This window comes from Pelophylax lessonae, assembly GCF_965119305.1.
Source record: "Pelophylax lessonae genome assembly, chromosome: 11".
Classification (NCBI taxonomy): domain Eukaryota; kingdom Metazoa; phylum Chordata; class Amphibia; order Anura; family Ranidae; genus Pelophylax; species Pelophylax lessonae.
The window spans coordinates 90,869,241-90,941,329 of record NC_138778.1 but is presented as its reverse complement, the minus strand read 5'-3'; the positions used below and the strand labels follow the sequence as shown (position 1 = coordinate 90,941,329).

At 41.0% G+C, this 72,089-nt stretch overlaps 1 protein-coding gene across 1 annotated transcript; it reads left to right on the top strand.

Annotated features, from left to right (window-relative positions):
* The first annotated feature begins 50,913 nt into the window (after nt 1–50,913).
* On the top strand, nt 50,914–55,884 carry NEUROD2 (neuronal differentiation 2). Its single transcript, XM_082272608.1, has 2 exons — nt 50,914–51,248; nt 54,259–55,884. The coding sequence occupies exon 2, from the start codon at nt 54,264–54,266 to the stop codon at nt 55,320–55,322; it is 1,059 nt and encodes a 352-aa protein (XP_082128734.1). The 5' UTR covers nt 50,914–51,248; nt 54,259–54,263; the 3' UTR covers nt 55,323–55,884.
* The last annotated feature ends 16,205 nt before the right edge of the window (nt 55,885–72,089 follow it).

Below are 72,089 nucleotides of genomic sequence, written 5' to 3'. Positions count from 1 at the left end.
ACACGTACACAACCACACTAGGCCCCAATTACTATTGTTTGTACCCCTAAAAGGCTAGATGAGGAGTAGGGGGAGTATGGAACAGGCAGCACCCTCAAACCTTCAGTATGAGATTGTGTTCACTGTACCCCACAAAGATTGAGTTCACTGCACCCCACAATGATTGTGTTCACTGCACCCCACAAAGATTGTGTTCACTGCACCTCACAAAGATTGTGTTCACTGTACCCCCCAAAGATTGTGTTCACTGCACCCCACAAAGATTCTGTTCACTGTACCCCACAAAGATTGTGTTCACTGCACCCCAAAAAGATTGTGTTCACTGCACCCCAAAAAGGATGTTGTTCACTGCACCCCAAAAAGGATGTTGTTCACTCCACCCCAAAAAGATTGTGTTCACTGCACCCCACAAAGATTGTGTTCACTGCACCCCAAAAAGATTGTGTTCACTGCACCCCAAAAATGATTTTGTTCACTGCACCCCAAAAAGGATTTTGTTCACTGCACCCCAAAAAGGATGTTGTTCACTCCACCCCAAAAAGATTGTGTTCACTGCACCCCAAAAAGATTGTGTTCACTGCACCCCACAAAGGATTTTGTTCACTGCACCCCAAAAAGATTGTGTTCACTGCACCCCAAAAAGGATGTTGTTCACTGCACCCCAAAAAGGATTTTGTTCACTGCACCCCAAAAAGATTGTGTTCACTGCACCCCACAAAGGATTTTGTTCACTGCACCCCACAAAGATTGTGTCCACTGCACACCAAAAAGGATTGTGTTCCCTGCACCCCAAAAAGATTTTGTTCACTGCACCCCAAAAAGATTGTGTTCACTGCAGCCCAAAAAGATTGTGTTCACTGCAGCCCAAAAAGATTGTGTTCACTGCAGCCCAAAAAGATTGTGTTCACTGCAGCCCAAAAAGATTGTGTTCACTGCAGCCCAAAAAGATTGTGTTCACTGCAGCTCACACACAGAAAAATGGATGTGGATCACTGACACCTGCCTATCTCCAATCCCACACCACACAGCAATATCGATTGTAGTTTGTAGAACACAGTTTCCCTAAAATTCAGCAGACTCTGTCCCTAACAGGATTGAGAAGAGATCGTAGATCAGGATTGAGTGCAGACCCCACCCCCCACACAGCAATATCGATTGTAGTTTGTAGAAGACACTGACCCTATATAATTCAGCAGACTCTATCCCTAAAATGCCTACAACTCGCCCTGCCTAAACACTCCGACCTGTCCCTCAATTCTATCCGGACACAAATGGTTTTTTCCTGCCTATCTTTCCCTAATCAGCAGCCAGCACGTTGATGTGTGCTCTGTCCCTGAATCTAAGCAGCATAATGACGCCGCTGCGGCTGCCTCGAACTTATAAAGACTTGGTCACATGCTTCAGACGGCCAATCACAGCTACTGAGACATTTGCAGGCATGGCTGGGATGGCTTAAGGCACACCAGTTAAACGATTGTTGATTGGCTGTTGAAAGCCCGCCATGAAAAGAGCGCCAAAGCATGCAAAACCCGGAAATAAAACGACCGAACACGGATTTTTACCCGAACATACAGTAAAGTGTCCGTGTCCGTGTTCGGGTACAAAAAATCCAATTATTCGGTACGAACACGAATAATACAGTCCGTGTTCGCTCAACACTATTTATGAGTGATAAACTTTTATGTAAAGCATTTTTGATACAATAAATACATGTTTTATGTCGAAACCATTAAGTCTAGTGTCTGCCAAAATAACCACTTGGTCATCCATTGAGGGAGCTTTACTCCACTTGGATTCAACCAATTTCCTTTTTTCCTGTATTTGCTGAGAGGCATGTTGAGTCCATGGAATATTTTTTATTTTGCCACAAAATTTCGGGAAAATTACACTTTTTTTTTTTGTTGTCCCTAAATGATATATTGCTCCTATATGACATGGGTATATGTGGAATTACACCCCGAAATACATTCTGCTGCTTCTTCTGTGTACAGTGATATTACATGTGTGAGACTTTTTGGGAGCCTAGCTGTGTACGGGATCCCGAAAACCAATCACCGCCTTCAGGTTTTCTAAGGGTGTAAATTGCAAATTTTTCTTCCTCACTACCTATCACAGTTTTGGAGGCCCTGAAATGTCAAGATAGCACAAAACTGCCCCAAATTACCCCATTTTGGAGAGTTGACATTTGCTGAGAGGTATGTTGAGTCCATAAAATATTTTATATTTTGCCACAAGTTTTGGAAAAATTACAAAAATGTTTTGTTTTTTTATTTTTTACACAGAGTTGTCACTTAAATGATATATTGCTCAAACATGACATAGCTATATGGGAAATTACACCCCAAAATGCATTCTGCTGCTTCACCTGAGTATGAGAATACCCGATGTGTGAGACTTGTTGGCAGTCTAGCCACGTACAGGACCCTAAAACAAATCACCGCCTTCAGGCTTTCAATGGGAGTAAATTGTTGATTTCACTCCTCACTCCCTATCACAGTTTAGGAGGCCATGAAATTCCAAGATAGCACAAAACCCCCTCGAATGACCCCTTTTTGAAAAGTAGACACCCCAAGGAATTTGCTAAGAGGCATGGTGAGTCTTTTGCAGCTCTCATTTGTTTTGAAAAATGAATAAAGAAAAGGAAAATCTTTTTTACTTTTTTTCAAATTTTAAAACTTTGTGACAAAAAGCGAGATTTGCAAAATACTCAACATGCCTCTCAGCAAATAGTGTAGGGTGTCTACTTGACTAAAATGGGTCATTTTGGGGGTTTTGTGCTGTTTTGGCATTTCATGGCCTCCAAAACTGTAATGGGTAGTGAGGAGTGAAAATAACAATTTACGCCCTTAGAAAGCCTGAAGGCGGTGATTGGATTTCAGGGTCCTGTCCGCCGCTAGACTGCCAAAAAGTCTCACACATGTGGTATCTCTGTACTCAGGAGAAGCAGCAGAATGTATTTTGGGGTGTCATTTCACATATACCCAAGGCATGTTGAGCAAAATATAATTTAAGTGACAACTTTGTGTAATTTTCCCAAATTTGGGGCAAAATTTAAAATATTCCATGGACTCAACATGCCTCTCAGCAAATAGCTTAGGGGGTCTACTTTCCAGAAAGGGGTCATATGGGGGGGGGGGGGAGTTTATGCTATCTTGGAATTTCATGGCCTTCAAAACTGTGATACGTAGTGAGGAGCGAAATCAACAATTTACACCCTTAGTAAGCCTAAAGGCAATGATTGGTTTTTGGGGTCCTGTATGCAGCTAGACTACCAATGAGAGCTGCAAAAGACTCACCATGCCTCTTAGCAAATTCCTTGGGGTGTCTACTTTTCAAAAAGGGGTCATTTGATGGGGTTTTGTGCTATCTTGGAATTTCATGGCCTCCTAAACTGTGATAGGGAGTGAGGAGTGAAATCAACAATTTACTCCCATTGAAAGCCTGAAGGCGGTGATTTGTTTTTAGGGTCCTGTACATGGCTAGACTGCCAACAAGTCTCACACATGGGGTATCCCCATACTCAGGAGAAGCAGCAGAGTGTATTTTGTGGTGTAATGTATACCCATGGAATGCGTGAGCAATATATAATTTCAATTACAACTTTGTGTAAACAAAATATATATTTAAAAATTTTTTGTCATAATTCAAGCACTTTTAATTCAAACAATTTTCGGTATTTTACATTTATGTCGCAAAAAATAAAAACCGCAGAGGTGATCAAATTCCACCAAAAGAAAGCTCTATTTGTGGGGAAAAAAGGACATACATTTTGTTTGGGTACAGCATTGCATTACCGTGCAATTACCAGTTAAATTCACTCAGTGCCAAATTGCAAAAATGGCCTGGTCATTAAGGGGGTAAAACCTTCTGGTCCTTAAGTGGTTAAAATTAGGACTTTTGATTTTTCATGTTCGTGTCCCATAAACTATAATAGAGTTTGCATGTTCGCTAGAACTTTTTCCCTCTTCGAGATGTTGTGGTGCAGACCGAACAGTTATGCACACCCTTAAGTGCACTTTTTGGTGTGTGTTCACATGCATGTTTTTTGTTCACTTACAGGTTTTTTCGTTGTAGGATTTTGCACCACCGCAGACCTAAAAAAAAACAAAAAAACAAGTAGCTTTATTAGTTTGCTTAAACGGTTCTATATTATTAGGCCATATTTGCACTATACACCAGTGGTTCTGGATAGGCACCTGGCATGTAAGCATGATAGCATGTAAAGCAATGATTTGCATGGCCATGCCCACTGTTCTAAAATGAAAAATAATCCTCTAGTTTTTAGAAAATGCAATGGAATGAGAATAATGAATACCTTCTGTTTCAATAAATTTACACTGCATAGAGAAAGGGATGCACTTCTTACCATAACCATAACCTATGTCCCCTGCCAGCATGCTGTGGGACCCTTGCTTTCTATAGGGAAGCAGGGAACCCTTACAAGCCCTCTGCTAATTCAAGCTACAGCTGCAATCAGTGGGGAGAAAAAAGGTGTGAGTATAAATCCTCACGTGATCGCGCCTAGGATTTTTGATAATATATATAACCTGAAAAAATATATAAAATATAATTATAATATATATTATTATATTTTTAATAAATATAATTTATAATAAAATATATAAACGTGAAAAAGAAAAGAAATTATTGAGCTGCTTGTCAAAAACAACAGTGGGTTGTATGAAATGTAATATAAAGGAGACAGCGCTCAAAACTAAATTACATAAATCAATATACACTCTCAGTGGAATTATAAAAATAGTGACCAATCACTTGTGAAAATTATATAAAACAGATCACTTGTAAACACACTCTAAACCAGTATTAGGTGAACCAGGGGGTTACCCAATCAGCGGGGAGCATGAGCTTTTCTTTTCTTTTTTTTTTTTTTCCCTGGCATCACAATCCCCCCATCCCCCTATCCGTACAAACGCCACCATTAATATTTTTATCCACACAGATATCAGATACAGCGCAACTCGATGCAGGCATCTTCCTCCCAAGCTCCTCCTCTTGGTCTGTCATGAGACAGGTTAGAGCAGTGGTGTCCAAACTTTTTTCAAAGAGGGCAAGATTTGATGAAGTGAACATGTGTGAGGGCCGACCATTTTGCCTGACATTTGAACCATTAAAATTAAATATATATATATATATATATATATATATACATACATATACATACATATACACACACACACACACATACATACACACATATATATATATATATATATATATAGGAAATAATAAGTATTAGTACTTACAGAAACAGGCAGTAGGATTGTAGAAGTGACACCTCCTCGGTCAGCTCCATGCATACATACATACATACATACATACACACATACATACACACACACACACACACACACACACAGAGGTGGGGGACTCGAGTCACATAACTTGACTTAAGTCACCAGTTTGAGGACTTGAGACTTGCTTGACTAAAATGAATAAAAGACTCGACTTGACTTTGACTTGGTATTGATGACTTGAGACTTGACTTTGACTTGAGACATATGACTCGAAATGACTTTACTTTAAGTTATTAAATATTTGCATTTTCTCAAGATGTGTTAAAGCAAAATGAATGTGCCTGTTATGTTTCTGACACCACAGTCACTAAAGCACCTCAGTGTGTTCTGATTTTTAGGACACTGGCTTTTTAACAATGGAAATACTTAACATGTTTTTAGTGACTGTGGTGTTGAAACATGACTGGACAAAGGATTTTGAGCTGTTTGGGCATTCAAAGTGTTTCTTTAATATGCCAAGAAAAAAGCACTAAGCAGTTTTGTTAATGTTGAAAATAAAACAAAACCTTTCCTGACCACTGACTTTTAACTGATTTAAAGGTGAAAATTAGGGTAGATCAGTATTTTGACTTGATTTGTGACTTGACCAAAATAAATAACTTGACTTGACTTGCTTGACTTCTAGCAGGGACTCGACTTGACTTGCTTGCTTTTCGCCACAGTAACTTGGGACTTGCTTGAGACTTGAAGGTTAAGACTTGAGACTTGCACATGTGTGACTTACTCCATGTCTGCACACACACATACACAGACACACACACACACACACACATATATCACACTTACAGATTACAGAAACGGGCAGTAGGATTGTAGAAGTGACACCTCCTCGGTCAGCTCCACAAGATCCTCGGTCGGCTCCTACAGGTGGCTGTGTGCGGTGAAGGAGAGAAGGCGAGAAGGCATGCAATTTTCAAATTAATTCTGCACTCCCGCGCAGATAGAGCCGAGCGGGGGGGGGGGGGGGCGGCACTCGGGAGCAGCCCCCGAGCCATTGCATCGGCATTGGGGCGGGGATGTGAGAAGTCTCAGAGAGAAAGGCATTGACAAAAGTCAGCAGAGCAGGGGGCCGTATAAAATTAAAGGAGGGGCCGCAACTGGCCCGCGTGCCGGACTTTGGACATGACTGGGTTGGAGCCAAGGAGGAACCTAGTGTAAGCTTTGTGGGCTCTGCTACACAGGTTAGCAGTCAGTGTGGAAAGATACTGTGGGTGCTAGCAATGCTTGGATGTCAGGTACTTGTGATGTCATTAGTGCCCAGCCCTTTCCTGTACAATACACCAGCTGTGCCTGAGGGCGGCCAAGAGGGTTCGGTGCAGCCGCTCAGAGAGAACAAATGTCATTTCTAACTACAGAAGCCAGGCTTCTGTGTTCAGAGGTAACAGTAGTCAGTGGAAAGCAAAGGGCCAGCGCCAGAGGTGACACATTCTGGCTAAAAAAAACCTCTATGCCCACAGGGTGATTGGGGTGTGCCCAGCCACAACTGACACACCCTATGCACATGCATATGAGCTCCAATGTATGGAGTTATTCTTTTAACTGACCACAAATGTGCAAGATGTTTTATTCTACTGACCTCCAATGTAAGGGGCATTCTTCTTACTGACCACCATTTTAAGGGGCGTTCTTCCCACTGACCATCAAAGGAGAGGAATTTTTACACCCACTGATCACCAATATTAGGGGCATCCACTGACCACAATTGTAAAAGGTATTCTTTTCTCTATTAAAGCGGAGTTCCACCCGAAATTTATACTTACCTCCATCTTCTCGCTCCCGGTCACCTGAAAAACAAATGGATAATCGCAATTTTTTTTTTTTTTTCACTTACCTTTTAGAGAAAATATACTCACCTTACTTCCTTCTTCCTCCCCTCGGCGGCCACGGCGATTCGTCACTTCCTGGCTTTTGCAATGATTCCTGGGAGCTGAACGTCATCGCTCCCAGGAATCATTGCGCCTGCACCGGCCCCGACGTCAGATCCGGGGCGCGCGCGTCATTCCCTTCTAAACAGCTTCTGGGCATGCCCAGAAGCTGTGGAGGGATGACGCGCGCGACCCGGAAGTGACGTCGGGGCCGGTGCAGTGCATCGTGGGACCGAAGAAGGAGGAAGAGGACCGAAGAGGACGCGGAAGAGGATCGTGCTGGCTTCAAGCTGCCCACACCTGAGATGGCAGCGCTGGAGAAGACAATTTCAAGGTAAGTATTTCTCCTGAAAGGTAAGTGCAACCCGGGACAGATCAGAGGCTAGCCATTGTGGAATGTGCTAGCCCTGACTGTCCCGGGGGTATTTTTGTAAAAAAATGTATAACCAGGGTGGAACTCCGCTTTAATGTAAAGGTCTGACCACCAAAATAGCAGGCATTCTATCCTTTGGTGACCAACGTAAGTGGCATTCTTTCCAATGACCACCAGTTTAAAGGGGCCTTTCTCTCGCTCTATAAAAAGGTAAGGAGGGCTCTATTCATTATGGGTTTTTTTTCTCATTATTTTCATTTGATTCATAAATATTTTATGATTATTATAGGAAACAACTTTGTCATGCAGACAAAACAGGTTAAAAACGTTTCATTCTGGGTGTTGAATACACTGGGTATGCCAAATGGTTGCACTGGTAAACATTTCCTAATAAATATTTTAGCAAATCTTAAAAATCTTTACCTGTGACACATCATGATTGACATACAGTATGTGGCACAGAAAAACAGGCTCCTTTTCATTACTGGGAGCAGATATTTCTGGTTCCCGGTTCTGAAATGCAATATTTGATAGACTGACATGACATGTATATTTTTACAAAATCCCTCCTTTCCTGGCTGTATCCTGCTGCCAGCGAACCGCTGGAACACTCATTCCTGAGCCCCACTTACCTTCTTTGCTGCTCTGCTGGCAAACTGATCTCCTGCCCAACATCAGCCCTATAGCTCCAGTAGAGGGAGGTGAAAGGCGAAGGATGTGGAGTGAGGACAGGTAAGTAATCCTCTGAACACCAATGACCCTCACCAAACACCAGTGCCCTCCTCTTCCTCCTAACGGTATTATTGACCCTCTCTAACAGAGTACCAGAACTGTCCCTCTCCCACTGCAGAGTATCGCTGCCTCCCCCCTCCTTTTACTCTAAAGAGCATCAGTGCCCCCCCACTGAGCAGTATTGATCCCTGTTGAGCAACAGTGCCCCCACCTTTTTTTTTTCTCCTGCTGACCACAGAGAAACACATTGAAATTTGGCTATCCTAATACAGGGGTGCCAAACTTAATTTAATCGTGGGCCGAATCAGCATTATATTTGCCCTCAAAGGGCCAGTTCTATCTGTAAGAATAGATGTCCAGAGCAACCCACCCCCCTTACATCAGATGTCAAGAGCACCCCCCACCATCAGAAGTTAAGAGGCCCTCACCCTACCTTACATCACAGTGCACCCCCTTACCTTGTGATGCTGCCAGGAAGAAGCTGGGACGGAGATGGGAAGCAGAAAGTGAAGAGTCTGGAGGAAGACCAGAGGAGGGCTAGAGTCTACTGAATGGTAAGACTAATGCCCCGTACACACGTACCGATTGTCGGCCGTAAATATTCGGCCGACGACCGATCGGCCAATTGTAGGCTTGTTAGTATGATGCTTCCGACAGCCGACAGCGCATTTTCGGCCGAACAGAATCTGTCGTGCAAGCATTAAAATTTTTGTTGGCCAACACCAGAATGGCCGATTGTTCGCCAGTCAGTACAGATTTCGGCCGACAGACACCAGATTTGCAAGACTGGGCATGCTCAGAAAAGAAAAAAGACAAGGAAAGTTAACCATCACATGACATCACTTCTGCAGTCGGCTGTTGTTGGCCGACAAAATTTGTGTGCAGTCTTTTGCAGTTTTCAACAGACACGACAGCCCTGGACAAAAGACGGCCGATCGTTCGGCCAACGATCGGTACGTGTGTACGGGGCTTAAGGGAAGTGGAGAGGAGGGGGTGCTGCAACTGTACTGAGAGGTACAGGATCTGTAAGAGGAATTCTATCTTCCTATCTGTTCCAGACTGCTGAGACAGGCAAGAGGGGGGTAGATACGAGCTTCTCTGTTGCTGCATGGAGAAGTGCAGGTTCTGGTGGAAGAGTTCTGTCCTCCTCTCTTCAGCTAACTGCTGAGACAAGGTGTGGGCAACAATGAAGGGGTCACCGCAGCTGCGTGGGCCACATGAAATGGCCTGGAGGGCCTTGTGTTTGACGCGTGTGTCCTAATACATATTTGAATTAAGGAATGGAATAATGTTCTGTGAATTAAAATGTAGTCAGATATCTGGGATGGACTGATGTATATCAAGTTTAAATGTATGTGAAATAGCAATCAATCAACAAGTGCTTAAATCTTTCTTGATATAAATTACAAGTGACATGTGATTTTAATTAATTCTGTTAAGAGTCTTACCAGGTACCTTAAAATTCCTGTTGTTTCTCTTTGTTAGTGTTACTTTACGTATTTGGGATGTGGTACCTTTAATGCCATTAGATATTGCCCCCCCCCCCCTTCTTTTCTTGTTTTATACAAAGGTGATTGGTTTAGTATTTGCCCCCTCCTGTGGCTTTCTGCAGGCAGTAATGAGAGGACCCGCTGCATCCCTCTTGCAGCTCTGTTATTAGCACAGGCTACATGAGGCACAGTGATGATATCAATACTTCTTTTACAAAGTAATATCTGGGTTTAGTCCCCCCCCCCGTTCACATCGGGCCGATTTGACATGTCAAATAGCATGCCAAATTGGAGCCTATTGCCCACAACGGCACCGTCCGAATTGGCACCGGTTCCCAAAAGTAGTTTCTGCACTACTTTTGGCGACTTCCAGGGCAATTTCAATAGACATCTGTGCAGGAACCCGCGCAGATGTCTGTCAAATCACCCCCGAACTTGCATTGACATGCGGGTTTGAAATTGTCCGAGTTCAGCTGAACTTGCACCATGATGGCCGAGGGGATGCGTGGACATTGCTGGAGAGAGATGGGGCTCAGGTAAGTATTAGAGGGTGCTGGGGAGGCTGCTATACCCAGAAGGTTTTTTATCTTAATGCATAGGATGCATTAAGATAAAAAAAAAATCTGACTTTACAACTCCTTTAAACAAAAATGGTTTGTACCTGATTTGTTCAAGTTTAAATAACCACTTCTGCCCCGGAAGGTTTTAACCCCTAATGACCAGGCCAGTTTTTTGCGATACGGCACTGCGTTATTTTACTTGACAATTGCGCGGTTGTGCGACACTTTACCTAAAAAAAAATAATGTCCTTTTCTTCCCACAAATAGAGCTCTCTTTTGGTGGTATTTGCTCACCTCTGCGGTCTTTATTTTTTGCGCTATAAACAAAAAAAGAGCAACGATTTGCTATTAAACATATCCAATAAAACAAATGTAAAAAATCAAATTTCTTCATAAATTTTTGGTAAAAAAAAAAAAAACTCCAATAAACGAATCTGGATTGGTTTGCACAAAAGTTATAGCGTCTCCAAACGATGGAATATTTTTATGGAGTTTTTTTTTTTTTTTTCATTTTTTTTTTTTACTAGCAATGGCAGCGATCAGCAACTTATAGTGGGATTGGACACCTAACTGACACTTTTATACATTTTTGGGGATCTGTGACATTATTACAGTGATCAGTGTTAAAAAATATGCACTGTTACGGTACTAGTGACACTAGCAGGGAAGGGGTTAACATCAGGGGCGATCAAAGGGTTAAATGTGTTCCCTGGGAGTGCTTTCTTAATGTGTGGGGGTTGCTCTGACTGGGGGAAGACAGATATAGATGTTCCTGGGGATCTGCCTTGTTTACATAGTCCAGGGGTGTCAAACTCAATTCATTTGCGGGCCACATCAGCATTATGGTTGCTCTCAAAGGCCTGTTTGTATCTGTAAGACTATACAAATGTATTTACTCTATATCGTATTAAATAATTGCCTCTGTATTCAATTATTACTGGTTTTTAAAAATAACTGAAGACTTAAGCTGTGAAGGGCAGATGCAGACCAGCATGGTGCCCACTCACACCTCTGTAGCAGGTGATGCAAGTCTGAAAAGGAGGCTTGCACACCGCTGGTATCATCCACAAGAAACAGGTTCTGCCATGGTATTCTGTCTGAGCAGTCTCCAAAAGAGTTTCTTATGAATGATACCAGTGGTGTGCGACCCTCCTTTTCAACTGACCAACTGACATAAAATTGTATTTTTCTCACAATAATTATAAGCAGATGTCAAAAGCCCCCCTCCCCTCCCCATCAGAAGTCAAGAGTCCTCCATCCTCCCTTACATCAGAGTGCACCCGCCTTGTGCTGCTGTTAGGAAGACGCTGTGCAGCAGAAAGTGCAGGGTCTGGAGGAGGACTAGAGGAGGGCTGGAGCCAGTTGCCAGAGTCTGCTAAATGATGAGACCAGGGCGTGCTGCAAGTGCACAGAGAAGTTCAGGATCTGTAGGAGGAGTTCTGTCATCTTCTCTGCTGTCAAATGCTGAAACAAGGTGGGGACGAAGACAAGGGAGCTGCAGAAGACGTGCGAGGGCCACATGAAATAGCCTGGAGGGCCGGATTCAGCCCACGGGCCTTGTGCTTGACACATGTGACATAGGCAGACTGCTGTTCTGGGTCTCCTGGGAATGATTCAGGTCGATCCCCCTGTAGCCAATCAGCACGGGATCATGCCTCTGGTGGCGAGCACACGCCCCCTGGATCCCCTACTCAAAATGATGTACAGGTATGTATTTTTACGCAGGGGACCTGACTTGCTAAAGTAAAAGTACATTAGGCGGTTGGTAAGGATACAGTGTCTGAATCAGTGGCGGCCGGTTCGTTAGGGGCGCAGGGGCGCTGCCCCCCCATCCATGCGTCCGGCCCCCTAATCTGCATGCAGGGGTGCCGGACGCATGGAGTTCAATGGGGATTTTTTTTTTGCATCACCTGATTAGAGCCAGAGGCTCTAATAGGGCGATGAAAAGGGTGGAACCGGGGCGCAGAGCCCACCCATTGTGTGACAATAGCGAATTAAAATTCGCTATTGTCACACCGATCCTCCTCCTGGCCAATCAGGAAGCGCGTTCGATACGTGCTTCCTGATTGGCCACAAGGCAAACCCCATGCCATTGGCCGAGGAGGAGGCAGGAGCGGAAGGACTGGAGGAGACGCGCCGCCGGGACCGAGGAGAAGCCGCCGTTCGGGGGACTGAGGAGAAGCCGATCGCCGCCGCTCCTGCTCCAGGTAAATAAGGGGGCACGCTCGCTGATCTGTGCATTGGGGGAATGTATGCTGGTCACTACATTGGGGGCACGCACGCTGATCTCTGCATTGGGGGCATGTATGCTGGTCACTACATTGGGGGCATGTATGCTGGTCACTACATTGGGGGCATGTATGCTGGTCACTACATTGGGGGCATGTACGCTGGTCACTACATTGGGGGCATGTACACTGGTCACTACATTGGGGGCAGGTATGCTGGTCACTACATTGGGGGCATGTATGCTGGTCACTACAATGGGGGCATGTACGCTGATCTCTGCATTGGGGGCATGTACGCTGATCTCTGCATTGGGGGCATGTACGCTGATCTCTGCATTGGGGGCATGTATGCTGGTCACTACATTGGGGGCATGTACGCTGGTCACTGCATTGGGGGCATGTATGCTGGTCACTACATTGGGGGCATGTATGCTGGTCACTACATTGGGGGCATGTATGCTGGTCACTACATTGGGGGCATGTACGCTGGTCACTGAATTGGGGGCATGTACACTGGTCACTGCATTGGGGGCATGTACGCTGGTCACTGCATTGGGGGCATGTATGCTGGTCACTGCATTGGAGGCATGTACGCTGGTCACTGCATTGGGGGCATGTACGCTGGTCACTGCATTGGGGGCATGTACGCTGGTCACTGCATTGGGGGCATGTACGCTGGTCACTGCATTGGGGGCATGTACGCTGGTCACTGCATTGGGGGAATGGTATGCTGGTCACTGCATTGAAGGGGGCATGTATGCTGGTCTCTGCATTGGGGGCATGTACGCTGATCTCTGCATTGAAGGGGGCATGTACGCTGGTCACTGCATTGAATGGGGCATGTACACTGGTCACTGCATTGAAGGGGGCATGTACACTGGTCACTGCATTGAAAGGGGGCACGCTGGTCACTGTGCATTAATAGGGGGCACGCTGGTCACTGTGCATTGAAAGGGGGCACGCTGGTCTCTCTGCATTGAAAGGGGGCACGCTGGTCTCTCTGCATTGAAAGGGGGCACACTATACCTTAATTACTGAAGGCCCCTGTCACACTTTTGCAACCTCAAAGTCACGCAATCTTTTACAGCGTTTTTTGCCATAAAGCAATGCCTATTACATTTTTCTGTTTGCGCCCCCCCCCCCCCCAAAAAAAATTTTGAGCACCAGCCGACCACTGGTCTGAATAATAATTAATAAAGCCGTGACTGGTCCCTTTTGTAATGAAAATACTCATGTGTTCCCATTCTTATTCAGAGAAGGTATGTGAGTTCAGCCCGACACAGTTAATTCTTATCTTCCGCAGCAGTCACAGGTAAATTTTTGTTTTAAGATGAGTAACTTTATGTACACAAAGATGGTGACATCTTTGTATTCGTTTCATTTGCAAGGCATACTAAATACTGTAAGTATGCAGAGATAAGCTCATCACGGGCCAAAACTAAATATTAATTAAATACTCACAATATCCCCACCTGTGGCAAAGCCCACCTTTCAGTATTGTTGCCTCCTTCATACACAGGTGATTTGTATTTATCCTCCACCTGTACATATTGACAAATGGCAGATTAAATATGAGAAGGTTAATTGAGAATTTCATTTGAAACTCTGCCAAAGCCATCCACACAGAACCTCTAGGAATGTTTTTTTAGCAAATCACTGATTATGAATGTGAGTGGTACAAAATGTAAATGATGTACTAATGTGCATAGAATTAGGGCATAGTTTAGTAAATGGGTTATATGTATTTTTTGCACCCTGCCAGGTTCAATCAGTATACAAGTCCAAATAAACAATAGGACTCATATATGCAAGCATCAAACTCGGGATGAGTAACCTGCAGTAGGATTTCAGGTGCCATTGACTTGCTTCAGACTTTTATCAGTTTGGCTTTGCATTTCTCAATGAGTTGCTTTGAGCTGCTTCTCAGTTGCTTTAGCATGTTCTTGCATTTGCTTTGGCTTTTCAAGCATCAGGTTGATTACACACATCTAGGTAACTCCCATTGAGCACAAATCCTTTTGCTACACTTTAAGCTGGATATGCACTATACAATTTTCTTTGGCAACCGGACGCCGGATCTTAGATTCAACTTAACACAAAGGGAACTGGGGAAAAACAAGATTGCGAAAACACATAGAACCATATGGAAGACTGGGAACCAGGCCCAATGCACTCCGCAGTGGCTCTACCCAGACCAATAAGTAAAAAAAAAAAACAAGGTTAAATAAAAAAATATGAAAGTGGCACTCCACCTTCCATATTAAAAACTAGGGATGAGTTTTCAAGTTTGAGTCGAATGTAAGTTTGACTTGAACATTGGCAGTTCGCTCGTTTGTTGAATGATGAACAAATGGGCTTCTTTGTGGGAATGTTGAGTTCCCGCATTAGCATGGACTCTAACTCCAACAAATCACCTTGCTGGCCAGTGGAATAAAACCCACAAGCATATCAATTGCAAGCCCTGTATTTTACCACCTACGCCACCATCAAGCCTGCTTAGGCTGAACACACTCTTCCTAACTTCTATCTCATCCACTGTGTGTAGGATGAAATAGAAGTTAGTTAGTTAGTTAGTTAGTTAGGCAGGGAGAGTGTGTTTTGTCTAAGCCTGCTTGACAGTGGCGTAAGTGGTAGAATACCTGACTTGGAATTGCGAGGTTGTGGGTTTGAATCCCTTGGTCAGCGTGTGATTTATAAGTGGAATGCTATAGTTAATAATACATTGCTGGCAAGGAGGGAGATTTTTGCTCTTTACAGTTTGATGAGATCAGATAGTGCATTGTATACCACAAAGATATATATATATATATATATATATATATATATTTATATATATATATATACAGACTTGTATAAAGTATTCAAAATTTCTACTTGAGTAAAAGTACAAGTGCTCGATCAAAAAGTGACTTGAGTAGAAGTGGAAGTGCTCGCAGAAAAAGTTACTTAAGTAGAAGTACTAAAGTATTCAACATTTTTTTTACTTAAGTATTGCAAGTAGTTTTTTCAAAAAATTTGCTACTTAAGTACTAAAAGTAAAAAGTACCAGTAGTTTTGAAAAAACATTTCTACTCAAGTACTGAAAGTAGAAGTACAAGTACTGTGTTATGTAGTTATTAAAGAAAGAAGTCAAAAGTTTGAACATCATATTGTTTTTTATTATTTCAAATGATTTATTCAAATGATTAACCTAAAGGACAATCACAATTCCTTAGGCTGTAACTTTTTGTAAACAAAAAACAGATAAAGTATGTCCCTCCCTTCCCCTTTTAAAGCATCCACCTTTTAAAGCCAGGGGTGGTCTCCTTCCTGAGCTTCCTCACTCTCACAGCCAGGCAGATCACTTGAAGTTGAAGGGCCAGGGGTGGAAGGTGGTGTTTTTGGTTCGTCCATCTTTTCAGCTGATCAAAAGGCAGAACAGGAGCATGCGCAGTCTTCTTAATCGCGGTTTGATTTGCTCAAATGATGATGATGTGCCAGGCCAGCTTCATCAAACCTACAACGCTTAAAGTGAAAAATGCATCAAAAACTACTAACAAAGTGGCTGTGCTAAAAATGCTAATAAAGTGCCTGCAATTTTATATGTATATATATATATATATATATATTCTTCTTGTATTCAAAATCATCGCCCACAGTATCAAAAATAAAGTGACATGTCTGTGCTAAATGCAGTGCAAATTATTCCCACAATGTAAATTTAATTCATATAAATATATATGACAATACCACAATAAAATAAGTTGTGATTGCGAATAAGATAGGTGCAAGTTTAAGTGTGTAAACTAAACTTTATAACAAAAAGTCCATAACTGAATTCCAGTGTGCAATCTAAGAAGTGCTTGTCACTTGCTGTCAGATGCTTCCACCTTTCTTCTGTGATCTGCTCAAGTAAAGTGGTGGACTGGATAGCCTCTCTCTCTGCCTCTCACCTTAGTAGCACTGGCACTGCACTGGTTCAAAAAGCTGTCTATATTATTTTCATTATAAGAACTTGTCAGAACATGCTTCCACCACCTGTCCTTCACACTAGTAGTGCTCATTTGCTTTGCTCAAGTCAAGTGCCACTGCCAGTGGCCACTGCAGTGCAGGCACAGCCGCACAGGCAGAGGCAGGCCGCAGGAAGCACAGGCACCACCACAACACAACACTTATGGTCCATGGACCATGGATGGTCGGATAATCATCATAGTCGTCAGTCTCACTCTTCTTGGCTCAAAAAAGCCACCCATGACCCGTGTGTATATAATATATTATTGATTATTTGATTCTCAAATGGCACATTTGCCATGACAAGGATTAGGCCCTCTCCACGGTCCACCTCACTCACCTCATAGAGAAGAAGATGAGATAACGAAGAAAATGCTCCGAGTCCCGCCGCCCGTGTCACAACTCCTCTCAGTAAGGGCCCTAAGGGGTGGAGTCTGAGTGACACACAACACGTCTAGAGGCAGAGACCTCGAGCAGGAAGACGGCAGCATGGCTCCTCCAGTGCGGTCTTAACTTGATGATCATGACAGTGATTCCGCGGGCCGCGGCGCGAGCGAGGCTGTGGAAATGATTGAATTGAGTTGTGCTGCCTACTGCTACACGCTACCTACTACTAAATTGTGAGTCAGTATATTTTATTTCATTTTTATATATAAAAGCGGTATTGTTGAGCACTACTAGCCACTAGATCTCCTGGCTGTCAGTTTGTCACATGTTGGGGAATCACAGCGGCTCGGCTCCAGAAGTGGCGGGTGTCCCCGTCATCCTGCCAGGGCCGCCAAGAAGTTCATTACCTAATCTTAAGTTATTAATATTCATCACCTAATCTTAAGTTATTATGAGGAGAGGACCTATGGGATTGAGAATTGAAATAATTAAATATATATGGCTTTTTGAACCAGTGCAGTCAGTGCCACAGTGCCACCCAGACGCTATCCACCAGTGCCACCACCATTAAGTGTGTTGGTCGGTCACTCGAGCACTGAAGGAGGGGGAAGCATCTGACAAGTGAAGTGACACTTTAGATTTGCACACTGGAATTCATTTATGGACTTTCCGTTATAGATAGGTTTACACACTTCAACTTGTTGCACGCACCTGACCTAACTTATTTCATAACTTATTTTATTGTGATTTATTGTCATATTTTATATGAATTGAATTTACTGTTACATTGTGGGAATAATTATTTTCACTGCATTTAGGCTTTAGCACATTCATGTCACTTTATTTTTGATACTGTGTGGAGTGTGGGCAGGGCACTGGGGGCAACGATGATATTATATTGATTGCACAGGCACTTTATTCGCACAGCCAAGTTGTGTTTGTTAGTAGTTTCTTGATGCACTTTAAGCGCTGTAGCACAATTTATTTGTTTGTTTCATATTTTCTTTTTATTGGAAAGATTTGGTATAGCAGCTTTTATTATACACAGCCTTTATTTTCGTATGCGCTGATTTACAAATGACAAAATACACATGTTTTTGAGCTTTATGTAACCTGCCATCTACTGTTCTGGCAGTGGTAATCTTTTTAAAAGTAACGAGTAACTATGCAGCACAAAAAAAAAATACTTGAGTAGAAGTATCGAAATCATCGAAAAAATGTAGTGAAGTAAAAGTAGAAGTAGGAGAAAAAAATTCTACTCTAGGAAAGTACAGATACCGCATTTCGGTACTTAAGTACAGTACTTAAGTAGTTCTACTTCGTTACTATACATCTCTGTATATATATATATATATATATATATATATATATATATATATATATGTGTGTTCCCGCTATGTTCCTATACGTGAGTGCCACATCCCGGTTAATAGAGCATATTTGGAAAATCCCCTAGGGGTGGGACTTTATAGGTCACTTAAACAAAAATTTGTTACAAATATATATAGTATAATATATTTAAATTTTATTGTTACACATACAGAAATAGAAAAAAACACATACAAAAATATATAAAGAGTACAGTTAAAATTTGGCAAAACTAGTGTAGATAAAAAAGATGTGCATATACACTCAACCAACTATTCCATGTGTGGTCCGACGTTTCGAGGTGGAGACCTCTTCTTCAGGGACTGTACTGGAAATAGTTATTTATGGTTGGTGGAAGTTGGTTGAGTGTATATGCACATCTTTTTTATCTACACTAGTTTTGCCAAATTTTAACTGTACTCTTTATATATTTTTGTATGTGTTTTTTTCTATTTTTGTATGTGTAACAATAAAATTTAAATATATTATACTATATATATTTGTAACAAAATTTTGTTTGAGTGACCTATAAAGTCCCACCCCTAGGGGATTTTCCAAATATGCTATATATATATATATATATATATATATATATATATATATATATATATATATACAGCTGCAAGAAAAAGTATGTGAACCATTTGAAATTATATTATATGGATTTCTGCACAAATTGGTCATAAAATGTGATCTGATCATCATCTAAGTCACAACAATAGACAAACACAGTCTGCTTAAACTAATAACACACAAATAATGAAATGTTGCCGTGTTTTTATTGAACACACCATGTAAACATTCACAGTGCAGGAGGAAAAAGTATGTGAACCCCTAGACTAATGACATCTCCAAGAGCTAATTGGAGTGAGATGTCAGCCAACTGGAGTCCAATCAATGAGATGAGATTGGAGGTGTTGGTTACAGCTGCCCTGCCCTATAAAAAGCACACACCAGCTCTGGGTTTGCTTTTCACAAGAAGCATTGCCTGATGTGAATAATGCCTCGCACAAAAGAGCTTTCAGAAGACCTAAGAATTGTTGACTTGCATAAAGCTGGAAAGGGTTATAAAAGTATCTCCAAAAGCCTTGCTGTTCATCAGTCCACGGTAAGACTTATTGTCTATAAATGGAGAAAGTTCAGCACTGCTGCTACTCTACCTAGTAGTGGTCGTCCTGTAAAGATGACTGCAAGAGCACAGCGGAGACTGCCCAATGAGGTGAATAAGAATCCTAGAGTGTCAGCTAAAGACTTGCAAAAGTCACTGGCAAATGCTAACATCCCTGTTAGCGAATCTACAATATGTAAAACACTAAACAAGAATGGATTTCATGGGAGGATACCACAGAGGAAGCCACTGCTGTTCAAACAAAACATTGCTGCACGTTTACAGTTTGCACAAGAGCACCTGGATGTTCCACAGCATTACTGGCAAAATATTATGTGGACAGATGAAACCAAAGTTGAGTTGTTTGGAAGAAACACACAACACTATGTGTGGCAAAAAAGAGGCACAGCACACCAACATCAAAACCTCATCCCAACTGTGAAGTATGGTGGTGGGGGCAACATGGTTTGGGGCTGCTTTGCTGCATCAGGGCCTGGACGGATTGCTATCATCGAAGGAAAAATTAATTCCCAAGTTTATCAAGACATTTTGCGGGAGAACTTAAGGCCATATGTCTACCAGCTGAAGCTGAACAGAAGATGGGTGTTGCAACAGGACAATGACCCAAAGCATAGAAGTAAATTAACAACCGAATGGCTTAAACAGAAGAAAATACTCCTTCTGAAGTCCTGAACTCAACTCGGTTGAGATGATGTGGCATGACCTCAAGAAAGCGATTCACACCAGACATTCCAAGAATATTGCTGAACTGAAACAGTTCTGTAAAGAGGAATGGTCAAGAATTACTCCTGACCGGTGTGCACGTCTGATCTGCAACTACAGGAAACGTTTGGTTGAAGTTATTGCTGCCAAAGGACGTTCAACCAGTTATTAAATCCAAGGGTTCACATACTTTTTCCACCTGCACTGTGAATTTTTACATGGTGTGTTCAATAAAAACATGGCAAAATGTCATTCTTTGTGTGTTATTAGTTTAAGCAGACTGTGATTGTCTATTGTGACTTAGATGATGATGATCAGATCAAATTTTATGACCAATTTGTGCAGAAATTGATATAATTCCAAAGGGTTCCCATACTTTTTCTTGCAGCTGTATATGTATATATATATATATAGGCACTTCAGTTTATATCAGTTTATGTCAGTATTGCCGAAAAAAAGGCATGGGGTTCCCCCTTAAATCCATACCAGACCCTTATCCGAGCACACGTCCTGGCTGGCCAGGATGGGGGTGGGGGCGAGCGAGCGCCCCCCCCTCCTGATCAATACCAGAGCACATGCCCTCAACATGAAGGGGGGTGGCTCTGCCCCCCCCATCCCAAAGCACCATGCCTCCATGTTGATGGGGACAGGGGTCTCTTCCCCACAACCCTGGACTGTGGTTGTGGGGGTCTGCAGGGGGGAGGCTTATCGGAATCTGTAAGCCCCCTTTAATAAAGACAAAAGCAAGTTTTGAAAAAGTCCTTTATTAAAAAATAAAAATAAAAAAATAGTGTCCCCCGATGATCAGTCGCCCGCCCAAGAAAATTACAAGAAAATTAGTCCAACAAAAACAAAGGCAACACCGTTATATAGTTAGTCAGGTTGAAAAAAGACATGGATGGACTGATGTCTTTTTTCAACCTCACTAACAATGTTACATAGTTACATAGTTACATAGTAGGTGAGGTTGAATAAAAACAATAGTCCATCCAGTTCAACCTGTGTAGGTGTGTGTGGCTGTAATCATCTCACATACCCCTGAATGTTCTGATCCTTGAGATGTACGTCTAATAGTCTTTTGAAAGCCACCATACTACCCGCAGAAACCACTTCTTGTGGTAGAGAATTCCACAATCTTGTAGCCCTAACAGTAAAGAACCCCCCACGTTGCCTGAGGTTAAAACGCTTCTCCTCTAATCGCATTGTGTGCCCCCGAGTCCTCATGCAATCCCTTCGAATGAACAGCTTTTTTTCTAAGCTGAGATCCCCATTGAGATATTTAAAAATTGCTATCATGTCCCCCCTCAGGCGTCTCTTCTCCAGGGAGAATAAATCAAGCGATTGGAGACGCTCTTCATAATCAAGGTCCTCCAATCCCCTAATTAGTTTAGTTGCCCTTCTCTGTACTCTCTCCAGCTCCAACACATCCATTCTGAGGACTGGCGACCAGAACTGGACAGAATACTCCAGATGCGGTCGGACCAGAGTTTTATAAAGTGGAAGGATTATAGTCTTATCTCTGGAAAACATCCCTTTCTTTATGCATGCTAATATTCTGCTAGCCTTGGTAGCCGCCGCTTGACATTACAAGCTGTTGCCTAGTCTATCATCAACCAAGACTCCCAGATCCTTCTCCATTTTTGATTCCCCCAATGGTTCCCCTCCTAACGTGTTATGTGCTTTTATGTTTCTAGTCCCCAAGTGCAAAACCTTACACTTCTTCACATTAAACCTCATTTGCCAAGTCGTTGCCCACTCCGTTATTTTGTCCAGGTCATTCTGTAGGATATCTGCTTCTTGCTGTGCAGTTATTGCCCTGCCTAATTTTGTGTCATCAGCAAAAACTGATAGCGAACTACTGATCCCATCCTCAATGCTGTTTATGAATAAATTGAACAAGGTTGGTCCTAGGACTGAGCCTTGGGGGACCCCGCTTACTACCTCAGACCAGTCTGAGTATGCGCTGTTTATTACCAGCCTTTGGATACGCCCTTTTAGCCAGTTCCGTATCCAAGAGCAAACCCTGCTGTCGATACCTGCAGACCTTATTTTATAAATTAAGCGCTTGTGGGGAACTGTATCAAACGCCTTAGCGAAATCTAGGTACACCACATCCACTGGTTTGCCCCTATCCAGCTCACAGCTCACCTCCTCGTAGAATGTTAAGAGATTGGTTTGACGAGAACGCCCATTTGTAAACCCGTGCTGGTTACTACTGATGATGCTGTTGTCCTTAGCAAACTCTATGATATAGTCCCTTATCATCCCCTCCAGAAGTTTACATACTACTGATGTCAGACTGACCGGCCTATAATTTCCCGGTATATGCCACTGACCCTTTTTGAATAATCAGAATCACGTTTGCTTTCCTCCACTCCGCTGGTACATCTCCTGTCCTAATACTGTCCGCAAAGATCAGGAACAGTGGTCTGGATATAACCTTACTGAGTTCCTTGAGTACTCTCGGATGTACGCCATCCGGGCCTGGTGATTTGTTTGTGTTAAGTTTGTCCAGCCTTTCCCTGATTTCACCCTCTGTTAGCTATAGTGGCAAGTCCTGTGTATTACTACTAACCATACAGTCATGGTCAGTGTACCCCTCCTTTTCCTGTGTAAATACTGACGAGAAAAAAGCATTCAGCACGGTTGCTTTTTCAGTGTCCTTCGTAACCAACCTCCCATCATCGTTAATTATGTGTGCAATATGCTCTGCCCTAGTTTTTTTGCTGTTGATATACTTAAAGAATTTCTTTGGGTTTTTATGTAACTATTAGTTTAAAAAAACTATTAGATGGGCACCTTAAAAACCACAACATAAAGGGGTATACAAAGTATGGTTAACAGCAAACACACACATCATAGGTTGAACTGGATGGACTGATGTCTTTTTTCAACCTCACTAACTATGTAACTATGTAACATAAGTCCATCTGGCTCAACTAATAAAAAACAAAAAACAGTAAAGAAAACCCAACCATACAATCCCATATACACAATCCTATACCCGCAGTTGATCCAGAGGAAGGCGAAAAAACCCCAGCAAAGCATGATCCAATTTGCTACAGCAGAGGAAAAAAATTCCTTTCTGTTCCCACGAGAGGCAATCGGATATTACCTGGATCAACTTTAGCTATAAATATTAGTACCCATTTATGTTATGTACACCCAGGAAAGAATCCAGGCCTTTTTTAAAGCAATCTAGTGAGCTAGCCAGAACCACCTCTGGAGGGAGTCTATTCCACATTTTCACAACTCTTATGGCGAAGAAACCTTTCCGTATTTGGAGACGAAATCTGTTTTCCTCTAGTCGTAAAAAATGCCCCCTTGTCATCTGTGTTGACCTTAAAATGAATAACTCAACACCAAGTTCACTATATGGGCCCCTTATGTATTTATACATGTTGATCATATCCCCCTTTAATCTTCTCTTCTGAAGAGAGAAAAAATTCAGTTCCTCTAATCTTTTCTCATAGCTGAGCTCCTCCATGCCTCTTATCAGTTTGGTTGCCCTTCTCTGCACTTTCTCCAGTTCCCCAGTATCCTTTCTAAGAACCTGTGCCCAAAACGGAACTGCATATTCCAGATGAGGTCTTACTAATGATTTGTAAAGGGGCAAAATTATATCTCTCTCTCTGGAGTCCACGCCTCTGTTAATACAAGAAAGGACTTTGCTTGCTTTGGAAACCGCAGCTTGGCATCGCATGCCATTATTTAGTTAAGGATCTACCAGAACACCCAGATCCTTCTCCGCTATAGATTCCCCCAGTTCTACTCCCCCTAGTATGCATGATGCATGCATATTCTTAGCCCCCAAGTGCATAACTTTGCATTTATTTACATTAAACCTCATTTGCCACATAGTTGCCTAATGAAACAGTGCATTGAGGTCAGCTTGTAAGTTGAAGACATCCTGTAAGGAACTTATTCCACTGCAAAGCTTGGTGTCATCTGCAAAGACTAAAATGGTACTTTTAATCCCAGACCCCATATCATTTAAAAAGATATTAAAAAGTAAGGGTCCCAACACTGAAAATTGGGGTACACCACTGATAACCTTAGACCATTTAGAGTAAGAATCATTAACCACTACTCTCTGAATTCTATCTTTTAGTCAATTTCCTATCCATTTAAAAAATAATCTTTCCAAGCCAGTAGACTTTACCTTATACATTAACCGTGTGTGGGGAACTGAATCAAATGCTTTTGCAAAATCCAAGTATACTACATCCATCCGCACCCCTCTGTCCAGGGTTTTACTTACCTCCTCATAAAAAGAAATCAGGTTTGTTTGACATTCTGTCTTTCACAAATCCATGCTGTCTGTTGCTTAAAATATTTTTTTCCAGCAAGCGTGACTTGCGGTCGATTTTTCATGCTACTATCAGTATCCCCGAGTCACGCTCGGGGTAGATGTGCAGAGCGTGCAGCGCTGTCCCTTACCTTCACCTGGCGATCCAGCGATGATCTCCCATTGCTGTGATCGCCAGCTGAGATCCCCGCCACTCGTCCGTAGGTCTGATGACTTCCTGGTTCCGTTCCCTGCGGCAGCAATGCTGCATGGGAGCGGAACTGGGAGGGAAATTCAAGCGTTGCACAAAACACAAACATATAACATTTTTATTATATACCGTATATACTCGAGTATAAGCCGACCCGAGTATAAGCCGAGGCCCCTACTTTTACCACAAAAAGATGGGAAAAATGATTGACTCGAGTATAAGCCTAGGGTGAGAATGCAGGGCGGCGGGCATGGTGCAGGAGAATGCAGGGCGGCGGGCATGGTACAGGAGAATGCAGGGTACTGGCATGGTACAGGAGAATGCAGGGTGACTGGCATGGTACAAGAGAATGCAGGGTGGCTGGCATGGTGCAGGAGAATGCAGGGTGGCTGGCAGGGTACAGGAGAATGCAGGGTACTGACATGGTGCAGGAGAATGCAGGGTACTGGCATGGTGCAGGAGAATGCAGGGTACTGGCATGGTGCAGGAGAATGCAGGGTACTGGCAGGGTACAGGAGAATGCAGGGTACTGGCATGGTGCAGGAGAATGCAGGGTGACTGGCATGGTGCAGGAGAATGCAGGGTACTGGCATGGTGCAGGAGAATGCAGGGTACTGGCATGGTACAGGAGAATGCAGGGTACTGGCATGGTGCAGGAGAATGCAGGGTACTGGCATGGTGCAGGAGAATGCAGGGTGACTGGCATGGTGCAGGAGAATGCAGGGTACTGGCATGGTGCAGGATAATGCAGGGTGACTGGCATGGTACAAGAGGATCCGGGGTTGTGGGCATACTACAGGAGATGCAGTGCTGTGGGCATGGTACAGGTGGACCATGCCCGCAGCACTGCATCCCTTGTAGTATACCCGCAGCCCTGCAGAATGGCAGGTAGTGCAGCAGTTTCCCTTACCTGTTCCAGAGGCGCCTTCATTTTAAAAATGGCGCCGCCCGGCCCCGACACGTCATTGCGCCGGGAATAGCCGAAATTACACGAGCGGCGGCGGCGCGTGCGCAATGACATGAATGCGCCGGGCGGCGCCATTTTTAAAACTCAAGCACGTCGGAGCGGCCGGGAACTTTTTTTTTTTTTTTTTGACTCGAGTATAAGCCGAGGGGGACGTTTTCAGCACAAAAAAATGTGCTGAAAAACTCGGCTTATACTCGAGTATACTCGAGTATATACTCGAGTATATATACTCGAGTATATACGGTATATATATATATATATATATATACAGTGGGTACGGAAAGTATTCAGACCCCCTTAAATTTTTCACTCTTTGTTATATTGCAGCCATTTGCTAAAATCATTTAGGTTCATTCTTCTTCCTCATGAATGTACACACAGCACCCCATACTGACAGAAAAACACAGAATTGTTGACATTGTTGCAGATTTATTAAAAAAGAAAAACTGAAATATCACATGGTCCTAAGTATTCAGACCCTTTGCTGTGACACTCATATATTTAACTCAGGTGCTTTCCATTTCTTCTGATCATCCTTGAGATGGTTCTACACCTTCATTTGAGTCCAGCTGTGTTTGATTATACTGATTGGACTTGATTAGGAAAGCCACACACCTGTCTATATAAGACCTTCCAGATCACAATGCATGTCAGAGCAAATGAGAATCATGAGGTCAAAGGAACTGCCTGAAGAGCTCAGAGACAGAATTGTGGCAAGGCACAGATCTGGCCAAGGTTACAAAAAGATTTCTGCTCTGCTGCACTTAAGGTTCCTAAGAGCACAGTGGCCTCCATAATCCTCAAATGGAAGACGTTTGGGACGACCAGAACCCTTCCTAGAGCTGGCCGTCGGGCCAAACTGAGCTATCGGGGGAGAAGAGCCTTGGTGAGAGAGGTAAAGAAGAACCCAAAGATCACTGTGGCTGAGCTCCAGAGATGCAGTCAGGAGATGGGAGAAAGTTGTAGAAAGTCAACCATCACTGCAGCCCTCCACCAGTCGGGGCTTTATGGCAGAGTGGCCCGACGGAAGCCTCTCCTCAGTGTAAGACACGTGAAAGCCCGCATGGAGTTTGCTAAAAAACACCTGAAGGACTCTAAGATGGTGAGAAATAAGATCTGATGCTGTGGGGGTGTTTTTCAGCTGCAGGGACAGGACGACTGGTTGCAATCGAGGGAAAGATGAATGCGGCCAAGTACAGGGATATCCTGGACAAAAACCTTCTCCAGAGTGCTCTGGACCTCAGACTGGGCCGAAGGTTTACCTTCCAACAAGACAATGACCCTAAGCACACAGCTAAAATAACGAAGGAGTGGCTTCACAACAACTCCGTGACTGTTCTTGAATGGCCCAGCCAGAGCCCTGACTTAAACCCAATTGAGCATCTCTGGAGAGACCTAAAAATGGCTGTCCACCAACGTTTACCATCCAACCTGACAGAACTGGAGATGATCTGCAAGGAGGAATGGCAGAGGATCCCCAAATCCAGGTGTGAAAGACTTGTTGCATCTTTCCCAAAAAGACTCCTGGCTGTATTAGATTAAAAGGGGGCTTCTACTAAATACTGAGCAAAGGGTCTGAATACTTAGGACCATGTGATATTTCAGTTTTTCTTTTTTAATAAATCTGCAACAATGTCAACAATTCTGTGTTTTTCTGTCAGTATATAACATATAATATAACAAAGAGTGAAAAATTTAAGGGGGTCTGAATACTTTCCGTACCCACTGTATATAAAAACACATATATATATATATACTGTATATATATACACACACATACAGTGCCTTGCGAAAGTATTCGGCCCCCTTAAACTTTTCAACCTTTTGCCACATTTCAGGCTTCAAACATAAAGATATAAAACTGTAATTTTTTGGGAAGAATCAACAACAAGTGGAAAACAATCATGAAGTGGAACGAAATTTATTGGATATTTCAAACTTTTTTAACAAATAAAAAACTGAAAAATTGGGCATGCAAAATGATTCAGCCCCCTTAAGTTAATACTTTGTAGCGCCACCTTTTGCTGCGATTACAGCTGTAAGTCACGTGGGCTATGTCTCTATCAGTTTTGCACATCGAGAGACTAACATTTTTGCCCATTCCTCCTTGCAAAACAGCTCGAGCTCAGTGAGGTTGGATGGAGAGCGTTTGTGAACAGCAGTTTTCAGTTCTTTCCACAGATTCTCAATTGGATTCAGGTCTGGATTTTGACTTGGCCATTCTAACACCTGGATATGTTTATTTGTGAACCATTCCATTGTAGATTTTGCTTTATGTTTTGGATCATTGTCTTGTTGGAAGGCAAATCTCCGTCCCAGTCTCAGGTCTTTTGCAAACTCCATCAGGTTTTCTTCCAGAATGGTCCTGTATTTGGCTCCATCCATCTTCCCATCAATTTTAACCATCTTCCCTGTCCCTGCTGAAGAAAAGCAGGCCCAAACCATGATGCTGCCACCACCATGTTTGACAGTGGGGATGGTGTGTTCAGGGTGATGAGCTGTGTTGCTTTTACGCCAAACATAACGTTTTGCATTTTTGCCAAAAAGTTAGATTTTGGTTTCATCTGACCAGAGCACCTTCCTCCACATGTTTGGTGTGTCTCCCAGGAGGCTTGTGGCAAACTTTAAACAACACTTTTTATGGATATCTTTAAGAAATAGCTTTCTTCTTGCCACTCTTCCATAAAGGCCAGATTTGTGCAGTATACGACTGATTGTTGTCCTATGGACAGAGTCTCCCACCTCAGCTGTAGATCTCTGCAGTTCATCCAGAGTGATCATAGGCCTCTTGGCTGCATCTCTGATCAGTCTTCTCCTTGTATGAGCTGAAAGTTTACAGGGACGGCCAGGTCTTCGTAGATTTGCAGTGGTCTGATACTCCTTCCATTTCAATATTATCTCTTACACAGTGCTCCTTGGGATGTTTAAAGCTTGGGAAATCTTTTTGTATCCAAATCCGGCTTTAAACTTCTCCACAACAGTATCTCTGACCTGCCTGGTGTGTTCCTTGTTCTTCATGATGCTCTCTGCACTTTCAAAGGACCTCTGAGACTATCACAGTGCAGGTGCATTTATACAGAGACTTGATTACACACAGGTGGATTCTATTTATCATCATTAGTCATTTAGGTCAACATTGGATCATTCGGAGATCCTCACTGAACTTCTGGAGAGAGTTTGCTGCACTGAAAGTAAAGGGGCTGAATAATTTTGCACGCCCAATTTTTTGTTTTTTTATTTGTTAACAAAGTTTGAAATATCCAATAAATTTCATTCCACTTCATGATTGTGTCCCACTTGTTGTTGACTCTTCACAAAAAATTATAGTTTTAAACCTTTATGTTTGAAGCCCTGAAATGTGGCAAAAGGTCGCAAAGTTCCAGGGGGCTGAATACTTTTGCAAGGCACTGTATATATATATATATATATATATATATATATATATATACATATATATACACACACATATATATATATATATATATATATATATATATATATATATATATATATACACACACACATATATATATATATATATATATGCACACATATATATAATATATAACGCATGAATTATAATCTAATCAATAATATAATTTTATTATATAATATAATATATATATGTATACATATATATATTATATAATAAAATTATATTATTGATTAGATTATAATTCATGCGTTTGTGTTTCAAATTTATCACATCTGGGATGTCTACTAGAGTCTTGTTTTGGTCAGGTTTAAGTCAGTAATTACTAAGAATTGTAGGCCTATAATACATAACGCCAAATTTCCATGCAAATAATTGTACCGCTTTTGGTACATAATTCCTGACATAATCATACCGCCAGGGAGGTTAAACTCTCCAGCATCTTCCCGACTATAGAGGTTAAACTAACAGGTCTAGTGTTACTTGGCAAAGACTTTGATCCCTTTTTGGCCTTACGCCAATCCAGTGGTACTATTCCGGTCCTTAACGAGTCCCTAAAAATTAGAAACAAAGGCTTTTAAATTACAGCCCTCAATTGTTTTAGGATGTATGGGTGGATTCCATCTGGTTCAGGCGCTTTATCCACCCTTATTCTGTCTAAATATATCTGGACCATATGACTTTTGAGCCATTGTGGATCATTTGGGGCTGTGTCAATACCATCCTCATTATGGTCATGAGCTCCCCCATGCTCCTTTGTATACACAGAGCTGAAGAAAGTATTTAATAAATTTGCCTTCTCTGTGTCCCCAGTCACCCACTCCTGATTATTTTGTAAAGGGCCTACATGCTCAGACCTAACCTTTTTACTATTAATATATTTGAAGAGTTTTTGGGGTTTGTCCTACTATCTTTTGCAATCTGTCGTTCGTTTTGAATGTTTGCGTCCTTGATTTCTTTTTTACATATTATTTTATATTCTTTATAACAATTAATCAATGATAGTGTTCCTTCATTTTTATATTTTTTAAAAGCTCTTTTCTTATTATTTATAGCTTTTTTAACTTTGGCCGTGAGCCACATAGGTTTTATTTTTAGCCTTTTAACCTTATTGCCCATGGGAATATACTTTGCATTGAGTTTGCATACAGTCTTTTTGAAAAATTCCCATTTCTGTTCTGTGCTCATCGATGCCAATATTCCCTCTCAGTCTAAATCCTGGAGAGCAGCCCTCATCCTTGGAAAATTAGCTCTCTTAAAGTTAAATGTTTTTATATTTCCTGTATGCATTTTTTGCTTACAGCTAACATTAAATGAAATTATATTATGGTTGCTGCTACCCAGATGTTTTTTTATATGAACATTATTAATAAGCTCTGCATGGTTTGAAATTACCAGGTCCAACAGAGCATCATTTCTAGTGGGGGGCTCAATAAACTGTACCATAAAATTGTCTTGTAATAGGTTAAAATATGTTTGCCCTTTAGCTATCCCAGGAGTGCCATTACTCCAGTCAATGTCTGGGTAGGTAAAATACCCCATTATTATCACTGTCCCAGCAGCTGAGTCTCAACTTTCTCATTAATACCGGGAAGTCTATAACAAACTTCAATGATAATCTTTGTATTACGCACACCTATGTACATTTCCACCCATACTGCTTCAGACTCATCACACTCTCCACCAAGTAGGTCCTCTTTCACACTCACTGTGAGATCACTTCTCACATAGAGACAGACACCACCACCCATTCGTTTTACCCTGTCTTTCCGAAAGAGCATAGCCAGGAATATTATTAGCCCAGTCATGTGAAGAATGAAGTCAAGATTCAGTAATACCAATTAAATCATAGTTTTTCTAGTGCACCAGAGCTTCCAACTCACCTATTTTGCTTGGCAGACTTCTGGCATTGGTGAACAAGCACTTTAATTCATTGAAAAATTTTGCACACTTATTTTGCATATTTTTAATTTTGGTATAAATAGTACAATTTCCGATGGTTGTTTGTAACATGGGAACATTCTTATCCTCTGCAATAACTCTCCCCCAAACATTTCCCATTCTACCCACCAATAGGGGCTGGCCTCTGTCTGACCTGTCTGACCCATAATAATCTAATTCACCCTCCCCCCTCAATCCTAGTTTAAAAACTCCTCCAGACTTCCCATAAACCCCTTCCCTATCACTAAAGACCCCTTTTCATTTAGGTGCAAACCATCTTTAGCATATAGGTTGCACCCCAATGAAAAGTGAGCCCAGTGCTCTAAAAACCCAAATCCCAACTTCTTACACCAGGTCTTTAGCCATGCATTCAGCTCTCTAATCTCTCACTGTCTTTCCTGTGTTGCGCATGTCACAGGCAATATTTCAGAGAATATCACCTTGGAGGTCCTTCCCTTCAACTTGCAGCCTAGTTCATTAAATTGGTTCTTAAGGAGCCTCCACCTTCCATATATTCTGTCATTGATTCCAATGTGGACCAAGACAGCTGGGTGATACCCAGCCCCTCCCAGTAATTTTATGAACCCGGTCCACCACATGTCGAACCCTGGCACCAGGGAGACAGCGAACCATTCGGTTGAGGTGATCAGTCCTTCTGATTATAGAATCCCCAATTACCACCAACTGTCTAGGCCTACCTACAGGCCCCTCACCACCTCTACTAGATGGACTTCTCTCCCGGCTGTTAGGGATAGCAGTGACATCTAGGGATGCCACCTCTGAGCTTGCCACCCCCACATCTTCACCCAACATGGCAAATCTGTTAGGGTGATCAAACCCAGGGCTGGCCTTCCTTTTCTGTGAGCCCCTAACACTCCCTCTGACTGTATTAACCCATCTTCCTACCTGATAATCCTGACTTAACCCCTCCACCATCCCCATTAACCCCCACTAGCCACCTGCTCAGCGAGCAGGGGACCCCTTTCAAGATTGTCAGTTCTGCCCAGTGTTGCAATTTGCTCCTCCAGATCTCTAATGTGAGCTTCCAGAAGGAAAACTTGCTCACATGTGTCGCAGCGGTATCCATCCTGGAGCGGGTGCTCAGTTAGTGTATACATGCGGTACACTGTGCACTGCACAAAACCTTCAATCTTGCTAGCACACATTTTCCCAGTTATAACAATAATACAACTAATAGAAAATGTCAGATGGTACTTACTGGTCAGAAGACCCCTGTTATAATCTCTTGTTTTAAACTCTGGTTTTTAAGTCACCACTTAGTCAAGGTCCACTTGCTCAGAGATCCAGCAAGCAAAAAAGTGTCAAGCTCAAGAAAGAGCAAGCTCAGAAAGGAGTCCTGCAGAAATGTATATAAGACCTGAAGCGCCTGTGACCTATTAACCACTCCCATTAATTAGTAGTCTGATAGAAGGAAAGAAAGAAAAAAAAAGGCTATTTTAAAAGTGACAGAAAAGGGAGTAAAAAAAGGGAGAAAAAATTGCAAGGAAAGAGCCCCTAAAAATTCAAACAACAATCAACAGCAGTCAAAAGCAAAACTGGTTATCACTCTCCACTCAAATTTCCCACTCTTCAGCCTCGGAACAGCAAATCTAGCAATTTAGATATAAATTAGAAAAAGTAGAGTAATACAAACGTGTAGTTCCAATTTGGGTTTGTTGCAAAAAGGGTCATGAATTGTTGGAAGAAAACCGCAAGTCAGAAGCAAGCCAGCAAAGTAGCTATGCATAGCGAGAGCCATTAGCAAAGGATGGCAGTCAAGTAAAGCAGCTAAAAAAGCTAAAAATTAAACTGACTGATGTCTTAACCCTTCCATACTCTACCCAAAACTAAAAAGAAAAGTTTAGCTGTACATGCACTTTAAGTAAATGTACCTAATTAATTTACAGGTATGTACATACTGTGTATATCAATGTATCAAATGTATTTAGTATTGATTTAGGGGCAAAGTCCTTTTATTTTTGTTTTTTATTCAAAAGATGTCTGTATATTCAAAGAAACCCACTTCCCACCCAGATGCATACTTAAATTTTTGCTACAAACACTGCCCTGAGGCCATGCATGCACATCAGCTTCTCATAGATTTCTATGGGTCTGTGTCCCAAGGTCAAAAATGCTTGGGAGGTAGTCCCAGTGAAGGCTATGGGTAGCCAAAGAATGTTTAAAACTTATTCTCAATAATTGTAATATTAATTTTATTGAATCTTCCTGTACTAATAGGTCACTTTATTATAACTTATTATCTTGTAACAAGGCTACCTAGTTCAAGAATGAACATTAATTATCGAGAGGACTTAGATTTCCCTCTTCTATTATCTAAACTACGTTGTATAATTGTTTATGGGCAGAGACTCCCATTCTGTTCCTCATTTCACTTTTTACACTCTAAATTCCAATTTTTTCATAACTTCAGGGGTTTTCGTGGTAAGCCTCATTGATTTCCTCATCTTGTACTATCTTGTACTATAAGTTGTAGGTATAATATTTTTTTTAGCAGGGGTGATAATTAGTGTATTGGATGAGTTCAGTTTATACAGCCTCTATCATTTCTGCAAGATCACTGTCTATTGGAATTCAGTCATTTTCCTTTTTTGAGTGTTTAGCTCTGTTTTTAAAGAAGATAGATGTTGCTGTATAGCAGGGGTGGGGAACCTTTTTTCTGCCGAGGGCCATTTGGGTATTTTTGAAATAATTCGGGGGCCGTACAAAATTATCAACTTAAAATTGTGCCTGTTATATTTGGTCAAACATTTAATTAACTCACCCCTAATGTGATGGCTGCAACTGCTTCTCTTTGGTGAGGTGTGTGATGTTAGCTGGTATTGATGATGTTGCTACTGGCAACTGGTTTTCCAGGTTTCCCCCTCTTAATGATGAGTGATTAGTGCCCCCCATCAATGCAGAGTGATTAGTGCCACCCATCAATGCAGAGTGATTAGTGCCCCCCTTAATACAGAGTGATTAGTGCCCTCCTTAATGCCGAGGGATGAGTGCCCCCATCAATGCAGTGGAATGAGTGCCCCCATCAATGCAGAGGGATGAGTGCCCCCATCAATGCAGGGTGATTAGTGCCCCCAATCAATGCAGAGCGCATGGGGATTAGAGCGCCTCCTGATTACACATAGAGCAGGGTTCTTCTACTTACCCGGCACGGGCGCTCTCATACAAAGTCACGCCTCCTGGACCGACTCCTGTGATAGATGTCACCACTGTGCTGTCTATCATAGGTAGGAGGCGTGACTTTGTATGACAGCAGCCGCGCCAGGTAAGCAGAGGAACCCGCTCTGTGTGTAATCAGGAGGCGTTTCCCCACCGGAGGCAGCCCAATGGCAGGGCCGGATCAGATGGCTTCGGGGGCCGCGTACGGCCTGCAGGCCATAGGTTCCCCACCCCTGCTGTATAGGATCATTCATTTTCAGGATATCTCAATATTAAGATGCGATGATGCTATTTCTGCAAAATGTTTTACTATTATATAGGCCAGATGATATAAACTCAGTCTTCAGCTGCATTGGGGAGAAAATCTTCTTTACCTGCTATATCAGGTGGCACCTGCTTGTGGTTAGGGATGGGCAAATAATTCAGCCTAAGCATAAGGCAGAAAACTTTGCCTGTTCAGCCGTTTGCTGAACAACCGAATTTGCGTGGTGTTCGCTGGGTGTTCGACCCATCAAGCATCCTGCTGAGTGTTCTGCACCCTGATTGGGCACTCCCTAAATGACTTCCAAGAGAGCCATATTTGATGGCTTTGTTCGTAATTCACTTGCCAGAAGGAACTCCATCCTCTCAATGTAATCTATTTCTGCCCCCCACTCAATTAAAGGGGAAGCATGTGCCTTCCGCCAATGGTGTGGTATAACCAATCTTGCTGCTGTCAGCCAATGCCTGAGGAGATCTTTTTTGATACGCTATAGAGAGTAATGAGATTTGTGGCATGTTAGGCACAATCGCCCCAGTAACAGAAGTATAAATCCGCAGGTTTAAATCCCAGAAATCATGAATAGGGGGGCATTCACACCAAATATGCAAGAGGGAGCCCATGGTGGAATGACAGCACCAACATAAATCCAAAGCATCCGGGTTCAATGGAGCAGCATCGGGCACCAACAGGAGAGGAGTTTAAAATTTGTCTCATGAGCCGTAGTCGCTGATGACAGACAGTGAGTAAGATTAAACTATTTTTCCCACTCTTCTACTGTGATTTGAACTTTAGGACTGGCTGCCCATTTTCTTGTAAATTCTGGGAGATCAGGGTGGAGTTTAATAAGAAGAACCCTATACACCGCATGAGAGAACGTGGTAATGCGTAGAGTCTTATAGGAGAAGGGACTCAAAAGACTCTGGCCTCCTAATAAATAGGTCAGATTAGGGGAAAGAGAAAAAAAAGACGACATTTACTGATATTCTAACCAGTGCGTAAATGAGAGCTGCTGTATAGAAATCAACTTCGACAAGGGCGGAAGAGTTCCCTGACAAAGGATTTGGACCACTTTAATGAAGAAATTAGATTTTATACGGCATCTTTTGTAGCACCCTCCTAGGTAGGTGCTAGGTTGGTAAAAGCTTAGCAGCTCTATCTGCTTATCAGGGGAGCCTGATTGTTAGTTTTGCCTGTTGCATGTGTCCATGTGTGATTTATCTGGTCTGAGGGAGTGTCCCGACTGTATCCAATGGGAGAGCCTGTTGGACAGTGGAGGAAACCCAGCCAGTGACACACAGGCTTTTGTAGCTGTCCCAGTAGGTTGGCACAGAGAGTGGTGCATCCTGGGATTGGCGATAAAAGCCAAGGGCACATGTGACAGGGTGTCTTTGGGCGGGAAGCCAGGTCCCAGGAGGAGGGTGATGGAAGTCTCTCCTCCTGTCAGCAAGGAAGGTGGTCACAGGCAGTCGGCCTAGTGGACCGAGTGTGTGATGCTGAGCCAGGAGGTCCAGAATACTGATGAGTCGAGCTGAAGGCAGAGCAACCCAGGGAAAAACAGTGTTCGTGAGTACGGGAAGCTTGCCAGGGGTCTGCCCAGGAAGAGGACCACTCCAGTGGAGAGTCAGTGGACAAGGGCTGGCATACACAGGAAGTAAGAAAGGGGGTGCCAGGTTAGGACCCTGAAGAGGAAGTCATTCAGGAACATATCTTTTAATTCAGGAACATATCTTCTACTTCACTTCAGTGGCAAGGTGAAGCAGCGACCTTGCCGCACACACTACAGTCAGTTGTCCTCAGAAATTGTGCATAGTTCAAGTTGGAGTATCCCACTCATCGCTTCTCCCATCCAAGTTCTAAAATAAAACACAAAAACCAAAATCCACTGGACTGTTCATTGTCTGAGCCAAGTCTTAAAGTGATACGTTTTAAAGACTGTTGCTATAGGTAACCCAGGGGAATCCACACTCAGCAGCTCCCTATAACAGAAAGTGGATAAAATTGTTTATTTTTCAAAATTTTCTGCCTTTTTTCGTTTATATAATAAAAAAAATAAAAAAACCCAGTGATGATCAGATACCAACTCTGTGTGAAAAAAATGATATAAGTTTCATTTGTGTATAGTGTTGCATGGCCGTGCAATTGCCAGTTAAAGTAGCACAGTGCTGAATAGCAAATAAAATGCTCTGGTCATGAAGGGGGGAAAACCTTCCAGAGCTGAGGTGGTTAAGGCATTCACACATGTTTTTTTTTTTTTTTTATAAATAGACCACTGGGTATGCCATATTATATTGCTGCCCATAAAACTCAGTCAAACAGAAAAAGCGTACTCTCACAGTAAATGTTTGTGAACAAGAAAACTTTTATATGACTTTTCCACTAACAGCTTTTTTTTTTTTTTGCTCAGCAGCACAAGCTTCCGCATTGAGCCTATGCCAGATAACTGATGGCTTACCTACAATAAAAATGCAATTTCTGTAATGTTTTTGGGGATATAGGACTACTGTTAACTATTTTATGCAGGAAGCATACTTTCTGATACAGGGAACGGTAAAAATTTTTTGGAAACAACGATAGTGCATGATCTGCAGGAACAACACAGTGCATATGTTCATACATACATGCTTTGACAGTGGCAGCATTTAACATTTACACAACTATATTTTGCGGCTGCTTGGGTCTTGTAGTGGTAACTAAAAGTACTTTTGCTGCCTACTTTTCTCTAATAGTTTAGTATACAGATTTTTTTTTGGCCCGCTCCTTTGGTGCATGCGCCTTTATTACCTTGGTGCAGCCTTTTTCAACCAGGGTGTCCAGGCACCCTGGGGTGCCTTTAGGTCCCTTCAGGGATGCCTTGGAAAAATGTCTACACATTGCCCAAGAATTGTATACAAGCCAGCAGATGGATTAAGCCAGCCTTTTGGTTACACTAAGCCACAGGTTGTCTTTGTGCACCATTACAATCTACTAGCCGCTGATGTCTTAATGACCAATGATGTCATTGGTTGATAAGGTTGATAAGGAGGATGTTGGGTACCTGCACAGCATCCTAGTTTGTCCCTCCCCTGCCTCTCTCCTTTGGCACTGGGGTCACATTAGCTGAGTGAGGGAGAGAAACTGAGGGAGAAACACTGGAATACTAGTCTGTACCAGTGTGCTGAAGTGTATTTGCTTAAGAAGAATAAATCATCTACTAGGTGGGTGTCCTACATGTGTGGATGTTGCTGCAATATGTAAAAGTATTCGTTTTTTTTTTAAATTTTTTTTACATTTTAGAGTTCCTCGAAATTGTGCAAAATTTTAAAAGGTGCCTTACTAAAAAAAGTTTGAGAAAAACTGCCAAAAGTTGGCCATAGATAGATCGAACCTCGACCGGTTCAGCAAGGACCTGTCAAGATTTTTTCAGTCTATGGGCAGGTTGGTTGTACTGAAGTTGATCCTTCGATCAACTTCAGTAAAACAAACCTGTTGAATTTTTTTGCATGCGATCACTACGGACAGCTTAAGCCGCTAACAGCGATCATTGTGTTCTACAGGCAGTGAAGGCATAACACAATGGTGCAACAGTAGGGATTCCTCCATCAACACTAACTGTGTTGATGGGGAAAGCGAACAATTTTCTTTCATTCCACCTGTATAATCTATGGTTTGCTTTAGTGAACCTTCACAGTGTTTGCCACATTATAATATTTTTTTTACTTATTTATTATCAATACACAATCTAAACACAAAAAAATACTTAGTGCACATTATCTGCACATAAGACACAAGAGCAGCATAATTATAATCTTCAATGAGCGCAACAGCATACAGTATCTCATAAAAGTGAGTACACCCCTCACATTTATGTAAATATTTTATTATATCTTTTTATGTGACAACACTCAAGAAATGACACTTTGCTACAATGTAAAGTAGTGAGTGAACAGCTTGTATAACAGTGTAAATTTGCTGTCCCCCCAAAATAACTCAACACACAGCCATTAATGTCTAAACCACTGGTACACCCCTAAGTGAAAATATCCAAATTGGACCTGATCCTCGACTGTCTGTTGCTTTAGTTGCTGGGGGTGGTCTGGGCCTCTGGTAGTCTGATTTGGGGGAACTGCTTTGCACTTTGATGCATAACTGTTCTCTAGTGTTGCGATTTTAGGTTCAGACTGCTTTCTGTTTTACGCTGTATACTGGTTCGGTGGCTGAGATCTGTAAACCATGCTGTTTTTCGTTTTCTGTTGCATTGTTTGTTTATGTGTGCGATTTTTCAATAAACTTTTCTCTTGATTTAAAAAAAAAAAGAAAATGTCCAAATTGGGTCCAATTAGCCATTTTTCCCTCCCCGGTGCCATGTGACTCATTAGTGTTACAAGATCTCAGGTGTGAATGGGGAGCAGGTGTGTTAAACTTGGTGTTATCACTCTCACTCTCTCATACTAGTCACTGGAAGTTCAACATGGCACCTCATGGCAAAGACCCTGAAACTGAGCTGCAGCACTGTGGCCAAGACCATGCAGTGGTTTAATAGGACAGGGTCCACTCAGAACAGGCCTCGCCATGGTCGACCAAAGAAGTTGAGTGCACATGCTCAGGGTCATATCCAGAGGTTTTCTTTGGGAAATAGATGTATGAGTGCTGCCAGCATTGCTGCAGAGGTTGAAGGGGTGGGGGGTGCCTGTCACTGCTCAGACCATATGCCGCACACTGCATCAAATTGGTCTGCATGGCTGCCATCCCAGAAGGAAACCTCTTCTAAAGATGATGCACAAGAAAGCCTGCAAACAGTTTGCTGAAGACAAGCAGACTAAGGACATGGATTACTGAAACCATTTCCTGTGGTCTGATGAGACCAAGATAAATGTATTTGGTTCAGATGGTGTCAAGTGTGTGTGGCTACAACCAGATGAGAAGTAGAGATGGCCTTGCGGTTCGCCCGGCGGTCAGTTCGCGGCAAATTTTGTTTGTTCGCTACCCGGCAAATTTGCGAAGACATGGCGTCGTTCACGGTGGCCATATTTGTTTACATTGGGGAGAACTTTGACCCGTGACACAGCCGTCAGGTGGAACGGGACAGCCAATTGAAACATTCCAGCACATGGACAGTCCCCCTACCCTATAAATAGACCCGATCTGGCAGCCATTTCACATTCCGTTTTTTGTCAGGGTAGGGAGAGGTCTGCTGTGCTCATCAGGGAGAGTTTGCTAGACACATATAGCGATGTGAAGATCCACAAAAGTCCTTTTCAGGGCTGGTATTTTGGTATAGGTCTAATATCTTTTGAGCTTAGGGAGAGGTATCCAGTGGTTGCTTTAGGGGCAGTTAGAGATCGGCTGCAGTCACACACAAATCGCTCTGTCAATGTCCACCAAAGTCATTTAAAGTGCTCCAATGTCGTTTTAGGGTCTATTACCATCTCTTTACTATAGGGAGAGGTATCCAGTGGTTGCTTTAGGGGCAGTAAGAGATCGGCTGCAGTCACACACAAATCGCTCTGTCAATGTCCACAAAAGTCATTTAAAGTGCTCCAATGTCGTTTTAGGGTCTATTACAGTCTCTTTACTATAGAGAGAGGTATCCAGTGGTTGCTTTAGGGACAGTTAGAGATCGGCTGCAGTCACACACAAATCGCTCTGTCAATGTCTACAAAAGTCATTTAAAGTGCTCCAATGTCGTTTTAGGGTCTATTACAGTCTCTTTACTATAGGGAGAGGTATCCAGTGGTTGCTTTAGGGGCAGTTAGAGATCGGCTGCAGTCACACACAAATCGCTCTGTCAATGTCCGCAAAAGTCATTTAAAGTGCTCCAATGTCGTTTTAGGGTCTATTACAGTCTCTTTACTATAGGGAGGGGTACCCAGTGGTTGCTTTAGGGGCAGTTAGAGATCAGCTGCAGTCACACACAAATCGCTCTGTCAATGTCCACAAAAGTGATTTAAAGGGCTGCTAAATTTTTTGGTATTGCTGTGCAGTGCACTAAAAAGGGGGGGGGGGGGGTAATCCACAGTATAATATACTTTGCAGAAAGCATATTATAGTGGATTAGTACTATTATTGTGCACTGTGCAGCATTGTGACAGGTGTAGTGGTGAAATGTGGAAAAAGTGCAGCGCTAATAAATAATAGCAATATAAACATGTATATATATAAACCAAGAAAGGTAAATACAAATAAATTGCAAAATGAATAAAAGTGAACATCAAATCAACAGTCCCATATGTGAAGTGAAAAAAACACTCCACAACTGTGATAATTGAAGTGCTCACTGGATCCCAACACCAAAAAGATATAGAGATATAATGTGCTCACCAGAACGATAGGACTCAAAATGCCATAAAGCATATGAGTCAAATCAGCTTGTTGTACAATGGATGTATAATCCGAAGGGATGACTAAGGTCACTGATGTTGAGGTGAAGAGGTAATAGCAGATATGAACCGTCACACCAGAGAGGCTCTCACTCCGTCAGATGGCCATCTTGGTTTATATATATACATGTTTATATTGCTAGTATTTATTAGCGCTGCACTTTTTTCCACATTTTGCTATTCTCAATTATCTTGTCAGTTGTTTGGTGTAGCAGCTTTTTTATGGTTAGCGCAATATTTTTGCTTTTCACTTTTAGGTGTAGTGGTGAGACTGAGCGTTTCTGCAGCAACACTACACACAGTGATAAAAGGACTTATAATGTATTATAACTGGTGTGATAGACCAATTGACCCCCCAATACCACATATTGAAGTGGGGTGTTATCTGAGTATACTTTTACATGTTTATTTGTGTCATGCAACAATATTGCCTCGTTTGCTAAGTGAAGTCTGGTACACACAGCGCCAAACTCACTGACCAATTTTTTGAACTGTTGTGCTACACCAATGCCCCCCCCCCCCCCAATGCCACATATTGAAGTGGGGTGTTATTTAACAGTATAATTTTCTTAGAGTGTATTTAAGTCCTGCAAAAATTTGGCCTCCCGCTGTGTAAACAGTGCTACACACAGTGAGAACAGTTACTGGCCAATTATTTGTAGAACTGGTGTAATAAACCTGTGCCCCCCCCAATACCACATATTGAATTGAGGTGTTATTTAACAGTATACTTTCTAAGATTGTATTTTAGTCCTGCAAACATTTGGCCTCTTTTGATGTGTTAACTGTGCTACACACAGGGACAACAGTTACTGGCCAATTATTTGTAGAACTGGCGGACTGACGGACCGGCAGATAGGGAGGAGAGGCAGGCAGAACTTGCATTGCACAAGCGGTACAAAGCAGACTGCAAATGTATCAGGAGCCAGCCATCAACCATGTACAGTTACATCTGGTGCTCCCAGGACGCTGGCACATGGCTCCGCAGTGTGGGCTTTTTTTAATATGTCCATTGCTGCCATCTGCAGCCTTTGCAGTCAACGCATAAGTCGCGGTAAGCCCAACACTCACCTAGGGACAACCGCCTTAAGAAGGCACCTGAAATCCCATCACCAAGCCCAGTGGGAGCAACACTGTCAGAACCCACAAAGCCACACTCCATGCTCTCACCGTCCTGCCTCTTCTCCTTCTCCTGTCTCCTCACAGTTGTCCAACACTCCACCTTCCATGATGTCGTCGTCACGTTGTTTCTAGAAAAAGGCAGGCTTCTGTGGCTCAAATGTTGGAGCATAAAAAAAGGTGTGCGACAGGTGTCCGACTACATCGGGTTAACGGCCAATGTGGACGCTCTGAGGAGTGATGAACCCCTGGACTACTGGGTGGGCAGGCTTGACCTCTGGCCAGAGCTTGCACAATTTGCAATGAAACTGTTGGCTTTCCCCCTGTCCAGTGTCCTGTCCGAAAGGACGTTCAGCACAGCAGGGGGGATCGTGACGATAAGCGCACTCGCCTAGCTCAAGTGTAGAATACCTCACATTTATAAAAATGAATGAGGCATGGATCTCTGAGGAATTTAACACATGTGACCAGTAGACCAGGTTTCATCAAAATTCCTCATGCCAGGCCACAAATATCCGAAAGACCGCCATCCACCCACAACAATTCTTGGTCCTTGGCTTCACTAAATACAGCGGCATAAAAGGCATTTCATGTCCATTGAATGGCTAATTTTTGCAGCCTATACAGGCCGACACTTACTGTTCTGTGTACTGTGAATGCCTACTGTACCGCTAGCCATCATATACTAAGTTCTTTGCTGTCAGTTCAACCTATGTGAGCTAATTTTTGCAGCCTATACAGGCCGACACTTACCGTTCTGTGTACTGTGAATGCCTACTGTACCTCTAGCCATCATATATTACGTTCTTTGCTGTCAGTTCAAACCATGTTTGCTAATTTTTGGAGCCTATACAGGCTGCCACTTCTGTATACTGTGAATGCCTACTGTACCTCTAGCCATCATATACTACGTTCTTTGCTGTCAGTTCAACCCATGTGAGCTAATTTTTGCTGCCTATACAGGTCGCCACTTACTTGTGTATACTGTGAACGCCTACTGTACCTCTAGCCATCATATACTACGTTCTTTGCTGTCAGTTCAACCCATGTGAGCTAATTTTTGCGGCCTATACAGGCCGCCACCTACTTCTGTATACTGTGAACGCCTACTGTACCTCTAGCCATCATATACTACGTTCTTTGCTGTCAGTTCAACCCATGTGAGCTAATTTTTGCAGCCTGTACAGGCCGAAACGTACTGTTCTGAATGCCTAATGTACCTTCAGCCACAGAATACTACGTTCTTAGCTGTCAGGTAAATGCATGTGGGCTAATTTTTGGGACCTGGAATGGCTGACACTTACTTCTTTATCCTGTGAATGCCTAATTTTTCAGACTGGAAATGAAAAACAATGGGTCTGTAAAGGTTCCGCCAAATTGTGGAATGGATGCGGACACATTTTGTGAATGGACCCTATATGTATTAGACAATGTATTTACGGGCTGCTGTCAGTTCTGGCTGATTTATGAAAAAAAAAGTATATATCTTTTGCTGTAAAAAAAAAAAATTTAGGGCAACTTTTTCAATTGCAATACTTCTGTTATGACATTGTCCATGTGCTGGGACTATTTGTGCACAGCTAGTACGTCTTTTGTGGCTGCAAATATGACCTAAAGGTTTTAAAGTTCGCCTCCCATTAAAGTCAATGGGGCCCGCCGCGAACTCGCGGTTAACGGACTTTTGAGAACATTTGCGGCTGGCATTGGCGAACCGCCCCGGCCGATGTTCGTCCATCACTAGTGAGAAGTACAAAGACAAGTGTGTCTTACCTACAGTCAAGCATGGTGGTGGGAGTGTCATGGTCTGAGCTGCATGAGTGCTGCTGGGGAGCTACAGTTCATTGAGGGAACCATGAATGCCAACATGTACTGTGACATACCGAAGCAGAGTATGTTCCCCTCCCTTCGGAGACTGGGCCGCAGGGCAGTATTCCAACATGATCACAACCCCAAACACACCTCCAAGATGACTACTGCCTTGCTAAAGAAGCTGAGGCTAAAGGTGATGGACTGGCAAAGCATGTCTCCAGACCTAAACCCTATTAAGGATCTGTGGGGCATCCTCAAACAGAAGGTGGAGGAGAGCAAGATCTCTAACATCCACCAGCTCCGTGATGTCGTCGTGAAGTAGTAGAAGAGGACTCCAGTGGCAGCCTGTGAAGGTCTGGTGAACTCCATGCCCAAGAGGGTTAAGGCAGTGCTGAAAAATAATGGTGGACACACAAAATATTTACACTTTGGGCCCAATTTGGACATTTTCACTTAGGGGTGTACTCACTTTTGCTGCCAGCAGTTTAGACATTAACCTCCCTGGCAGTATTCCCGAGTGTGGTTTGGGGTGGAATTTCAGTACCATTAGCGATAACCCCGAGCCACACTCGGGGATACCGCCAGGGAGGATCGCTGGATCCTGGAAGAGATTACTTACCTTGTCCCCGGGATCCCTCAATGTATTCCGACAGTGTACAGTGGCCGGATCTTCAGCCTGATGCTGTGTGCCCTGGCTTCCGTTCCCTGCTGCCATCGCGTTGCAGGGGGGTGGAACCGGCGGCAAATTCAAAAAGTAAAAAACACAAACACACTGATACATTGTAATCCTATTGAATAAAATAAATTGACCTTAGTTTGCCCCCCAGTGCTTTCTTCAGTGCCCTTGCCTGCAGTTTTACTGTACTTTGTGTCTGGAAACTGCAGAACGACCATGGCAAAAAAAAAGCGTGCCGCTACCTCAAAAGCGGTATATCACCTGGTGGAAAACAGCGACAGTGATACAGAATCGCTTGCAGAATTGAGTGATAGCGATTCGTGGGGAAGTTCTTCATCGGACACAAAAGGCGATTTCAGCGATGATCCTGCGACTGTGCCCAGCGATGTGCGGACTTGGTGCTCGATTGACTGCGGTACGGAGCACGTAGCGCCCCCAAGATTCCCGTTTACTGGATCACCTGGTATCAAAGTGGATGTGTGGGGATGACAACCCCTTGGCATACCTCTAACTCTCTTTGACCGAAGAGGTTATCGAAAAAATTGTTACGGAAACCAATCGATACCAGGAGCAACAAGCTGCTGCACATCAAAGGTTTTCAGTGCCCTTTCCTGCAGTTTTACTGTACTTCTTATGTATATATATATATATATATATATACATATATACACACATATATATATATATATATATATATATATATATATATATACAGTATATATATTGTGAGGGATTAGCTCGGTGGCGGGTGTGGATGACCCCTATTGGGGTTCGTTACACAGGGAGATAGCCGAAAAGTGGTTGCAAACAACAGTGTATGGTTTTATTCTTGCAATTTTTCTTCACACAAGTGCAAGCATCAAAACATCAAAAATAAAATAAAACACAAAATAAATCCTTGCCACTGTGGGCGGCTACCTTCTCACACACAGGAACCTACCTAAGGAGTCTGTCCCCAACCTACTGTTGGGCAGACTTTGCTGATCCTACAGCAGACCATCAATAGTCCATTTATTTTCTCTTCACATAGAAATAGTTCATTTTCTCTTCACATAGAAAACATCCATTGTTTTTCTCTTCACATAGAAAATGTTCATTGACCTCTTCACATAGAAAACATTCCTTTGTTTTTCTCTTCACATAGAAAACATTCCTTTGTTTTTCTCTAGAAAAACAATCCATGACCTCACCTTGAGAAGTCTTCAGTCTTTTTATCCTGCTCAGCGCACATCGCTCCAGGAGGTATTCGTCTCCCATGCTCACACAGATTCAGGAGGCACCCATCTGACTGTCCTCCTCTACTCACACAGCGTTAGGAGGCAGTCTTCAATAGACTTCCTCTGGACAAATTATAGAGGCCTTAATTTCCTCATTCTGAATAGCTGAAGGGTTTTCAACTTCTTTACACCTTCCTGCTGGCTACCTCTGCAGCCGACACCCTCTAGTAATTGGTGAATTGTCTAAACCAAGCAGAAGTGTATCTCCCATCTGTGACAACACTTACAGATTTACCTGACTTCCTGTCACAATATATATATATATATATATATATATATATATATATATATATATATATATATATATATACATATATATACATACATACTTTAACTTATTTATAGTCATTTATTATATTATAATTTATGATTTTGTGTTTCAAACTTTATCATACCCGAGATGTTATAAAGAAGAACGCACAGTAAAAAAAAAATCATATGTAAATAGTTGGTTTGGACTGCTCATTCTTAAGAATTACATGCAAAATAATTGTACTGCTTTCAGCACCTAAAATCAAAAAGAATCATACCGCCAGGGAGGTTAAATTATGTAGTTCAAGGACCTGCCTAACTGGATACAATTGAAAGTTGTTTAGTTTTGACCTCATATTATATGTTTTTTGATAAATCTAAAGAAAAATTGTACTAGATAATTTGAACATATATGGCCAGCCTAAGACCTGGCCTGAGGGCTGTGCCATCCCTGGGAGTTCACCTGCCGCTCAAAGAATAAATTATCAGGTCCCAGCTTTTCTTTGCCTGAGGGACCTCTGGCCTTGCTTCCTGGAGATTGCAAAGAGCTCTTCTAAGGATCCAGGACACATTCAATTCAAGTACAAGACCTGACTGATTCTGCAGGCAGCTACACAGTATTCAGCAAACAGTAAGTACCATCCTTCTGGACCTAGAGACTTTCTTTGGCCTCTTTTGGGAGAGCTTCCTTTTGTCCATTCAGGCAGTGCTGTATCTTGGCCTAGGCCTACAAGGCCCAGGCCTAGGGCGGCACTTTGCAGGGGGCAGCAAAAAAGCTGCACTCCGCACGAAAAAAAAACAGCCTCCTCCCAGATCCCGCACGAAAGGGGCCCCCGCCAGTTTGTGCTACACTTTTAGTATAGTGCCAGCCTTATGGGGCGAATTGGGCTGGAGGGCAGGGTCCAGGAGGCAAATGACTAATAAGGCAGCACTGATGGGCACTGATGAGGCTGCACTGATGGTCACTGATGAGGCTGAACTCATGGAAACTGATGAGGCTGCACTGATGGGCACTGTTAGACTGTGGTTGTGGTCTGTGATTTACAGATGACGGAGCGGGTCATAAACAGGAAGGGTGTGTGTCCTTTACAGGAAGGGGTGGGTTATATTTAAATTAGGGGGTGCACAAGTTTAGTCAGGCCTAGGGCAGCACAAAACCTAAATACACCACTGCATTCAGGACTGTATTCCTGCTGAGGAGTCCCTGTTTTGTACCATTCTTCTACATTTAAGAAGGGGGTACTTTCATCCTGAATCATTAGTGCAGAAATAATGTCCTCATTTGCAAGTTCTTCAGTTACATAGTTACACGGTTAGTCAGGTTGAAAAAAGACAAGTGTATCTGGCTAAACCAATAAAAAAAACAAAAAAAAAAAACAGAAATGAAAACCCAACCATACAATCCCATATTCACAATCCTATACCCACAGTTGATCCAGAGGAAGGTGAAAAAAACCCCAGCAAAGCATCATCCAATTTGCTACAGCAGGGGAAAAAATTCCTTCCTGATCCCTCGAGAGGCAATCTGATATTCCCTGGATCAACTTTACCTATAAATATTAGTACCCAGTTATATTATTTACACCTAGGAAAGAATCCAGGCCTTTTTAAAGCATTATGAGCTATCTAGAACCACCTCTGAAGGGAATCTATTCCATATTTTCCCAGCTCTTACTGTGAAGAAACCTTTCCGTATTTGGAGAGGGAAATAGATGTAAAGAGTGCCCCCTTGTCCTCTGTGATGACCTTAAAGTGAACAACTCAACACCAAGTTCACTATATGGACCCCTTATGTATTTATACATGTTGATCATATCCCCCTTAGGTAGTGTTATACACGTATTGAAAGTCGGCAGGTTCCTGGTTAACCGGCCGATTTTCAGTCTGTGTATACCAGCCTTTACTCATTTAGACTCAGGGCAAATGCCTCTGTATTAAAGCAGCCCATATTACAGCCATATTTCTCTTCTGATCCCTGTTAAATATCCTAATGACCTTGCATATTAGATATCAAGATGAAACAAAGCAGCTGAAGAGGAACTTATAAAAAATTGGCCTGCAGACTTGAATATATGCGGGTACATTATGTGACATTAATATTGCAGCTTTATTGTTTAGATGTTGCAAAGATTTGCTGTGATTTTTAGATCAAAGAATAAGCAGTAACATTTGCAAGGAATGACTTTCACAAATGCCCCTCTCTATGTCAACCTCCTCTCTTGCATATGCTGGCACAGTATTTATCAACCAGTCATACCTCTGGTGTGCTTCTGCCAGTAATTAGACTCTTGGTTCTATACACACACACCAATACACCAATCTATGTGCTTGTGTGTTCGATGTACAAATTGTGTATGTGTATGAGTATGTGTGCGAGGGATGTATGTAAACCGGTGAGGGAGGGGGGGAGTGTGTGATGTGGGTGAGGGGTGATTTTATTGTAGCAGATTTTTGGCAAGTCTCCAAATCTCTTTCCTCCATACCTCTCACACATCTCTGTAGATGGGGAGCAGCAGAGATTCCCACTCTTTGTGGTGATCACACATAGGGAGCTGGGAGTCTGTGGACCAAACCCTCCCTGCCAGCTGGGAGAAACAGCACCTGATTCATTAACTCCTTCACTGACTACACATGATGACTAGAGATGTCACTGGCAGTTCTACAAAAAAAAAGTAACTTGTTTTTTAAATTAAGTACATGGTGATCATCACTCTTGTGTAATTTCACAAGTGTCACTATAAAAGCATATGTGTAAAAGAGTGCATATATATATATATATATATATATATATATATATATATATATATATATATATATATATATATATATATATATAATGTTGATGCTCTACACTGATAAATTTTAGGACATACAAGGCCTCATTTGATTAACACAAACACAAGAACAAAGAGAAAGTGCAATGAGGATAATGCATATGCTTGCAATGTGATTTCTTGAGCATGTGCACCCAACCTTCACCATCCACTTACTGATACACTAAAGTGTACCATAATGTCTTATGAAGCCCTAGTTTGCAGTGTGCAAGCAAAATCCATAATGATACTGCTTTTTCGGTCTTATATTCAAATGAGATGCACTAAGAAATGTGATTGTTAAAAAAAAAAAAAAAAAAAACAATCTGACAATGACAAGCAGCATGATTGCTCACCAAGGTATGACAAACAAAGGGACAGCTCTGACTGAGTAAATAAGGCAGCATATGTATGAATATGTATCTTAGAACTTCCATTACACTGTATGGAATGGTGTATTCTAGCTTGCTGTGGTCAAAGCTTGAACTTTAGCACATGCCAAGTATATTACACATGTGCACGGCGGTATCCTCTGAGCTGCATGAAATATGACTTTTTAACTTTAAGCAGATTTTGTAGTCATCTTTAGGGAGATCAACGTGCACTTAATGGTGTCTTGTTCCTGCAGAAACTGATCATGGAAAATGACTAAGGGATGTCATAGGAACCCACAATATTAGACATTATTACATTTTTTCCAATGCATTAACGCTTTTTATGAAATGTGTCAACATGTGTTGCATTAGGGCAGCCTAATAAAAGGAATGGGCTGCCAATCTACCTTAGGGCCTGAAAATAAGTTTTGAACTTATCTTTTGTAATGCGTGCAACACACTACTATGTGTTGTGGCATGCTGCAAAGCAGATGCATTGCACTAGTGTGGTGAGGTGCCATTCAAAATGAATGGTACCTCAATGCAGCAACATATGCAATGTGTGTTGCAGTGCATTGTGATAACCCAAGCCTTTCCTCAATGCAAAATGTAAATGGGTCCTTAGGGTGCATGGCAACCCATAGCCGTTAGTGAATTTGCCATATGTACAGTTGTACCCATGTGCATCATTGGTGCAAAGGAAATACTATATCAATGTGATATGTAGTTGTGTAGTATGGATACAGTGGTGCACACACTTATGGCTTAGTAAATCCTGTTTTTCATATGATAATGATGTGTCTTCAATCTTATAATTTGTCTATGTATGTATCTAGCTATCTATTTTATTTGTTTCTGTTGGTTGAACTACATGGACTTGTGTCTTTTTCTATCTATCTATCTATCTATCTATCTATCTATCTATCTATCTATCTATCTATCTATCTATCTATCTATCTATCTATCTTATTCTATCTCTCTATCTATCTATCTATCTATCTCCCTATCTATCTATCTTATTCTATCTCTCTATCTCTCTATCTATCTATCTATCTATCTATCTATCTATCTATCTATCTATCTATCTATCTATCTATCTATCTATCTTATTCTATCTCTCTATCTATCTATCTATCTATCTATCTATCTATCTATCTATCTATCTATCTATCTATCTATCTATCTATCTATCTATCTATCTATCTATCTTATTCTATCTATCTATCTATCTATCTATCTATCTATCTATCTATCTATCTATCTATCTATCTATCTATCTATCTATCTATCCATCCATCCATCCATCCATCCATCCATCTATCTATCTATCTATCTATCTATCTATCTATCTATCTATCTATCTATCTATCTATCTATCTTAATCTATCTATCTATCTATTCAGCTAATATCTTTGTTTCTTTTATATTTTATCTATATGTCTGGTAATGAGCAATCTATTATCAATCTTTCCCTACAACAGAGAAATGCACAGTTGCATGGCATGTGTAATGAATTCACATACCCATGTCCTGTCTATAAAAGGCACCAAGCTGTGTCCTAACCCTTCTTTTATTTCCCCCTAATAAAAAAAAAAAAAAAGCCAATCTCTCTGCTGTATCTTAAATAAGCCCCACTTTCCTCCCATATCTGGGCACTCAATCCCCCTCCCTCTAAATTGCCTATTTATAACTTCCCCATTCTCCCGTGTCTACTAATTTGGGCACACACCCTCTATCTTAAGTGGGCAAGTCAGCGTGCCCCCCTTCTCGGTGTGTGCATACCTCTGCCCCATTTTGCAGCGCTTACACAGAACTGGAGACTGTAAGAATATATATTCCTCTCTTCTTTCTTTCTTTCTCTCTTTCTTTTTTTTTTAGAAGAGTGACAGATGGTAAGTCCTCCCCCCCTAGGGACCCAAATCTCCCTCAATCCAACCGCACGTCAATCAGAGGCTCCCGTGTGATCGCTCCCGCGGATGACGTGCCAACCATATGGCCTGGCATCAGAGCTGGTACCATGACTCGGTAGACATGCCACCCTCTCCTCCTTTTGGATTGCACTCTGAAGGAGCCTGAGAACCTCAAGGAGACTCTTCTACTCCCAGAAGATGCTGCGAACCATGTCATAAATTTCTTTAGCGCCTTGCTCTGGAGGTAAGTTGGGAGCAGAGGAGGCTTGGAGAAAGGGAAGACACAGAACCTCTTCCCCTATTTCATGGCATCCACCATCCACCTTTCTGAGGGGCACGGATGGGGGGCACCTCGGATGGACTGGGACTCCCCGGCAATTTCATCCGCTTTTTCTTTTTTTTTCCTTTGCTGGGAGCTTACAGGATCTTCGCATACTCTTATTGAATGACAGGGGTTGTTGGCAAAGGAAATACAATGCCCTCCAATTCTGATCTTATCGCTCCTTCTTTAATCAGATATACAAGTATTTGGGATATGTACTGATTGTTCTAATATATGTATATACACAAACTTGCTATATAATATATTTAAACACTATATAAATCAATTTTATATATATATATATATATATATATATATATATATATATATATATATATATATATAATGTGTGTGTATATATTTTATATATATATATATATATATATATATATATATATATATAGGCAATGCATTGCATTTTTGCACACATTTGTATTCAGCTCGGCAGATTTTTATTCTGCGATGTAAATGTAAATCTATATACATGCTTGAATACAAATTATACAGCAGTTTGCAATAACAGAAAGGTGTTTTTGACCTGCGAACATTCCAGCATGTCATTTTAAAGATTCGTTTTCATTTGTTTTAAATTTCTACAGATTTCCCTAGTTTAGAGAGACAACAATAGCTGTCATTAGGTCATGGTATTTCTCTCCTGTAGACACTATAGAGAAGTCGGTGTCTATATTGTGTCTGTGGAGGTGTCTGTCAGTCTGAACCATCTGTGAGCTCTGTCTGTATGCTCCCCACCTAACCAATATCGTAGAAATGCCCCATCACGCCGTACAAACATAGGGGCAGGGAAATGGGGATCCTGTAATGAAATAATAATTGGATCTATCAACATTATTTGACAGGGTTTAATTTGGAACGGTAATGGCTAAATTGAAAGACAATTAATTCTAATCATGCTCAGTAAGAATGACTTGTTTTTATAGGGTTGGGTGTCTTATATCATAGGGATATATTGTTGTGATATATTCTTAGCACACAGATAAAAGGATAGGCTAAGCTATGGAATGGCACATAGAGAAGAGTCAAACCAGATGTGATAATATTTTGGAGTATATTGATGATCAAGCTCTTTAAGGGATCTCCAGTTTGTCTATGAGGTATGCAAAGGAGACATGACAGTGACACTTGTGCTCTATAAGTACATTATCGAATTGCAGTCTCCTATATTCATGTGCAAAAAATATATATAGATATATATATTTCTGAAACCACCGTTAAAAATAGTTACATAAACTAGTAAATATTATACTATCTACCTAACTATTTAATATATAGCATTTATTTGTTGCTAATGAGCAGTATGTCCTTAATGCATAGGCAGCCATTATTAAATAATTATGCACACCTTGCTTTAACACTTTTCTCCCATATATAATCCCTTTTTGGTGTGATTGCTACGTCCCATTGTTGTCACCCTGGCCTATATTACATATAGAGCATTCTCGTGCCACCATGCTTTTTGCATTAATGTACTAGCACAAATCGATACGCTTTAATATGAATAATGCAATTGACTGGTGGTACAATAATTAATATTTGGCTTATGATCGTGTTTGCTATATGTTTGTCTACATTGTTTTACATGAAGTTGAGCATGTATGGTGAGTTTTTACATATACAAACATATTATATATATTTTAAACAGACCACAGATGCAGAAATCTAGGTGGCAAGGTAGTTTATCCAGGAGATATAATTGTAATATCTACCTTACTCATATAGATAGGATTAATCGACATGATTCAGTTTTTTAAAACAACCTTTTAACAATTTTTAAATGTTTATTTTCGTAAGTGAGACTGTGTTTATATCCAATGCACCTTGATATTAGTGAGACTGGGGTTATTATATCCAATGCACCTTGGTATTAGTGAGACTGTGGTTACATCCAATGCACCTTGATATTAGTGACACATATCCAATGCACCTTGATATTAGTGACACTGTGGTTATATCCAATGCACCTTGATATTAGTGAGACTGTGGTTATATCCAATGCACCTTGATATTAGTGACACATATCCAATGCACCTTGATATTAGTGACACATATCCAATGCACCTTGATATTAGTGACACTGTGGTTATATCCAATACACCTTGATATTAGTGAGACTGTGGTTATAGCCAATGCACCTTTACATTAGTGAGGCTGTGGTTATATCCAATGCACCTTGATATTAGTGGCACATATCCAATGCACCTTGATATTAGTGACACATATCCAATGCACCTTGATATTAGTGACACATATCCAATGCACCTTGATATTAGTGACACTGTGGTTATATCCAATGCACCTTGATATTAGTGAGACTGTGGTTATATCCAATGCACCTTGATATTAGTGACACATATCCAATGCACCTTGATATTAGTGACACATATCCAATGCACCTTGATATTAGTGACACTGTGGTTATATCCAATACACCTTGATATTAGTGAGACTGTGGTTATAGCCAATGCACCTTTACATTAGTGAGGCTGTGGTTATATCCAATGCACCTTGATATTAGTGGCACATATCCAATGCACCTTGATATTAGTGACACATATCCAATGCACCTTGATATTAGTGACACATATCCAATGCACCTTGATATTAGTGAGACTGCGGTCATTATATCCAATGCACCTTGATATTAGTGACACATATCCAATGCACCTTGATATTAGTGACACATATCCAATGCACCTTGATATTAGTGACACTGTGGTTATATCCAATGCACCTTGATATTAATGAGACTGTGGTTAGATCCAATGCACCTTGATATTAGGGACACTGTGGTTATATCCAATGCACCTTGATATTAATGAGACTGTGGTTAGATCCAATGCACCTTGATATTAATGAGACTGACATTCCCAGTAGCAGATTTGTGGTGTTGACGTTGTGTGTGTTTTGTCCCCAGCAATCATGTTGACCAGGCTGTTCAGCGACACCAGTCTGATTCCTGAGGTGCAGAAATTTGCCTCCTGGACAGATGATTGTGACGAGGACATCAGCGACAAGGATGAGAGAAGTGAGAAAAGCCTGCAGGATGTCCATACAGAGGGATCTCTAAGTGAAAGCAAGGACGATGGAGATATTGGTGGGGAAGATGATGAGGAGGAAGAAGAGGATGAAGGGACAGAGGACAATGAGGGGGACAGGCCCAAAAAACGAGGGCCGAAAAAGAGAAAAATGACCAAGGCCAGGATGGAGAGGTCAAAGGTGAGGAGGCAGAAGGCCAACGCACGAGAGAGAAATCGCATGCACGACCTCAATTCTGCACTGGACAATCTCAGGAAGGTCGTTCCATGCTACTCCAAGACCCAGAAGCTGTCCAAAATTGAGACCCTCAGGCTTGCTAAGAACTACATCTGGGCCCTTTCTGAGATCTTAAGGTCTGGGAAAAGGCCTGATCTAGTTGCCTATGTGCAAACCTTGTGCAAGGGTCTTTCTCAGCCCACCACCAACCTGGTGGCCGGCTGTCTGCAGCTGAACTCCAGGAATTTCCTGACTGAGCAAGGTCAAGATGCTGGGAGGTATCATGGGCCGAATTCTTCTTTTGCCATGCACCCTTACTCTTACCAGTGCTCCCGGCTCTCAGGCTCCCAGTGCCAGTCAAGTTCAATAGCCAGCTCCCATGCTCTGCGAAGCCATGGCTACTGTGGCACCTATGATTCCATCTATGGTAACACATCTCCAGACTATAACAGCTCTGAGTATGATGCCCCTTTAAGCCCACCACTGTGCATTAATGGCAACTTCTCCCTCAAACAGGACTCATCCCCGGACCACGATAAAAACTACCACTACTCTATGCACTACTCTACCATGCCAGGCTCCAGGCCTTCTGGGCACAGCCTGCTGTTTGGATCTTCTGGGATGCGCAGTGGAGTCCACTCTGAGAACCTGTTGCCTTATGATATGCACGTCCACCACGATAGGGCCCCCATGTATGAAGAACTTAATGCTTTTTTCCATAACTGACCAATCCTGTTCCAACTTTCTCATGTGTGACTGACTGTACAACTTGTGCCAAGAAATTTGGAAGAACCAGTGGGGCAACAGGGCCTGGTGGACAATTTTTTCATGCAGCCAAATTTATGATGCTGGAACTTCTGTCCTACATTTGAGTTCAATTTGGAGACCCATGTGTTGTTCCTAATGACCCTGCCATCCTAGAGTCATGAGATTTGTTTGGTGGCCCCAATGTAGGCCACCCAGCAGATTGGGCTGCCGCACAATTCTACATTTTCTTGAGTTAATCTAATATCTGAACAATCATAACTTAAGCAGAAACATCAAAATTTTGATGTTCTGTAATTTATTGCATTGGAACAATACACTCTTGACCCCAAAGCTTGCACATTGTGAGGCATATCCACGCCCTCCCACCTGTTCACAACCATTCCATGAAGGTCATAGATACCTGCATTCACATCATGTTTGCACATAGAATGTAATCTGGGTTTAAGCACTTGCTTATTATATATGATAAAATTATAGGTGTGTCCCCTCCGCCATATTTTAGCGTGCAGAAGCTAATTACGCGCTTACAAAACCTTTGGATCCGCCCCCGAGATGCTCTTAATTATTTTGCTGTATCACAACACAGCTAAAAGTCAACCAATGTTGTTGTAGTTAGAATTGTGTTATCAATCAAATCATTCGACAACCCTGCAATAGTTTAGAATATATATATATATATATATATATATATATATATATATATATATATATATATGTATATATATCATGCATAACAAAACAAAATTGATCAAAACCGATTCTAATCCCAACTGTCCCTAGTTCCTTCTTACAATCTGCAGATCCACCGGCAAAAGAAAATCAAAAAAAAAATCTAAATTCTAATTCAGTGCAGAAATATTTTTTTCAAGCAATAAAATGCAAAAAAAAAAAACGTAGGAAGAAATAGAAAACAAACGGAAAATCTATGCAAAATATAAATTTAAATTTATATAAAGTTTATTGTAATGGGGACCAAGCAAACTCTTATAATGTGCAATTTCTAGTGAACCATTTAACTTGGCCAAGAGGAGCTTACAGCAATGCCATGCAGCCCCTCTGGCAATCAAAAGGTTAAACGGACACGTGACATACATTTCCGTCTCCTACAAACAAACAAAAAAAAAAAAACTTTGTTGTTAACCACTAAATGTTATTTTATAAACTGTGTGTTAATATATATGTTTTTAAATGTCTGAAAAAGATTTTTACATGCCGAAAATATTTTTTTTCTCGTTGTGCATGGGAAGAAGGACACGAAAGGAGAGGGGAAAAAAGCAATATGCAAAATGTATTTTTTTCACCTGCCCTAATTTATGTTTACGCATATTTATTTTTTCTTTTTATTATTTATGTCATACATTTTGTGTATTTATTTTAATATCCAATCATAAAAGTGCATTAGAAGGTATTAGTATTCCATGCACATTCATTAAAATTTCAGTGCATTTTTTATTTAATAATGTATTTATTGAATGATGTATTTATTTATCTGTGCCACCTGATCAAATAATGTCTATATTGTTATTATTATTTTTGTATGTAATTTTTTTAACGCTTACACTTCCAGAACAGCAACGTCTGATATGTGTTGACGATTTTTAAACTTGTAGAGAAAAAAAAAAAATGGTCAGTTAGTGCGTGGGGGGCACAAGACGTGTTGTGTATGTGTCAATTTTAACTCAGATTAATAAATATTAAAACAAGACATTTTGGAATGTGTTCATTTGAATTGTCCTAAAAAGTCCACTTATTTTCCTTTGGCTACAGACTACTACTGATGAGGGGTAGAAAGTTCATGGTGTGCTGTTATTTAGGTGTAGGAATATCCAGTCCAACGATATAAGCCCTGCTGAAACAGCTGGGAGTCTCCTGTGCCTGGTTTAACTTGTAATTAAAAGGCTTTATAGAGGGCAATTAATAAATATTGAACATTTGTCATATTTGCTGGGCATCAGGGGATAAACAAAATGGCTATTCCTCTGGGCTGAAAGCAATAAACGACAAATAGAATAGAGAGAGGGTGCAGATGGTATCTAGGATGCCTTGGGTGGGCAAAGCCCTAGCAAATTTACAGAAAAAAAAAATGCTCGGCTTACTATGAAATAAAAAAGCAAACAAAAATAAATAAAAAATAATATACATAATAAAAGATACAAATCTGGAAATAAAAAATAAAAAAAATACTGTATAGCTGATTCGAGTAATTCATACTGACAGCTCCCTAAGGGTGGGTAAGGGAATACGTTGCACTAGTAGAGATCAGGGCATCTTTACTACCAACAAAAGCAAGAATCGTGTGCAGACTTTGATAGCAAGTGGAAGGGCAGTGTAAGGGTCTGAGGGGTGACTGTCATCTCGTTTGTTGCAGGGGTCTCAGAACACCCCATAACAGATGTTCTCTGCCTGTAGCGGGAATAGACTGGAGACCGCTGGGGCTGCAATGTGCGGGAGGCATCTGGAGCTGTCCAGACTGTTGGTGCTGAAACATCACATCCCACACAGGAGTGCACTAAGGCGTACTGTACATGGACTACTGCCTGCCTGGGAGATGTATAGACCCACCGCCGTCCAAAAAAAAAAAAAAATACACACACTTTAGCCATCATGGTCAAAAGCAATATTATGAATAAATCCACAAAACCTTTATCACGACCATCATTTTTAAATCACACTGGTCTGAAAATAACTGTCACTTAAAAATAAAAAAAAATACCATCCTTAACCTGGTGTGTTAGCTTTGTAAATTAAAACAAAACACACACACACACCTTGTAGCTAGTCTTATGAATTTGCAGCTGCATAACATTTAGTCATTGGACTCAACTGAAAAAAAGCTGTCACTTAAAAAAAGGATACTGATCCTTGTGCTGATGTGTTAGCTTTGTAAATTGAACCCAATAAGTATCCTTTTTTTAAGTGACAGCTATTTTCAGTTGAGTCCAATGCACTCTGAAAATTACAGGGTGCCAGGCTGGTGGTAAAGCTTTGTGCATTAAGTCTATTAGGTTCAAGGAAACATTTCTCTTTTATCCTCCAAAATAGAGCACTTTCGGCACGAGTCTATATCATAAAAAAATGCAGTATTTCACAGTTCAAATATTCTCACATTTCACACACAGGTGTAGACAACACACAAAAGGCAATCGCATATGGAAAGATATGCAATGTGTTAACTCCTCGAGGTGGTTCGTAGGCCTTTACTAACAGCTAAGAGCAATTGGTGAAGTTTCTATAACCTATAACAGCCAATCCAAAATAATAATAACAAAAGAAGTTGCTGTAAGCTGCTAGAATTGTATTATTGATCCGAGCAGGGAGCAGTAATGGTACACAAAGAGCACTAAAGCCATGAAAACCAGTCGGTTTTCGGTCTATGGTGTGTACATGGTGCCCATGGTGTGTCTATGGTGTCTATGGTGTGTCTATAGTGTCTATGGTGAGTGGATCAGTGAAACATAAATTCTGATTGGTTCCTATACATTACTAGACTTTGCAGCTTGCTTTGTTGAACCTAAACCAAAAATCGTATGCATTCCTACGGTTTAGGTCTATTTTTCATGAAGTGCCAAATAGGCAGCTAGTTCAAAAAGATGCCTCAGTACATGAAACCCACTTTGCCATGAAGGGATGCACAAATCCGACCTGAACACCCTAAACAATACTGCTACTAAAGAACAACCATTTCACATACAGATCAAAATCACCTGAACTTGAATGTATGACGTCATATGGGCGCACAAGCCTTATCTGTACCTGAAACTACTGGACAAGATCTAAAAAGAAAACAATTACAATGTAGTATTGCAATGTATCAATTTTTTTTTTTGACATTTCATTTTGAACTGATCAAGGAAATCTTCTAACTTAGAAAAAAAACTGTCATAAGGCAAATTCTCACTATGCAGTATTGTGATACGTTATGGTATTACACGAATTTCCTGACAGGAGAAGTAGATTAGTATTTTTGACATACTAGAGAAGTAATCTGGTGATCCTACCACTGATCACGATCACGTAACAAATATATATGCAACTATGTAACTGTGAGAACTAAGGTAAACAAGAAAAACACTTTTGTATCATTTCATTGACAGTATGTAATACCCAAAAAATACAAGCAAGGAAATTAATTTACCAATTAGCATACGAATATCTGCATACCGAAAATGAGTACAGGATTATCAACCCTTCTACCCGAATCAATTGAATCTATAGGAACTTAATTAATTAGCCCACCCTTCTGCATAGGTAGAAACATATCTGATCAATTACATAATTAATTAAATAGATACCTCACTGGTTTGTCCAGAATATGTGACATGTGCTTACCTCCACAAAGTAATCACATAAATGTTAACCTGTTAGTCCTATTGAACTTAAACTAGAAACGAACCTCTAGTCTTATTGAACTTAAACTAGAAACTAACCCCTACTGGGTTTACCAAAACATTCAAAAGGCTGAATGTCAATGTGAAATATGTGGATCTTTCGTTGATCTGTTTGCAGTAAACATAAATCTGACTGGTTAGTTATACTTGCGTTTTGCGCTCACTTATTAATAAGTCTCTTTATCTCCCTAAGGTCAAAGGGAACCCACACATTATTTTTTTCTGAGAAACTGATTCCTCCATGCAGACAGCACAAGTACTATTTTAAGGAGTTTATTAGTCCAGCTACATCAGAACATGATGAAGAGGCAGTAGAGTGAAATTTCCAAAAGTGGTTTTATACCAACATTTATTAACACATGCTTGTATCGCAGGAAGGATGGCAATGGCATAGTGTTTCTGTATTGGGCATCGAATGGGCAGTGAAGACAGCACCGCCTGCATAGCAACCAACCTATAGCTAACTTACCCGGTCTGTTTTAGAAGGAGAGCTTTTCTCCAGACAAAGAGGAACCATACAGGAAAGAAAGAGAGACAGGCAGATAGGAGAGGAACTTGGAAATGATCACAGAACTTGGCAGAAGGAGAGAGGACATATGTAGCCCCTGTGGGTACAGGAGACTGAAGTTAGACATTGTTGGCTCCCTCAGGGGGATGGGGTCTTCTCAAAATGCCAACATTTGTTTCTTTAGCGCCTTAACCCCTTCCAGGGCCTGATCATCTTTTGCTTTAAATGCCTATATATAGATAGATAGATAGATAGATAGATAGATAGATAGATAGATAGATATGAGATCCATATACACACATATATATATATATATATATATATATATATATATATATATATATATATATATATATATATATATATATATATATAGATATAGATATAGATATATATATAGATACATAGATATATATACTCCTCAAACCCAAGAGGCAGAGGGGTGACAATCATAATTACAAGATAAAGACAGAGTAGGAAAAAGACAGTCAAGATAGGTAGGTTGGTAGTCCGAATTGGACAAATGGATAAAATTATTAAATATGCCAACCATAAAAAAGAAAGAAAGAAAGAAAGAAAGAAAGAAAGAAAGAAAGAAAGAAAGAAAGAAAGAAAGAAAGAAAGAAAGAAAGAAAGAATCAAAAAGAGTGGACGTTGCATAGGTAGATAGATAGTAGATAGATAGATAGATAGATAGATAGATAGATAGATAGATAGATAGATAGATAGATAGATAGAAAATAAGACATAAGTCCATCTAGTAGTTCAACCAACAGAAATAAACATGATCATGAAATAATGGTAGGCGTATCTCTGTTTGTAATATAGATTTTTCTGTATATATAAAATTAAACATTTAAGTCTCGATTTACATAATGTAGCTCTCTTTTTCTTAATAATCAATATCCACAAATATATGATATCCCTTTGTGTTTTATTTATTTATTTATTTATTTCAGAGTATTGGTATAAGGTATTGCTATGTTCACATTCCAATAGCCACAGGTGCAGCAGACAATGGGACACACAAAACCTCTGACCGGCCCTTCGCCTCCTTTGCCCGGTGTAAGCAGAGTTAAGTTTCCTCTCCTCTGCCCGGTGTAAGCAGAGTTAAGTTTCCTCTCCTCTGCCTGGTGTAAGCAGAGAGTAAAGTTTCTCCTCCTCTGCCCGATGTAAGCAGAGTTAAGTTTCCTCTCCTCTGCCTGGTGTAAGCAGTGAGTTAAGTTTCGCCTCCTCTGCGATATAAGCAGAGTTAAGTTCCCTCTCCTCTGCCCGGTGTAAGCAGAGTTAAGTTTCGCCCCCTCATCCCGGTGTAAGCAGAGTTAAGTTTCGCCTCCTCTGCCCGGTGTAAGCAGAGTTAAGTTTCGTCTCCTCTGTCCGGTGTAAGCAGAGAGTTAAGTTTCTTCTCCTCTGCCCGGTGTAAGCAGAGTTACGTTTGCCTCCTCTGCCTGGTGTAAGCAGAGTTAAGTTTCGCCTCCTCTGCCCGTGTAAGCAGAGATAAGTTTCTCCTTTTATGCCCGGTATAAGCAGATAGTTAACTTTCGTCTCCTCTGCCCGGTGTAAGCAGAGTTAAGTTTCTCCTTCTATGCCCGGTGTAAGCAGAGTTAGGTTTCTCCTTCTATGCCCGGTGTAAGCAGAAAGTTAAGTTTCGTCTCCTCTGCCCGGTGTAAGCAGAGTTAGGTTTCTCCATCTATGTTACGTTTCGCCTCCTCTGTCCGGTGTAAGCAGTGAGTAAGTTGACGCAGATGTGCAGAGATTGCGGTTTCAGCACTATGGACAGCGGACATCGCAGAAATAGCGCTAATCGGCTGTCAGCGCACCGTCTAAACCTGACATTTTTATGCATAAAAACTAGGGATCATTCCACACTGAAAAAGACAGAATATGTATTATGAAGAACAAACTTTGTTCCCTATTAATAATAGAACACGTCAATGTATCAATGTAATAGAAATGTACAAACAAATGTATGTGCAGACCGCAAATTATAAACGCAGTTATTTTTGTGCATGTGATAAACTTATCATTTTGCATTCAACAAGCACGCTGATAAAGTTAGGGTATAACAGTATATAATACAATAAAATAATGCATGTACAAAGGTTTTTAGAGGTGTTCTTAGAAGCAACAGATGAATGAAATATAAAATAAAATTGGGCTCTACCAAGCAGCGGGTACGATACATAGTACAAATTATTGTTGCCAGCTCTAAGGGGGGCATTGGACTGTATAGCAAGCTTGTCTGAGCACAGAGGCCTCTCATCAGGGGGGGATATGCCAGGGTGTGTCCGGTGCCAAGTACATGTCAAGGGGCACTGCTGGGAGGAGCATGGCTTCCATTCAGCAATTCAGACATCTGTGCACCTACCTCTAATGGATCTCAGTAACAACGGGAATTGGGGGGACCGACGCCAGGTTTTATTAAACAAAAAAATAAATAAAGACATAAATATATAAATAAACAGCCAAATAAACGAAGAGCAAAATTCCTGTCTATGGGCAATAAAAAAAAAATAAAAATGTATATACATTAAATGTAGACGATCAAAGTAAATACAATTACAAGCTATAAGATAAAAGATAACAACAGGCAAAAATTAGTAATAATAAGACTTAAAAATAAAAATAATAAGGCTTAAAAAATAATAATAAGTGACCATAAAGAACAAATATTAAAAATCATTTATAATAAACAGCATAAATAAATAAATATATGGTTAGTTTATGCATATTTGCATATACATCATTCTACAGATAAATGTGGTTAATAATGAAACTGGGTGAACGATAATAAACCATATAGTTATACAATATACATAGAAAAATAGAAAAATGATCTCTTGCACAGTATTTATTTTCAAATGATAACGCCACTCATAGAATGTTTTGCATTTCACATATAAAACATTTTTAAGGTCTATTTTATATATATATATATATATATATATATATATATATATATATACACACACATACATACACACATATATATATATATATATATATATATATATATATATATATATTTTTTTTTTTTTTTTTTTAAGGTCTATTTAATGAAAAGGTAGATGTGCAAATTTTCGGTTGGAGTTTTCAGTGGCTTGTCTTACTAATATGTAATCGGTGTAAACCTACAATGACTAATGAGTGAAGCTGTAATTTTTAGTATTGTATTATTTCTCCTTTTCTCACACATTCACTTGCATTGCTGCCTGTCTGTAAGAATTTGTCAGTTTAGCCATTGTCCAGAGAGGTGTGTGATCAGTGTGCTGGTGAGGATGCCTCTTTTATGATACCTATATTCCAGTGCCCAGAGTGAATACGGGGAAGATCAGGGAGGAGAGGGGATTACGGTTTAAATTCCATGACATCTGCTCATTATCACACACTGAGATTTTTTATATGGGAAGCTAAATTAAAGACAGATTTTGCCAGAACTACAGATCTCATAAAAAGGGAGGAAAATTGAGGCCGGTCCTGCAGAATGCAGCTGATAAATACTCACCTACTAGCGCGCAATATATGCGTTTTTGACGCAACGAACTAATTGATAACAGCTCAGGTCGCTCAACAAGCTCTCAGGTCAGTAAAGAAAGCAATGGCCTCTAATATAATATACGTTTTATTTACAGATTTCTCAGGCAGAGTTCTTTTTAAATGTCCCTTCCACCCTTTAAAAAAAAAAAAAAAAAAAACATGTTCAATAGTGTGCAATCTTTTAGTGCTAAATTCAGCTGTATATCTAGACGTGATCTATCTAGTAGCTGATATAAATGTAAGGAGGACAGATCGCTGACATGACTCATATGAAGGGAGTTAACAGTGAGGAACAGCTGCGTAGAGAACGACACTCAATGCAAGGGTCTGCCAGGGCTGCTGGCACCGACCACCCCACATTCCTGGTACCTTCACATGCAGAGCCTGGTAGTCTGGCACGCACTGTACCCTACACATCCAGCCTGGCATGGGGCTTTCAGAATATCTCACTTCCTGTCACTAGATTCTCCTGCCAAGTTGAGAGGGGGTACAAATATTGAGGAGGACAAATAGATGTATGACATGAAGGAAGGAAGGATAGGAGAGGGGTGTTTAAGAGAAAACAAGGGTGACAAGCCAAGATTATAAAAACAATCCGAGAGGCATTTACAAAGAGGGGTCACCCCCAAATCAAACGTTTAGGTATTTTATCCTTTTTAAATCTCCACTTCTGAAATGTTTAATTTTATTTATATTTTGTAACTCTGTCTCACCTGAAGCAAAACCACAGTGTTGCTGTTTTTATTTTCTTTCCAAATGTACAATAATTGTAATACTATATATATATATATATATATATATATATATATATATATATATATATATATATATATATATATATTAAAATCAGTTTTTGTGTATTTTATTCAGATCTCAGGCAGTAGGAAAGGCACAAGGAGTCAGGAGTTCTCTATGCTTTTCTGGGTCAGGGCAGTAAATCCAGATACTGGCTGAGCCCAGGATAGTTTTAGTAGTATTTTTGATTAGTAGGGCACTAATAGCTCCAGTAGAACAATACTTTATTATTGGCAATGCAAGTGCTGTTTTCCTGGGAACCTGATCAGGATTTTGCACCCACCACATGTTCCTTGGGCTTGTGTAAATCCAGCACAGGCTCACATATGGTGGTTGATTTATTAAAGGCAGATAGGCTGTTCACTTTGCATAGTGAATTTTCACCTTGTATGGGAATTTTCCATCAGCTAAGTGAAAGCTCTGCTGACTTTCATTGTTCAATCATGTGCAAGCAAACATTTTATTTTTTTAATATTCCATATACATTATTGGGTATTCTTTGCAAAGTGAATTTACACCTCATTTACTAAGTTAAGCAAAAATCCCTTTGCAAAGTAAAAATTCACTTTGCAAAATGAACATGCTCTACTCCTTTTAGTCAACCCCTAGATTCACAAATGAGCTGTTTTACACAATCCACATCATAATGTGTGTGTTGAGTTCACATGCATTGACATACTGTGTTACATTTATCAAGTTCTGCATTGCACTGTAAATTTTTTTTTTTAATCTTTCCTAAGCTTTATTTTAAAAGGGAACTTCAATAGACTATTTTGCATCTTGCATTCATACCTGTTGCTCTGCACTTACATGTGTACATGCTTTGTACTAAAAAAAAAAAAAAAAAAAGTAGGGCCTGTTCTTATTTTTTTTTTCAGCACAGGCCAGTGCACATAAGCACAATACATTGTTGTGAACTGCTCCTATTGAAATATATTGTTTTTTTTTTTTTTATATTGGTTGAGCCAGATGTACTTGTGTCTTTTTTCATCCTGACTAACTATGTAACTACAGTAAACCCCCCTCCATCGCGGGGGTTACGTTCCGGACCCACCGGCGAAAAGTGAAAATCCACGAAATAGAAAGGCCCTATTTAAATGCACTCTAGGCATGTTTTTATAACTTTCACTGTACTTTTAAAAGCATTTTAAGGTCTTTAAACACACTTTTAAAACAATAGAAACACATTTAAACACATCAAATATACTGAGAGACAGAGCAAGAGCAATGGAAAACACAAAAATATTTAATTAACAATGATTTAATTAGTTAAATAATATTAATAGGTCTTACAGAAAAAAAACGCAATATATCAGAACCGCAAAAACTGAACCACGATATAACGGGGAATTACTGTATATTGCTTTTAACATGTATATGCACTGGCATGCTTTGGTCAACAGATGCCAGAGCTTCTGGTGTGCAAGGACCTTACAGAAATAAATGATTTATCATTTTGTAAAGATGAATGTTTATTTTATCAATGTTATGTCCCATTCTGTTTATGTTATCTCCAATGATTCACACAACTCTCATTTAAGATTCATTCATTTTTCTAATGTAATCTTATGGGGGAAATTTGTGAATCTTGAGTGAAGGTTGTGTGAATCCTGGGAGAAAAAAAATGCTAAATAGACACCTAAGATTAGTAAATAAGTTGTCTTTATTTCAATCAAGCAAATATGTGCTAGCAAAATCTATTGCCTGTGTTTGTATATATAAACTGTATTGCTATCATTACTTTGCACAACAAAGAACATAGGCTCTTCAAAATAAATATTCACATTGGGAAGTGAACAGCCTATATTTCCTTAGTAAAGAAACCTCATTAGACTTCATGATGCCCATGATTTCTAAGCAATTGTGGGGCAATAGTTACAGCATATAATTTCTATAAACTGTAGAAACATTGGTCAGCTTTGGCAGAAACCTTTGCACAACATGGCATTGTTCTGTTCTGATTATGTCCATTGGACCTGCATATCTGGTTAAATAAAGTAATTATAATGGATACAGAATGAAGAAGTTGTAGTCAGCATGTTGGGCTCTCAAAAATGTCTTGAAAGGAATCTTGCCCCCTTCTGAAAATGATAGTTGCCCAGCTGGCATGCAGATGCTTTGACTTCAATCCATTCTGAGTAGCGATGAACCAAAAGTACCTGGGTTTGGTTTGAGGTGGTTTAGCAGAATATGACTAAAATGTTACTGCTGAATTCAAACCCTGTTAAAGCCATTGGGACAGGAATAATAAAAACAACAATGGTCATTTCAAGGCATACAGGAAAGAAAGTGTCAAATAAATGGCATGGGGGAGCAGGGCCCTGGAGGACATGTACTAAAACAAGAACAAACAAAAAAATAATAATTCTACTGGACTGGGCCCTTAAGAGCATGTACCAAAAAAATTAAAAATAGCAAAATTAATTTCCATAATATGCCTGGCAGATGCTCTTAACCTGCATCTGTATGATGTACAAGTGGTGCATCTGTATGATGTATATAACCTACTATAGCAAAACTGATATTTAGAAGAAAAGATAAGGCAAATGACAGCTTTGTCAGCTTTACTTCTGTTTTTTAAAGATGTCTGAGAAATCCCTTCATTTATACCAGACCATTATCGTAAATGAAGGTCTGATATAGATGTTAATGGGGGACCCCCACAAAAAAAAAAATGTACAGGGTTCCCTGGGTCCTGGGTTTGGTATGAGTTTTAAGGGGAAAAACAATGCAAAAAAAAAAGGGGTAAATAGTATCCATACTCACACACATAAAAATTAAGTATTAATTAAAGACATTTAAACAGTTTTTGACAAGTCCTTTATTGAAAATAAAAAAGAAACCCAAAATGTCCCATAATGTACATCCACAGTGAATAATGCCATCTAGAGATGCAGAACCTCACTTATGATGCACTGTAGACAACACGTCCGTTTCTGGTGCTGACTCGTACTGAATGACATCTCTCTGGACCACACCACTAAGAGTAAAAAAGGTTGCCAAATGTGTCAATGCATGTTATCTAGTGCAGCTTAGGGAGAATTGTCACAGTAAACAAGTTGCTATTGTGGTTGCCTGTGGCCTGTCTTTGATGCCCTGTTGTGGAGCAGCATAATGTCAATCAGGTGGCCCCTGTCCTTTCTGTTGTATCAGCTGAGGGGCATATGGTCAGTGTGACTAACCCCTGCCTTGTAGCAGCCAAGTATGTTGTAGATTGCATCCAGAGGAACCAACCCTCCAGAGACACCAGAAAATCATTTTTAAACTGTAGATAGGATGGGGGCTGGTTGGGCAATATACTGTACTGCATGTAACTTTATCCCATGCTGGGGCATGTAGTTCTCCCGCAGAAACAGGGCTGTTGATCCTGTGTGCATAACTTTTTTATGTAAATAAATCATATAAATCAATAGCTTGCCAGTTGTAGGGGAACTAAATGTCCCAGTTAATCCTCAGTTTATATAAACATTTAAATAGCTTAATTCTAACAACAAAAGTCACATTTTCTTTGGCACAAATGAAAATTAACAAGGTATCAGGCACAAAAGGAGGGAATTACCCACAGGTAAGAAAGTTTGGTGGCTTCCAGCAGACGTGCAGCACTGAGACAGGTGTCTCCTCTATAAACCCCTACTACTCTACACCTGTACTAGGAGCTTCCTGTCTTTTAAGGGTCCTATCACACGGGCTTTCCGCCCGGCGGACTCCGTTTTGCTCAGCAGGGAGCGATCCCCTGATCCCCGCTGGGCAGGCAGATGACAGCTCCGTCTTTGCTTATTTTGGAGAGAAGGAGCGGTCAGATCCCGGCTCCCCTCTATGGGAGATCGGATGAGAACGGACCCCCTCTCCATTTTTCATCCGATCCTATCTGATCCAATCCACCAGACGGATGGAAAATAGGGTTTCCATCCATCTGGATTTCACAGACCATATTGGATTGGAGAGCAGACATATCACTGCTGACATCCGCTGCTCCATAGAGGTAAATGGAGCATCTGATCAAGTCTACCCGAAAAACTGACAGGCGGACCTGATCAGAAAGCCCATGTGAAAGGGGTCTTAGTGCTGATTCCTGGAGGTGAGCTTTAACCCTTTTGGGACCAGAGTCCCCAAAGTAAGGGTGGAGGTTCTTTGCCACCAGAATATATCTCTCTGAACCTGCAAAATTCAGCATCCCAAATAGTCAATTATTAATGCAGATAGGACTGTAAGTCAGTCCTCTCTTGTATGTTTGAACCGTTTCGAAACCTCTCACCCTGCACAGGTGAGAACATCTGAGTACACCAACTGCACAAACTAACTTCTTTTACGCTGATGAATATTTATGTACCTAATACTGGTCAGATAAAGTTTCTTACTGAGGCTTTCAAAGTGTTACAGCGCTTCGCCCAACCTTTTACAATTGTTGGGGGGGGGGCTTCAATGGTATATTTTCTCCCACACGTGATAGGAGGTCTTCCTTTTAGACATTAATCCGAGCTCACCACGCGTTTGACTCGAGGAGAATTAGGCATCCTACTAGTAGGCAATTTTCCTTTTATTCCCCCCTCTCACAAAATGTTTTCCAGACTACATTATTTTTTTGTCTCTGCTCCCATTTTGCCTAATATAATAGCATCAGAGCTTGGCAAGATAACCTGGTCTGATAAGGCCCCCATTTACCTGGATCTCTCCCTGGCAGCTGCTTTTAAAAAAAAAATGTCACTGGAGACTCCATGAATCACTGCTCAACAAGACAGCTACCAGGGAGAAACTTTTTAGGTCTCTCTCCAAGTTTTTTCAGCTTAACGAGGGCTCTGTGTCGGATGCCTCTACTCTGTGGGAGGCGTACAAGGCTTACTTACAAGGACAATGCATCTCTGAAGGATCCCGCTTAAAGAGGGATGCAGCTGCGCAGAAAACGTCTTTGTTAACTAAACTGAGATCATCTGCCCAAGCTGTCCTTGTCTGATCTTCAGAAATGAAATGCCTCCATTATTATGGAGGAACCTACTGCTATTGTCAAAGAGCTACCAACACATAAATCTCCTGGCCCTGATGGTCTTCCTTATTCATATATAAAACCTTTCTACTCATTTTAGCTCCCCACCTATTATCCCTCTATAAATCTCTTCTTAGAGGTGAAGCTCGCCAATCCTCCTTTGTACATTCTTTTAACACTGTTATACTGAAACCAGATAAGGTTCCCATCCATTCCCCAAATTATTGACCAATCTCACACCTTAATTCAGACTACAAGATCATTAGAAAGATCTTAGCAACTCGCCTATCGCAGTTGCTTTCTAAACTCGTAGTGGGTTTTGTCCCGGCTAGGCAGGCAGGGGACAATACTAGATGCATCATAAACCTTACGGACATGCTAAACAGGGTTAGACGACCAGCACTAATCCTGCACCTGGATGCCCAGAAAGCATTTGACCAGCTAAGTTGGCCCTATATGTTTGCAATATAGTCTGGTTTGGTATGATTTCAAAGGTCCTTTCATATCTGCTCTCCAGGCTCTTTACTCCAACCCCTCCTCCCAGGTTCAAATGTCCTCCTTTCTCTCGCAGAACTTCCAGATGTCCATTGGCACCAGGCAGGGGTGTCTATTATCACACCTTACTTTTTATTATATGTCTATAACCCCTGGCTGCAGCTATCAGGACACACCCAGACATCTCGGGAGTCCCTATAAGACAGAGAGTACAAATTGTCTTTGTTTGCTGATGATGTTTGGTAGACTTTGACACACCCATTTATTTCTTTACTGCCCTTACATGCCCAATTGACTCAGTTTAGCTTCCTCTCTAGATGCAAAATCAATACCTCTAAGACAGAGGCTTTACCCCTCCATGTTCCCCCAGATGTTCTAACTTGCTTACAGAAGACATACCCATATCATTGGTGCTCTCACACTTTGAAATATCTGGGTGTGTAAATTACAACTACATACTCTTCTTTATATCAGGTCAACTATACTCCTTTGTTCCATAGTATTAGTGACATGCTGAAACGCTAGAAGAATCATCCTACAACTGCTGCCTTTTCATCTAGTAGACTCTGCCCCTTTCGTGAATTTGCAGAATGTGCTGTACCCAGTGGAAGGGTCAAAAAATACATTTATTTTCACACAAGGCCATTCCAGATTTGTACCTGTAGTGCTAACAATATGGCCAAGCTAGAATTTAGATGCTGAGAATGTGGATGGCTGAGACAGTATTTTTTTTTTTTTTTTAATGGTTCAGCAACTGGGGGTAGCAAAATGTGCCTGCTGGTCAAATCAACAGGTGTTGATTTTGAAAGGCTTAAAAAGGCCTGGATTTTCTCCTGGGTGTATATAATATAAATGGGTACTAATATTTTCTCATTCAAAGTATTTTATTAGAGTTATGTACATACAATAGATACAACAAAAGTGTAAAAAGGATACAACAAAAATGTAAAGAAGATAGAGTCCAAATATAGAGTGGGCAAATGGTATACAAGATATAGAGAGAGTCAATGAGCGATAATTAACAGTTAATAAGTATAATAAATAATGTAGAAGTGGAAGTCAATGGGGTTGCAATAATAAGAATAGTGTGTCCGTGTCCTCCCTATAGGTCACTCCTAATGGCTTCAAGCTGTGACCCAGAAAGAGAACAGGTAATGGGAGCCTTCCACAAATAAAGGATCTTCAAAAAATGTACATATCTTGACTAATAAAATTATCTCATATATAACATATGAAGAACAGCCTAATATAGCATGGCACATAGTCATCCAATTGTTCAAAATAAATGAGGACTCAAATCTAGTAGAGAAAGTAAATTGTTGTATCGAAAGATTACTATAAACCAAATAATAATAAAAAAATAAAAAGAAATAGAGGGAAGGAGAAGAAAACAGAAGGCAAGAATGCCAGAAAGGAAAAAGAGTGGAAGATAGAGAAAAGAGGTGGGAACAATTATCGGGAATAAGGCAAGGCACTAGGAAACAATATAATAGGATGAGTAGAAATGTTACCAAGAAAGTAAAACTGCTTCATTGAAGTCTGGGGGAAGCATCTTGGAAATCCAAGGTTTCCAAAGAAGGTCAAATTTATTCAAAATGCCATTATCCAAGGCCGACATCTTGGCATGTATCATCAAAATGTTCACTCATTGTTTAGTTTCACAAAAGTTTAAGGATGAGGATTTGCTTTGGCAATAGTCTGTTTAGCAGCTGTTAAGAGTTGTATAAGGAGTTTAAACTGAGTGCATGTAAAAATGCCTGGTTTTGCATTTAAAAGTGCAATCGTTGGGTCTGGCAGTAGTGGCATATCAAACAGCTTAGAGGCCAGTCGAAAAACTTCTCCCTAAAAAGAGGAAAGAGTTGGGCATAGCCACCAGGTGTGAAAGTGGGTACCAACCTCCGAACAGCCGCAAAAAAACAGTGCTGAGAGTTGTGGTGCAAATTTAGCCATTCTGGAGGGCACCAAATATCAACGCATGAATACTTTATAAGAAGCCTCTAACCCAATAATGTTGGTGGAGG

What these genes read in the sequence shown, in the direction of transcription:
- NEUROD2 (XM_082272608.1), top strand. Translation starts at nt 54,264, where the DNA reads ATGTTGACCAGGCTGTTCAGCGACACCAGTCTGATTCCTGAGGTGCAG.